This window comes from Humulus lupulus, chromosome 1, assembly GCF_963169125.1.
Source record: "Humulus lupulus chromosome 1, drHumLupu1.1, whole genome shotgun sequence".
NCBI lineage: Eukaryota > Viridiplantae > Streptophyta > Magnoliopsida > Rosales > Cannabaceae > Humulus > Humulus lupulus.
In genome coordinates, this window is record NC_084793.1 from 35,280,419 (window position 1) to 35,352,507 (window position 72,089).

Genomic DNA, 72,089 nt, shown 5'->3' on the forward strand with positions numbered 1-72,089 from the left:
GTTTTCTCTTTTGATTTAAATCAACTCCTTTGGGTTCGACCTCGTGCTTACACGAACACTATTCTATAAATACAATTCGTGCGCTTGCGAGTATAAATATTTAAAACATACCCGTTTTGGGTCAATCAATGACAGAGGTGATCTGGGGACCATGGACCTGTAATACGAAGCTCCAATAAACCGGATTATTAATTAAATTATCTAATAATCTTATTTATTAATTCCATGAATACTCCACTATAAATATGGAATTGTACTCTAAGTATTTATAGAATTATATTTACAGAGTTTTCTCTAGTAGTCCATTGATATAATCAATATATGTAGTTTTGTCCTCTATTATTGGTTCGTTAATTAGAGCTGGTCAAAATTACCGTTTTACTGTAACTCCCCACGTCACTATGGCTGCTTCCTGGAATGACGACTGGCCCTACAAACCAACATGAGTCTTTCTAGCATGCTTTTTCCTCACTCGCACGCTTCCTGGGAAAAATTCCCAGGAGGTCACCCATCTTGAGATTACTCTAGGTCAAGCACGCTTAACTTTGGAGTTCTCAAGTGATGGGCTACTGAAAAGAAGATGCATCTTGTTGATATAGGTAGTACCCATCAATCCATTTAAGCCCTCTTCAACTATGTAGTCCCATACCTACATAGTCTTAGAATCATCACACTTGACCTTCCCCAGGCGGTGTGGGATTGCACAGCTTACCCGGTCTTTCCCCTTACGGATCACGGGATTTTGACTGTCACAATCACCCCTCCTTACGGGCTCGACGTCCTCATCGGCCACACTTCCGGCTGGGTCAAGGCTCAGATACCATTTGTAATGCCCCACGTCACTATAGCTGCTTCCTGGAATGACGACTGGCCCTACAAACCAGCACGAGTCTTTCCAGCATGCTTTGTCCTCGCACGCTTCCTGGGAAAACTTCCCAAGAGGTCACCTATCTTGAGATTACTCTAGGTCAAGCACGCTTCACTTTGGAGTTCTCAAGGGATGGGCTACCGAAAAGAAGATGCATCTTGTTGATATAGGTAATACCCATCAATCCATTTAAGCCCTCTTCAACTATGTAGTCCCATACCTATACAGTCTTAGAATCATCACACTTGACCTTCCCTAGGCGATGTGGGATTGCACAGCTTACCCGGTCTTTCCCCTTACGGATCACGGGATTCTGACTGTCATATTTACCCTTCTAATTACCTATTGATCCTTAAGTACCATTAATTCACTAGCGAATAATTAATCTATAATCTAATTATAGATTTGAGCTCAATAACTATTCAGTTCCAGAATCAACCATTAAGGGAACCAATACTTCATCCTTTAGGAAAACACGGATTCCAATATTGTAATTCATGTTCCCAGCCATCCATGATATTGAATCTCCAAAACAAAATTCATTAGCCTCATTATTCTAAAAGACCTTAACGAGTGAATCAAAAGATCCAATAAACATAAACAAGAGTTCATGAATATTCATGATTTAGATTGATCTACAAATGATCATCTATTATGACAAGAATTAAATCTTTACGTCAAATGACAAGTTTATAAAGATAATTAATTATCATCGGTCCTGTCATATATAGTCTCTATTAAATAAAACACATTTACTAAAATGTCTATCCACATCAGTAATCCGAATCTAGACTACTTGCATCTCGTATGCTTAGCAAACCGTACTAGTAACTATTCATTAAAGATTCCTTACTTTAATATGTTACTAACTATTTTATTCATTATGTATGATCTTAATTCTCTCGTACTAATACAAGATCATATTCTCATGAATGAATAGGGAATTTTCTTGATATTATTATATAATTAATTCAAATAATAATTATAACATTCAAATATAATATAATATAATTGTACTTTTATTTAAAACCAATAAAATGTCTTTACATGCTTTTAGGGCATTAATTCTAACAAGTGTAGGTGGCATAAGCGGGCTTGAATTTCTCTATGGACTTGTTCTTCTTCGTGTCGTTCTGGTCACCCTCACCATTCCCCTTCCTCTTATTGTTTCCCGCTTGGTTATTCTGGGTAACAGGTTGAGCTGTAGTTGCAACATTTGTTACCGCTCCAGCGGGTTGGATGGGGGCCTGATTGGTTCCTACGACAGCAGATCGCACATTTTCCAGGTTTATCCACTTTTGAGCTCGGGCCAAGAACTCATCTACACTTTTAACTCATTTTCGTTGGAGTTCTTGCCATAGGTCGCCTCCAACCAGGATTCCTGTCCTCATCACCATGAGCTTGGAGCTATCATCAGCTAGCTCGTGCTGCAATATTGGTGAATCTGCTCAGATATGCTTTCGGTGATTCACCAGGTTGTTGTTTTACATTGGCCAATGAATCGGCCTCTACACGAGCTGCTTGTGAAGCTCAGAATACTCTCTTAAACTCGAAAGATAACTTCTTCCACGAGCTTATTGAATGCTTCTTGTATTGTTTAAACCATTGTCTGGCAGGTCTGACCAGAGTCGCGGGGAACATGATACATCTTAGATCGAACTCGACATTGTGGGCCATCATCATTTTTTTGAACATCCCAAGGTGGTTGGATGGATCTGGATTTCATTCAAATGTCGACATTTTCAACATCTTAAAGCCAATAGGATACGTAGCTGCTGCAATGTTAGGAGCGAAAGGTTTGAGCTCCTCATCTGAGTCACAATCATCAATCCTTTTTCCAGATAAGAGCCTCTTCATCTACTCATCCATCAAGGCCAGTCGCTCAAGGGTTTGGTCCATGGTCTCTAGGTTAGCTAGGAGCTATTTAACAACTCTCATTCTATTGTACGCGTTTGACGGGTTATTGTCCCTCCAAGCTCAAGCTTGGATAGGTGGGACATTCCCATTATAGCGTATGATAGACGAAGCTCCCTCATGTCGAGTATAACTCATATCCTCATTATGAGTTGGATACCTTCTGTGTGAGTTCAAATGATCGCGCAATTCGGGTTGTGGATCATACCGAGGACTTTACGCTGAGCTCATGTGATTTCTCAAGTCAATCTCAGACTTGCCTCCAAGCTAGCTCCCTGTCCTGTAACTTCCATTCGCAAAACTTATAGCCCGTGGCTGAGATCAAGGACTTGGATTCTCAGCACATGCCCATGGGGCGTAAGCATCTACTAACGGGGGAGGATTTCTCCTACTATTCTCATGAGTTGGAGCATATCGTTGTGGGCGTGGTGGTGTGGGATGTCTAACTGGTGATGGCGGATGCCTTATTGGCGAGGCTATCCTTGTTCCATCAGGATGAACTAAATTAGCCCGCCTCGGCTCTACCCCAATGTCCCGATTTCTCTATGCCTGGGGCTCTGATCATGGCACAGGAGGATTTGCTGGAGCATTTTGCATCCATGAACTTATCCCAGCCTGCCCTGGTGGGTTGTGGGCATTCCTGAGAATCTGTGAAGAAGGCACGAAGCTGGGGGTCTCAGTTCTGACCGACCAACTGACATGCTAATGATGATTTCTGTAGTGACCAATGGACTGAGCACTTCGATGGTTTCGCTCTGAAGGTACAGAGCTCGGAGTGGCAGTCTTGACAGACCGACTAGGTTTGGACCGGTTATTCCTGTGGGACTTATGAGACCCACTTTGCCTCTTTCTGACATTAATGTCGATTGTAAGAGGGGGTAACTGAGCCAGAACCTCCTCGATTTTTTTGTTAGCCCTTGTGAGAGAGCTCCTTAATTGGGCATTCTCCATCTCGATGGTAGTCAAATATTATGGATTAGGATTTGGGGGGAGTGACGATGAACTCCCATCGTCCTCCTGGCCCACCGGTTGCTTCCCATGACGTTGTTGAACATCTTGGCCCCTTTCAGTGGGAACCTGTGGTATGATGGTCCTCTTTCCCATCAGGTTGCTCCATCTCATTGTCATGCATCGATCGAGTGAGCACCATGGTGAATGTCGACTGACACTTGTGAAGCAATAATTTCCTCTCAATGATAGCACCAAACTGTTGACGCAGTTTTTTGCCAATAGTAGATTAAGAAATCTAATAGGGATATTAGAGTTAAATTGTAAACCATAATGAAATAATACGAATCCTTTCGTACACACACATCTTTTACGTGGTTCAGCAGTTAAAATCCACCTAGTCCACGAGACAATATTATTGCTTTTCTCTCACAATTTCTGCAGAGTTTTAGTAATATAAAAAGGTAATCCCCTTCCCTATCCATTATCCTTGATATTTACAGGGGAATTTTTCTGGATAGGTGGGTAACCGTGTGAATAAATATGGTATACATTTAATACAAATTATTCCCATTTACATTGGGATATGATTTGATAATAGAATAGAATATACTCATGCTATCTCGGATAATAAATGATAAATAAGCAATACAGCCTGGGCATTAATGATCGTATAAAGATCCTCCAAGTCTCTTGGGATCCTTCAGTATTTGTTCTGACCAAGTTGCCCTGAGCTGAATATCTTCATCGAGATGGTGGTCAATGACTGTCTGAACCTTAGTTCGTATTAACTTCAGAACGCCCAAAGGAGGATCTGGCCATTAAAGGTCATGAACTAGATCGTTATTCTAGGAGGCGACCTAACAATAACCCGAATGTCGTTCGGCCAAATCCTAACTCAAGCTTCTCACATGATTGTTAACCAGAGGTTCTACTTGACTGGTTTTCCACTTATTCATATGTCAGTTGTACCCCGAGCTGAATGACTAGACTCATGCTAATTTTGAGGGCACAACATATAATATTGTTTATTTATTTGAAATATTTATATGACAATGATACAAATTTAATAAATATAATTAGTAAATTATATAAATAAAACTAAGCAAGTGTGCATTGCACATTGCTTGTATCATTTATAAATTAACAATATAATTTGTAAATGATTACATATTAACAAATCATTATAAACAAATAAAAGTCAAATTTATCTAAATTCTAATTACAAATATAAAATAACTTAAAAAAATTATAGAATGCCACATCACAGCTTCAAACCTCTCATTTATATAAATACTAGGTAAAAATAATGTTCAATGCACGTTTGTTTAGTTTTAAAGTTATAAACATGTTTGTTCAAACATGTATTTATATTTATTATTTTTTAATTATCATATAAATTTTAAATAAATAAACAATATTATATAAATAAATAAAGTATGTTTAATATAATGTATGACATAAATGTATTAAAAAAATTAGGGTAAAATATTGTCTATAATTTTAATAAAGCCCGGTTCACTTTTTTTTCTTCAATATATAATAGAATGAATTCCAATTCTATAGTATATACAAATATTTAAATCACTAATCTCTACATATATGACATCTAAACACAATATTGACATAGATATATATTTACATGACTACATGACATATATATTGTTGACCTGTGAAATTGGCCAACTGTCATATGTACAGTATACGACACCTTTTGAATGAGATAAATAGAATAAATGACAGAGTACGATTATCTTAAATAAACACAGGAATTTTATAGTGGTTCAGACTTGTTCTGATGATGTAACGCCCTACTGCCTTAGAGTCGTTACCAAGTGAGTTTAAAATGTGCAATTAACTCGCTAATCGAGGTTTTAGGACAAAGGTGTAATTAAATCGTAATCAGAGGCATAAATTTGAGAATAAACCTTTCATTGAAAAATATAAAACGTTTAACATTTGGGATCCCAAAAACATTGTTTAGAAATATTTACAACTCAAAATATAACCAAACTCGATTAAATGACAAAATTCAAGTTTGGTACAATCATCTTCCAAAACTCCCCTGGCCATGGTAGCCAGGTAGACCAGACATGTACGCGCCCCTCATCACGCTCACCATACTCAAGGTTGGTCGACTTCCCCCTTGCCTTTACCTGCACCATAGAGCACCCGTGAGTCGAAGCCCAGCAAGAAAACCCTCACAAGTAGATAACATATGCATAACAACACTTAACATATAAACATGCCATCATTAAGCTATACATGTACGGCCATGCCACCCCAGGCGCTTTATCAGGCCCTGGGTTTGCGGTCTATACCATAAGGATATCCCAGGTATCCCTTGGGGTCTCGCCCTGGCAACTCACCTCCTCGTGCTAAACGCTGCTCCCGGCCCATTGCTGTTCTCGACCTTCGCCGTTCCCGGCCTTCACCGTTGCCGACCATTGTCGTTCCATCATTTATATACGCACATAATATAACTAAACAGATATTTAAATGCATATAAATTCAATCAGAGGGCCACGCCCTGCAACACAGTCATATAGGGCCGAGCCTTGCAACTCAATCATATAGGGCCGAGCCCTGCAACACAAGCTATATGGGAACAGTAGTTTTCTTACCTGTGTGCCGAGCTTTCCCGGCACCGATGTCCCAAGCACATTTCCCTAGTCCGAGCCTCGCCGAAGCCCTAATCACAACGCATTAACAATATCCACCCATCAAGCTCTAATCCATTAAATAACTTTGAGCCATAATTCTAATCTCCAGGACATTGAATTCTATCAATCCGTGTGATAAAATCCATCCCGAGCCTTAACTATTGATTTCCCGAGTCTAAAACCTATTAAAAACCCAAAAAATGCACTAAGCGTGCACGGCCCTAGGGACTCATGTCGCGGCCCCCAGCTCAACCCGAGGCCTTGCCTCAAAATAGCCCACACGCATCGCGGCCCTTCCTGAAGGGCGCCACGGCGTGCCTTCAATTCCAGGCGCCCCAAGTTCTAAGGGGTCGCCGCTCAGCAAGAACAACGTCGCAGCTCGACCCCTCGAGCCTAGAAAAACTCACCATTTTCACCTCAAAAACCAGTCCAATTATCCCCAGAATCAAGCCAACAATCCAAACTAATTATCACAGAGGTTCTAACACAGCCTTAGCATCAAAACCTAACAGAAACTAGCCTCAAAGCTCACCCAAACACTCAAGAACAATTCACCACTTACTCGCATGCAAACTCTGAAAATACCAGCAGCTATTCATTACATTTTACTAAGATTAAAGCTTACCTTGAACTGAGTTAGATCCTTGGATTAATTCTCTAAGCTCCAAGCCTCTAGCTCCCAAAACCCCAGCTCCACTTCTTAGTCTTTGGTTTGATTTCACCAAGAGTTCTCCCAAGCTTCCAATGGAGAGAAAATCTTCTAAAGAGAGGTGAGGGAAGAGATAGGGTTGGTTTAGAGAAATCTGGGGGTTTCCTATATTTTGTTTTAATTTAACTTAATTCTACAGGTTACCTCAAGGCTTGGGGTACCAAAAACGTCCCCAAGGGAAAAATGGTAAATTTCCCCAATATTCCCTCCTAGGCATTCTAACCTCAAATATATCTCCGAATATTTATTTCCATATCCCGATAACTCCATAAAATGACTGACACCCGAAATACCCCTCGACTCACCCTGAGTCAGATTTTCGACCCCGTTGTGACTTTCTAGCTCACCGCTCCCTAGAACCGTCTCGGATCGTGCAACACAGATATATTGCAGGTATATCACAATTATCACATTTATACCCTCAACGGCCTAAAATTACAATCATGCCCCTAATAACCAGACATGGCCCACATGCATATTTAATTTACCTAAACATGCATCACTAATCACATATTCACACAAATCCACATATTAAACAATAATTCACATATTGCCCTCCAGGCACGCTAATCCCTAAGCCTTATTAGCAAATTTGGGTAATTATAGATGAAAAATAATAACCTAATCCACTTAGTCTTTAGTATTGAATTACTCAACCATTACAAGTACGAACTGATGAGTTCACTCCTCAGAAATATTTTTTTCCCAAAATTCAAGAAAAGAGATCCTTTGAAATAAAGCCATGGTTTCTCTATTTATAGTACACGGGGGCTGTTACATGACCAGTAGTACTGAGATCGTGGTTTGGTATACGATTTTAGGTAGTGGAGATACGTGTCCACCTCCCCATGATTATGAGATCGTGGGTCTTCTCGTTGTTTCTCTAGATCGTGGTGGATAATGCACGATAGAAACCTCTGGGAAGATGTTAAGTCTTTATTGGTATGTGAGACTTAGGAGCTAGGCCTAACGACCCAAGCTTGGGTGCTAGGCCTGTGACCTTCTGGGTGCTGGACCTGTTGATCCTCTGGGTGCTAGGCCTGTGACCTTCTGTTTGAAAAAGAGTGAGTATTTCTCAGTGAAGTGTACTACGGGGTTTGAGTCGACCACCCTATGAAGAATAGGGTGGGCCGACCACCCTAGGGGTTGGGGTTAGACTGACCACCCCTAGGGATCCTCTGGCATACTGGGGCCGACCACCCCTTGGGTAGGGGTCAGGCTGACCACTCTCTTGGATACACTGGGGCCGACCACTCCTGGAGTAGAGGTTAGGCCGACCACCCCCTAGGGCTCTTAGGCCTGCTTAGGTCGACCACCCTTAGGGGTAAGGGTTAGGCCGAACACCCTTAGGGGGTTTAGGCTTGGTTGACTTCCCCGTTGGTCCTGGACCTATCTTTTTTGCTCGTCGGTGTTTTCTCAATACTTTGTCGTTTTTTTTCCTAATTTGTGATGTACGTGTTGCATTCTCGTTCGCCACGTCATCTTCATATTTTTTTAGGGATAACATTTGCCCCCTAAATTTATTGTAATGTTTTCAACATTACGGTAAACTTGATCCTGGCTCGAGAAACATACCGTAGCAGTACTTAAATAGTCAAGTCCCTCGGGACATTACATAGTACTTTTTTAACTATCGATAATTTCCTCAGCACTAATTTTTCAGGGATAATTAGTAATTGCTAAAAATAATTAGGTTTTTCAAGGAAAATTAATTTCCTAAAAATCTAATATATTTTTCAAGGAAATTTGAAATCCTAAAAATATAACATATTTTTCAAGGAGTTTTAAAGTCCTAAAAATATAATATATTTTTCATGGATATTAATTCCGAAAAATAAAAAATATTTTTCAAGGAATTTTAATTCCTAAAAATATAAGATAGTTTTTCAAGGAATTTGATTTCCTAAAAATATAAATATTTTTCAAGGAATTTTAAATTCCTAAAAATATAGATATTTTTCAAGGAATTTAAATTTTAACCATATCAGATATTTTTCAAGGAAATTTGAATTCCTAAAATATCTTGTCTGCCTGAGAGGTTATAAGTAGGTATTCTCCTCTCATTCTCGCTCTATGCGCCACTTCCAAACAAGATCCAAGTCTGATTTCTTCTGTTCCTCATCAAACTCAGATCTTTGGTAAGTACTTTCTTTTAATCCTCACATCATTTAATTTAAATGTGCTTGGATTTATAAGAAACACTTTGAATTTTTGAGGAATTTTTGTCTAAACTTCTTGTTTTGGTGTATCTTGATCCAAAATAATTAACTTACTTGAATCAAGATTTCTCTGAAAAATGGAGATTTCCAGGGTTATAAACCCTAGGATGGGCGATTTCCAGGGATGTAAGATCCTGGGCTGACCACCTCATTAGTTTGGTGATTTCTGGGACTCCAAACCCTAGCATCTGCGATTTCTAGGGATAGGATCAGGGTTAGGGCCGAGTACCTTCAGGGCTTCTCCTTATGCGATTTCCAGGTCTAGGAACTGGGTTTGGGCCAAGCACCTTTAGGGCTTCCCTTGTGCGATTTCCAGGTCTAGGAACAGGGTTAGGCCGACCACCCCTAGAGCTTCATGGGCCGAGTACTTCTCTTCCCTTGCCTTAGGCGATTTCCAGACCTAGAATTAGGGTTAGGCCGACCACCCTAGAGCTTCATGGGCTGAGTAATCCCTTTGAGCTATTTTCAAGGATCCAGGGTGGTCGGCCCAAGCATAAGCCGACCACCTGGGACCCTAAAAATAAATTTTCACTTTAATTGATCTCCTTGGGGGCCTTCCTTATACTGTAAAAATTATTTTTTCTGAAGACTTGAACAATCCTATGGCACTTTTCTGAGGCTTACATCCCTGGGGTGGTCAACCTAAGGTGATAGGCCAACCACTTATGCCCCATTTTTCATGCTTCGTAATTTAATGGATTCATGGTGTTCGGCCCAGGCTTAGGCTCATTGGGCCAACCCCTATATAGAATTTTACTCCTAATTTCTTCAATTTTACTCCTTAGTTCATGGATATGCCCCTAGCTATTGGCTTCATTATGCTCATTTACTAACTTTAATCTTAATTTTTTTTCTATTTCAGATGTCCAACTCCTCTTCATCAGACAAGTCAGTAAGTGAGCGTAATCCCTAGGAGTTCTTGGAAAGGGTGAAAAGGATTCTCCCTCGCTCCGCTTTATAATTGTTCAGTGAGGAAGATTTCTTGAAAATGTATTGTCCAATGGCGAGAGTAAAACAGACGACTCAGCAACCCTTTGACGATGATCCTCATATTGCCAGGCACGTCACTCAGGGCTCCTCGCTTGGCTCTTCTCAGATTTCTTCTCAACACGGTACGCCTCGCGGCTCCCAAGGCACATCTCAGCGGAGTCATTCTTCTCAGCAGGATAGGTCAGGTCAGCGAGACCCATTGCAACACCCTTTGCATCGAGATACTAGTCGGGTTTCCCATCAATCTTCTTGTCAGCAAGAACATACCGAGGATTCTCATTGCTATGCTACTCATTCTCAGGAGCATTTTATTCACAGGTTCTAGCCTAAGGTGGTTCGCCCTCCTTCCAAGAGTAAGACGGTCTCGCCAGCTGCGCAGTAAAAGAAGAGACGACAAAAGGAGTTCAATTCATCAGATTCTGGGGCCACCTTCGCCATTGAAATCATATGGAAACCGGTTGAGAAGCCTTACTCTACTGATTATGAGGTTGTTTTGTTCAAGGGGGCGGCCTCTGACATGACTGAAGAAAAGGTAAAGAACTTAAGGAAGACCTTTGACCTCTCCGGCTTGTCTATTACTATCCCTGGTCCAGATGACAGAGCTGAGAACCCCTCTCTAGGCATGTGCGCTTGGACACGTTCTGCCATTAAGTCTGGGGCCCTGCTTCCTCTTCATCCATACTCCCGTAATGTTGCAGAATATTTTGGTATTAGTCCTTCTCAACTGGCTCCTAATGTGATCTTGGCCTTATCTGCATTGTACATTATCTATCACCGCAGAAAAATGGGCTGCTCCAGTGCCTCACGAGATCCACTACCTGTTTGACCTGAAGACAAACCCTTCTCAGCGCAACTCGGGGTATTTCCACTCCCACCATTATATGAGCGAGGGTACCAGCATCTTCTTGGAAGAGATCTCTTAAAATAGCAAGGCATTTAGATACGCTGACAACTATTTCTTTACTGAGTACATAGAGGCCAACTACTCAAAGTTTAAGCACGTTGGGCCTTTTTATAGACCGATCTCAACCTAGGCTATGAAAGTTAGGGCCAAGGCACTGATTGACATGACCCCTAAGGAGAAGAATGTCAAGACTGAGTCGGTCATGGAGGTTCCTTCTGAGGTGTCCTCTCCGACTCCTTTGGTGTCTAGTCCAATTCTTTTGGCGTCTAGTCCTGTCGCAGAGGTAGATCCATCTTTGTCTACACCAGTTCCTCCCATTTTCATTGATACGGGTGCTTCCTATTCGGCGCCTGCTCCCTTATTCGAGCCACATCAATCTGCTATATGGAACTTAAGTTCCCTCATGGATCGAGCGTCTCATCTGGAGCAGATGACAACAACTTTTAATGGGATTAAGAATGAGGACTTGAACACCATTCTAACGAAGTCACTCCTAGACATTCAGAGTGTGAGTCCTTTACAGTTCTCTTCTTGCCTTGTTAGCTTGTGCTCTGAATTTTATCTAACACTTGTATGTTTTTTGTAGGCACTGATGCTAGTCTCTCATGTCCGTGATGGGTCTGTGGAGTATACCTCTACGCTCTCCAACCTTTATTCCGAGCTTGAAGCTGTCTGCCAAGAGGTGCTGGACCTCAGGCATGTTCTTGGCTCTAGGGATGCTGACATTGCCTCAAAGGATGAAGAGATTAACACCCTCCATAGTACCATGGAGCCCAAATAGAAGGAAGTGACCGAGTTGACTCTCAGGATAACCCAGATGGACGGGAAACTTGCCGATCAGCTCCAACAGTCTGAAACTGAGAAAGAGAAGCTGATTGCAGACATGGACCAATTGCGGAAGGACGCTCTTGTCGAGAAGGAGCAAGAGGTTAGAGCTACTCGGGACAAGGCTCGAGAGGAGTATTCAGAGACAGCTTTCTCTTGCTTTTACTTGATCTAGAAGTCCAACAAAAATCTAAACTTGGATTTCCTTCTTGAGAAGACGTGAGTGAAGGAGCTTAGGCAGTGTCTGGCTTGTGAGGCTGATGAGGCTCAGGGCAGTCTTTCAGATGCTACTCCTCACCCTAGTTAGTCTTCTTTTCTTTTACTCTGTCTTTCCTTCTATGCCATTAGTGGGGAACCTTGTACATGCCAATTTTTCATATTACATTTTATGCCTTTATGATTTTTTGTTATGAGTACTCGATGTATTGATTGAAAAGTTTAATTTCCAATGCTTACTAAGCATATTAACTCACAACCCTCATTAGTTCAGGTATCAGTATACTATGAACACATGTATTTTGCATGCCATACTAATCTTACTCTTTTATGCTTTTCATGCTAACAACCATGGTAATGTGAGTAGTATGATACTTCACCAAGTACCATGAACAAAACAGTTAGGTCGACCACCCCATGAGTGATAGGCTGACCACCCCATAAGGGACATGGCTAGGAATCTCCCTTCCCATGCCTTTTTTGTTTTTGTTTTTTTTGGCACTTTCGGAACATATGTTGAACAAATGTCCTAGAAAAACTTAAGCTTGCTTAGTACTTAAGGTCACGCCCTCATTGCTCGTGTATACCCCGATCGATATGTACTATATGCTCCCTAAGTGATCATGGGTTTAAAAGCCTTGGTCACTTGTTACTTGACCATGCATTGCTTCGAGCATTTGGACACATAGTATTATCCTTTTCACCCAATGATGCAAGCAGCAAATGCTTGTCCCGCAATGGTATTCAGGTGATGGTTTCATACTCAGTAGTAATGATACCTTTACACGGATGCATATTGTGTAGCAAATGTGAATCACGATCAACGTAATCTCTTGTGTACTTGTTATAATGCTTGTAGACAAAAGTGTCTAAGTTGGCTAATCGAGCCTGTAACGAGTCTTACATCAAATTATCAATCGGTCCCTCATGGACTAGATTCGATTATGATCCGAGGATGGCGACTGGTCTTCAGACCAGTCTCTTGTTTTTTGATCGTATAGGTCGATGGGTTCCTCAAGAACTAGGATCGAACGTGATCAAATAATGGCGATTGGTCCTTGGACCAGTCTCTTTTGTTGATCGTATGGGTCGATAGGTTCCTCAAGAACTAGGATCGAACATGATCAATAATTTTAGCGACAAGGTCCTAGGACCTGTCTCTCTTGTTGATCATGTGGGTCGATAGGTTCCTCAAGAACCAGGATCGGACATGATCAAATAGTTTGGCGGCAAGGTCCTCAGACCAGTCTCTCATTTGGATCTTATGGGTCGATAGGCTCCTCAAGATCCAAGATCGAACATGATCCACTATTTGGCAACAAGGTCCTCGGACCTGTCACTCATTTGGATCTTATGGGTCGATAGGCTCCTCAAGAACCAAGATTGAACATGATCCATTAATTTGGCGACAAGGTCCTAGGACCTGTCTCTTGTTTGGATCTTATGGGTCGATAGGTCCCTCAAGGACCAGAATCAAACATGATCCGATGGGGTTGACAGGTCTAAAGGACAAGTCCTTTGTTGAAAGAAAATTAAATAACTAAGAGAAACTTAGGAAATTAAATCATTCATTGAAGCACAATGGCTGTTACATAGATAATTTGAAAAATACTATATTTGCAAATTAAAACTTGTGTCGCTGCTGAAAAGCTTCACTAATAGTACAAGCGGAGGTGTTCGCCATTCCAGTAGTTTTTGATTAGTTCTCCATTTACTCGAGCTATCATGTACGTCCCTGGTGGGATCACCTCCTCCACAAGGTATGGCCCTTCCCAGTTAAGTCCTAGTACCCCTGCCGTAGTGTCCTTAGTGTTTAGGAACACCCTCCTGAGTACTAAGTCCCCAACTTGGAATTTTCGATCTTTCACTCTAGAGTTGAAGTATCTGGCCAGTTTTTGTTGATGTGCTGCTACTCTGAGACTTGCCTTTTCTCGTCTTTCTTTGATCAGATCGAGCGACTCTTCTATTAGTCGATGGTTCCTCCTCTAATCGTATGTCTCCCGTCTATTGGATGGGGGAGTGAGTTCAACTGGAAACATGGCTTCATACCCAAACGCCAAAGAGAATGGCGTATGCCCTATCATCATTCGTGCCATCATTCAATGTGACCATAGGACCTCCGAAAGTAATTCTGGCAAAGCTCATTTGGCTTGTTCAAGGCGTTTCTTCAGAGTGTATATGATGGTCTTGTTCTCTGCTTCTACTTGGCCATTAGCTTGGGGGTGTGCTACCGAGGAAAAGCTCTTTGTGATTCCATGCCTCGTACAAAATTCGGTGAACATATCACTGTCGAATTGAGTCCCATTTTCTGAGACTATCTTCCTTGGTAGGCCAAATCGACATATGATATTCTTCACCACAAAGTCTAAGACTTTCTTCGAGGTTATGATGGTGAGCGGTTCTGCCTCAGTCCATTTGGTGAAGTAGTCCATGGCTACAACAGAAAATTGGACTCCTCCCCTTCCCATAGGTAGCTTTCCAATTAGGTCGATCCCCCATGTAGCAAAGGGCCAAGGGCTTTGCATCTACGTCAATTCGTTAGGTGCCGCCCGAGGTATCTTGGAGAACATTTGGCACTTGTGGCATCTTCTGACATACTCCATCGAGTCTTCATTCATCGTCGGCCAGAAGTATCCTTGTCTTAGGATTTTCTTTGATAGGCTCTGCCCCCCAGCGTGATATCCACAAAACTCCTCGTGTACCTCGATCATTAACAACTTTGACTGGTCGGGTGTAACGCACCTTAGCAGTGGTAGGGAGTACCCTCGTTGGTGCAGCTTGTCTCGCCAACTTCCTTGCTTTGTTCTGATTGTTGTGCACTACTCCTTGGTTGAGATAGTTAATAATAGGGGCCATCCATGTATCTCCTAACTCAACAGGAAGTGCCTCCTGCTCGGTTATGCTTCTTTCCGCCAAGTATTCGACAGGAATGACATTTAGGGTGTCTACATCTTTGGCACTAGCAAGCTTGGCTAAGGCATCGACATTGGCATTTTGCTCTCTCGGGACTTTTATAATTGACATTTATGGACGCAACTTTTGAGAGGCGATTACTAAATAGTAGGCTAGCTTTTCAATAGGGGGATACCTAGACTCCGCACCTACTAGTCTTTTACTGATATAGTATACAGGGTGTTGTACCATGTTTTCTTCCTTTACCAAAGCAGCACTGATTGCATGCTTGGTGATCGCCAAATAAATGAATAGTACTTCAACATATATTGGCTTTGCCTGGATGGGAGGTTGGGCGAGGTGCTCCTTTAGGGCTTGGAAAGCTTCCTCACATTACTCGGTCCATTGGATCTTCTTGCTACCCCTTAGTAAGTTAAAGAAAGGGACACACTTGTCCGTTGACTTTGATACGAACCTACTGAGGGCTGCTACTCTCTCGGTTAAGCTTTGCACTTCCTTGTTTGTGGTAGGTGACTTCATGTCAATCAATGCTTTGATCTTCTCGAGGTTAGCCTCGATTCCATGTGAATTGACTATGTATCCGAGAAACTTACCAGAACCAACTCCAAATGAGCACTTGAGAGGGTTTAACTTCATGCTATACTTTCTAAGTATTGCAAAGCATTCCTCTAAGTCTTGAGCATACCCTCCAGCTTCTTTGGACTTGACCAGCATGTCATAGATGTATACCTCCATATTTTTGCCGATCAAGTCTCGGAACATGCCATTCACTAAACGATGGTAGGTGGCTCCTTCGTTATTCAAGCCGAATGACATCACCTTATAATTGTACAATCCCTTGTCTGTCTAGAAGCTGGTATGTTCCTCGTCGGGAGGGTGCATACTTATTTGATTATACCCAGAATATGCATCCATGAATGAGAGTATTTCATGTCTTGTCATTGCATCGACCAGTTGGTCTATTCTATGTAGTGGGAAGCAGTCTTTGGGGCAGGCCTTGTTCAGATTTGTGAAGTCCATGCATGTTCACCACTTCCTATTTTGTTTTGGGACCAGCAAGGGGTTTGATGCCCAATTAGAGTAGTAGGCCTCCCTTATAAAACTGTTTTCCTTGAGCCGTTCGACCTCCTCCTTCAGGGCTTGAGATCGGTCTTTGTCAAGCAGTCTCCTTTTTTGTTGCACTGGTGGGTAGTTCTTGTCTATTTTGAGGACATGACTTATCACGGATGGAGAAATTCCAACCATGTCCTTATGTGACCAGGCAAAGACGTCTTGGTTTTTCTTCAAAAATCCACCAACTGTGCTTTAATTTCCACCTTTAACTCCTTCCCGACATTGATTACTCTAGTCGGGTCCTCCTCATCTAGTAGGACTTCGTCAAGATCTTCGACTGGTCCCACCCCCATGACGTCATCCCCAAAGCGAGGATCGATGTCGTTTCCCGCGCTTTGGGAAACTTGCTATAACAAAAACTCTTCGTTAAAAGGAGCCTCCGGCTCCAGTAGAGTGTTTCTTTCAACGTCAACTTCCATGTTGACAACCTCATCGGTTCCTTCATTCTCTTAGCAGTAGGTTACTATCATGTTGTTTACGCATGGTCCTTTCTTTGCCTTGACCACTGATGCATTATAGTGTTCTCGTGCCTCACTTTGGTTACCCTATACGCATCATTGCCCTGCACTGGTGGGGAACTTCAACGATAGACGCCAGATAGATACTGTTGACCCTCGATTTGGCCAACGACATGGAGTCATAAATATGACAAGAAATGAGATGACAATCAATAATGGAATCCAATGGTAAAGAAATGACATAGATGATTTATAGTAGTTCGGCCCCAATGAATGGTAAAGACCTACGTCCACTTAGTGCTATTATTGATATTGAATCCCAATGCCGTGATCAAAGAACTAGGGTTATTTAGTTTCACAAGCCTTAGGAGAATTACAACTGTTTGGAGGATAATTTTACGATACGCTCTTTCTCTCAGTATTCCCCAAAAAGGTTCAAAAGTCAAAAGTCACTTCCTTGAGCTCTCTCATGCATATTTATAGGCTCAAGGGGGGTTACATGAGCCAATGGGCCTTAATTATCCTTAATATCCGCATATCAAGGAAATAAAGAAGAAATAATCAACGTAGTTATTATAAAATTACAATCTTTTAAGGAAATAGACCGAAGCATACGACCAGTCTGGTCGCATCTAATCATGAGGTTTGACGAAGCAACAGGGAGTTGGTCGATAAGCGAACAACACCTCTTCATTACGACTCTGCCACGTGTCAACCACGTGTGAGAAATTCTTGCCATGTCATCAGCAGCCATTTTTTGGGTAAACATTTTCCCCCAAGTTTATTTTACTGTGACCAGCATAAAGTAAATTTAGGAAATTGACCCTTTGCATGCCCACCAAATCTGTCAGAGCCGCCCATGCCTTCTCGAAAAAGTTAACTAATCATGTTCAATCAAATCTTTTTGGTTTCCCAAAAAAATTTCTGACGGCTATTGCATTTCCCCATACTTTGAAAAAAGTAATTCCATGATTACCTCTTTTACAGTGCCATGATCAATATAAATAATCCCCCCAAGCTCAATTTTTACTTTTTACTTTTCACTTATCTTCTTTTCTTCAAGAACTCTGAAGAATAAAGCCAAACAACCCAGAAGCTTTCATTGCTGATCTAAGGAACTTTCGCTCAGACGTTCAAAACGTTCGTGTTCGTACTCTAACTTTCATCCAAGTAAGTTTTCCAAACCTTTCAGTCGTTGGAGATGCCATGCAAAACCATTTTTTATCTGTTTCGTATCTGAGCTCTTGAATGTTCTTGAATGAAACTGTTTTGGGGTAAATGGGCATATTGATCGATGTTTGATATAGTAGGGAAGAGATACTATGACGGGGTTAAGAATTAGTTTGGTAGTCAGGGTTATAGATTTAGGGCGTAAAATCGAAGTAAAAATTCGATTTTTAAGCTAGTTGAAAACTGGGTTTTTCCCGCCCTTTCAGAGTCGAAAGGTTTTTCCTGAAAAACTTTTCACTTCTGAAATACATTGTTTTTTATTAGAATGTTGCTGGTCGTATAAAAGCTTAACTTTTATACACGAGCATCGTTATTCCAAGTGTTAAACACAAGGTTTTAGGCCTTAGATTCTCATCTCCCCCTTTTCTGTTCGCAGATTTTCATGCAAGATCCGTGGGGAGGTGAGAGGCCTATCGACGACGACTTGCTGGCCCAATTGCTTGAGGACGAGGAGCAACCATTGCTGTTGATACCAAAGATCCCTTTTTCTCGTGCCACCCGAAACATTCCATCGTCCCCACCTCAAAATATGGGCCTGCTCCGCTTCTCCTTCAAATCAGCCTACTCCTCAGGCTAAAATACCCTTGAGCAATGGTCGAGAAGAAAATACCCCCAACTTAGGAATTAAAACTCAAGCCCAACTCCGAAATTCCATTCAACCAGACATTGAATGGTACGTTGCCCCTCCTAGCCGAGTAACGGTTAGGATGATTTCCAATTACATTAAGAAATATGGGCTTCCTGGGGTGACCCTAGTCCAACCCACCAAAGACCAACGGGAACATCTACCTGGAGGTGCCTTCAGTGCCTGGTCGAGGTATCACATCGAGGCAGGAGTGATCCTGCCTTTCCATCCTTTCTTCCAAGGAGTGGCCAACTATTTTGGGGTTGCTCCTTTCCAAATAACCCCAAATGGGTATAGAATGCTCTCTGCGCTCTATATCCTTTATAGTCATAAGAAGTGGTCGGTCCCCACGCCACATGAGGTCAACTATCTGTTCGACCTAAAATCCAACCCCAATCAAGAAAACACGGGGTTCTTCCATTTTTGCCATCAGGAAACGACCCGCACTTTCCTGAGTGATACCACTTTCATATCCAATGTGGGGAAGTACCATCTAGAGTACTTTCTGACTACCGACATGGTTGCCAACAACCTGGCCTTCACCCAAGGAGGTAATTTTTTTGCTCCCCTGATCGTTTATTTTCCTTTAATTCTTCCTGCATTCCCCTTAGAGATTTAGTGCATTTCAGGTCCGTGGCTGTGACCGACTCCCACTCCAAACATGGAAGTCTGATTAGCACTCTTGGCCAGCATGACTGACGTAGAGAAGAGTGTCAAACACCTGGTCACAGAGGCTAACCCGAGGCTGGTCGAGCTTTTGACACTTCACCAGGATGTGAGGGAGTCAACAGCGGGGAGTGCCACCGGTGAGGAGATTCCCGAGCAGCACCCAGACGTGTCGCAACCTCAAAGGAGGAGGACGACTGGAGTGACAATCAGGGAGCCCTCCAGCACCCTGCGAGCTGCTGCTCCCCCTGCCCCACTGGGAAAGGGGAAAAAGAAAGCCACCGAACCCTTTGCTCCCATCAACGAGTCCTTAGATGAGAACGATGTTGTTTTCTCATTCTTAGATAGTTTGCCAATTCCTTATCACTTATTTGACAGGGACGAAAACTTTAAGTATACTCCAAACTTAAATTCAGATTTCTTCCAGGCAGTAAGTGAGGGTAGAAGTAGTTCAGTAAGTAATGTAGTGACCAGAAGTTGTAGCATGGGTACTTTACTTATAATCTCCTTGCTTTCTTTTTTAGTTCCATCTATATATTTTGTCTCACTGCTCGTATTGTTTCCTTTTGTGAAGATATGTCGTCTGAAGACGTGTTCGAGCATTACAAGGCTGCTGCTACTTCCTCATGCAGGAAGAAAGACAGCAAGAGGGATCGCAGGGAGAGCAACAAAACTACTTCAAAGAAGGCCCAGACTGACGATCCTTCATCAGTTGTTCCTTCGAAGGAAACCACGCCACCTCCTTCTCCACTCGACCAACCGTCCTCAACTCCACCGGTCGATCAGCACTCCACTCCTCCAGCACCTTCCGACCAGCCACACCGTACTCAACCCAAAGACACTCTGGCCAACACCGTGGTCAGTTCGACCAGGGAGAGAATATACAAACTCTCCAAACACAAACATAGTCAAGAGGCCATCGACGGTACCATCTCTATGGAAACCGACCAAATAATAAATCGACGGCTGAATGAGATAGTTAGTGTAAGTTTCTTTTTGTTGCTGAGTAATTTACTCTTAATTTTCCACCATCTCCTTATTACTTTCATCTGGTCGCAGGGATTGCTGACCATGACTGCTGGCTGGCACCGTGCGGGTGCCATGGTTTCCTAGACCAAAAACTTTGACACCAGGCTGGCCGAGGCAATGAAGGCGCTCGAGGGAAAGAATGCTGACATGGTTGAGAAAAATACTGAACTGGTCAAGCAGAACAGTGAACTGCTCGAGAAAAATGCAGAGCTAACAAAGCAGAACGATGAACTACTTGAGCAGAAAGCCACGCTGACCGAGGAGCTGTTGGAAAGTCGGGTCGCCCTGAACAAATCCAATGAAGATAAAGAAAAATTCAGGGAGAGTTCCAAACTCAACTACAAAGAATCCAAACAGCTTGAACTCAATCTGATTGCGAGCAGGAAGGAGACGGAGGAGCTGGAAAGGCGCATTAAGGAGCTCGAAGAGACTGGTGCCAAAAACTTGGAGAAGTACAGGGAAGCCACCCACCTTTGCTTCTACGAGTTATGGAAGCACAATCAAAAGGCCGACTTCAACTATCTGTCTGAGCACTTGAGACAAACTCTAATGTCCCAATGCACCATTCACCTGGAGGAAGAAGAAAGAGCTAAAATTCCTGCTTCCCCAGAGATTTCCCTGGCAACAGGGATTGACGGCGCGGACAGTGAAGATGGCGCTATTGTCGACCAGAATGCTCCTCAAGATCCTCCAGCCTCGTAGTCTTTTTTATTTTTCTTATTATCTTTTGAACACACGACCAATGGGTCGTGATGTAAAAACAATTACTTTTTTAATTTTAAATTTTTATTGTTGCATGGGTAGCTTTTACTTTTAACGAACAATTACATCTGAGCAGTTACTGCTCGCAGTGTAAAGGAATTTCTTTTGATATTATAATTTTTTTATGTTATTATAACATCTGTTCGCATGACCGAACTTAGCATAGTACTTTGGATTGATTTAAAAAATACAAAATTTTGAAAAATACTCTAAGTACCCTAGCATGCTTTCACTTATTTTGCTCATGTGTTTACATACGTTTCGATATGCTTTGCTTACTAGATGCCTTATATGCCCCCCAAGTGATTGAGGAGCTTTAGGTCCTTGGTCACTTGCCTTGACCAAAACATGTTCGAACATTACTGCTCGAAGCAAAGAATTTAAAACGATAATACAACAAAACAACACACGTAATGAGCAAATATTTGTAATAAATACAATAATTGGCAAGAATGACTGGCTGCGCACAATCCCTTATATTTCTCATAATAAATGGACAAAACATGTCTGTACGAGTGATTAACAAGATCTTACACTTATAAGCGATTAGTCACATAAAATGACCAACCCTTTTTCATAACTTGTAAAAAGTAAAATTAATACAAGCTAATTCTTTAAGAAGAATTGTTTATTGATAGTACTTGCGCAGGTGTTCTCCATTCCAATAGCGAGGGATGAGATCTCCATTTAAGTGAGCAAGTTTATAGGTGCCTGGATGGAGGACTTCTTCAATCTGGTATGGTCCTTCCTAATTAGGTCCGAGTACTCTAGCAGCCTGGTCGCGGGTGTTCAGGAAAACCCTTCGAAGTACTAGATCTCCGACATTGAATTTCCTTTCGCGTACTTTAGAATTAAAATACCGGGCGACTTTTTACTGGTAAGCAGCTACTCGGAGTTGAGCTTGCTCTCGCCTTTCATCGACCAAATCAAGAGATTCCATCAATATCTAGATATTAGAGCCCTGATCGTACGTTATTCTACGATGCAATGGTGGATCTAACTCAACAAGAAACATAGCCTCATATCCATAAGCTAAGGAAAATGGAGCATGACATGTCGTTGTTTGATGAGAAATTTTGTATGACCAAAGGACTTCAGGCAATAGTTCTGGCCATGCTCCCTTTGCTTCCTCCAGTCTTTTCTTCAGAGTATCCTTTAGCGTTTTATTGACTGCTTCAACTTGTCCAGTTGCTTGAGGATGAGCGACTGAAGAAAATCTCTTCATAATTCCATGTCGTTCGCAAAAATCTGTGACCAGATCACTATCAAAATGGGTGTCGTTGTTTGAGACAATCTTCCTTGGCAATCCATAGCGACATACGATGTTTTTTACCACAAAATCCAGCACTTTCTTGGTCGTTATGGTTGTGAGTGGCTCAGCTTCGGCCCATTTAGCGAAGTAATCAACAACAACCACAACGTACTTGACGCCGCCCTTGCCAGTGGGTAGAGATCCAATTAAATCTATACCCCAGACTGCGAACAACCATGGACTTTGCATCTGTTTTAGCTCATTAGGGGCTGCTCGTGGAATTTTAGAGAACCTTTGGCACTTGTCGCATCTCCGCAAAAATTCCATCGAGTCTTCATTCATTGTTGGCCAGAAGTATCCTTGCATTAGGATCTTTTTTGATAAGCTTTGCCCCCCAGCATGGTCTCCACAAAAGCCTTCATGTACCTCTTTCATCAATTCCTTGGCCTTCTCTTTCGAAATACATCTGAGGGGTGGCATTGAGTATCCCCTTCGGTACAAAATTCCATCGACCAGGATATACCTAGCAGCCTGCCGCTGAAGGGTTCTAGATTTGTTTCTGTCCGTCGGTAAGACGTCCTGCGTAAGGTACTCTATGTATGGTGCCATCCATGTATTGGCCTCTTGGATCACCAAAGAGGTCTCCTTTTCTTGGATACTTGGCATGGAAAGTCGCTCAACTGGCACTATGTTCAGAGTATCAGAAACCTTCGCACTTGCTAATTTGGCCAAAGCATCAGCGTTAGAATTCTGGTCGCGAGGAACTTGCTGAAGGGTGTACTTGTCAAACTGGGCTAATAGATCCTTCGTTTTGTTTAAGAAAGCAACCATTTTTAAACCTCGAGCCTGGTATTCTCCCATGATCTGATTTACTACCAGCTGAGAGTCACTGTCGATGTCAAGTGCCTTTATGTTCATGTCCCTGGCCAATCGTAACCCAGCGAGTAGTGCTTCATACTCAGCCTCGTTGTTAGAAGCAGTGAAGTCAAACCTGATTGCGCAATGAAATCAATGCCCTTCAGGCGTTATCAAAATCACTCCTGCTCCTGCGTGATGTTCATTAGAAGATCCATTCGTGTACAACCTCCACGAGGGAGTTTGGTTTTGAGACTCGGGCTCTTCAGACCCTTCATGCTGCTCGCTGTCTGGGAGCCCAGTGAGTTTTGCAACAAAATCTGCCAGGGCTTGCCCTTTTATCGCTACTTGCGGCAAGTAAGAGATATCGAATTGCCCAAGTTCGACCACCCATTTCAATAATCTGCTTGCGGCTTCTGGCTTCTGCAGAACTTACCATAGAGGCTGGTCGGTCAAAATCATGATTGGGTGAGCTTGAAAATAGGGCCGCAACTTTCTGGATGCTAAGATTAAGCAACATGCTAACTTTTCAATAGGTGGATACCGTAGCTCCGCTCCAATTAGCCTCTTGCTTACATAATAAACAGACTTCTGTACGCCTTCTTCTTCTCTTACTACATTCTGTGATCGCTAAGTAGATGAAAAAAGTTTCTTTATCAACCGGCTTTGATAGGATCGGTGGTTGTGACATGTGAGTCTTCAATACTTGAAAAGCCTGCTCGCACTCTGTGGATGCTCAAAACTCCATGCTTGTGAAAGATCCAAAGAACGTGCCAAGGTCCCCCAAACGCCTAGACACCTACTTCTGCCACGAACCCCATGGGGGATATTCTTCTCGCAAAGGAGGCACATGAGGCTATTCCCGGCATGCTTAACACCAGTGCACCTTGACGGAAATTCTCAGCGTGTTGAGCCCCCATGCACCCAGCGAGACCTAGCCTCACAAAGAGCCCCTTGCGTGTCACCAGGGGGCTGCGCGCGCTGGCCTCATGATGCCGCATGGTTATGCGCACGCTAGCCTCGTGACGCCACCGGATCTGCGCGCGCGTGGCCTCACGTCGCCACCTGAGATCCGCATGCATGGTGGCCTCGCCCCCAAGGGCCTCGCACGCATAAAGGCCTCTCCCCAAAGGGCCTTGCCCAAGGGCCTCGCGTGCATGGTGGCCTCGCCCCAAAGGATCTCGCCCAAGGGCCTCGCGTGCATGGTGGCCTCGCCCCAATGGGTCTCGCCCAAGGGCCTTGCACGCATAAAGGCCTCACCCCAAAGGGCCTTGCCCAAGGGCCTCGCGTGCATGGTGGCCTCGCCCCAAAGGATCTCGCCCAAGGGCCTCGCGTGCATAGTGACCTCGCCCCAATGGGTCTCGCCCAAGGGCCTCACATGCATAAAGGCCTCGCCCAGGGGCCAACGCGCATAGGTGCTCCCACAGCCTCGCACCTCGCGGTCATGTTGCTTTGAAGGTGTAGATGACACCTTACGCCTCGCGGGTGCACACGGTGCCAGGACCTTCCCACATCCTCGTGAAACCTCACTAGCCTAATATCATGCTATACCCACCTCGTAGAAAAGGCCCTATGTCACTTGGTGAGGTTGGGGCCACCAACGAAGTGCTCTCTCTTCAATTAGCCAATTGGAACCATTTACAAGAAGGTCAACCAGATATGTCATTCAAGGTGGCCCACAAGAGACAAAAAATACGAACAGGGTACCTCTAAAGGGGTACGTACATGCCTGCAAGGATCAAGGGACGGACCTGACACCTGTACTCGACAAGTAGTGGCGGTTAGGGATAGTACGAGTAATGGCAACACCACCTCCACGTCTCTAACATGCACTAGAGCCGACCACCACTCTCCCAACATCACTACACCTGATACCACTCTCTTGAGAATGTACTTGTGTACCATCTGGTCCCCTGGACCACACTGTATCAAGGGTCATTAGAGCCCACTATAAAGGGAACCCTTCTCCAACATTGGAGGGGGTTGGAAAAATCACTGTAGCATTGTACCATAATCAATACAAATTGAGTTCACCATTTTTCTTCTGCAATTATTCTTGGAGTTTCTACTTAGATTTCTAAAGCTTTCCTTTTGATAATCTCTACATTTCTATTTTGCTAATTTAACTTGGTTGACGAGTTCTCACCGTCAACACACTCCTCTGTCCATTCGAATTTCTTGTTGCCTCTGAGTAGATTAAAAATGGGACGCATTTGTCCATCGATTTGGAAATAAATCTACTGAGAGCAGCAATTCTTCCGGTCAAGCTTTGAACATGATCTTTGCTGGAGATTTCATATCGACCAGGGCTTTGATCTTCTCGGGATTGGCCTCAATTCCTTTCGAGTTTACTATGAATCCCAAGAACTTCCCTGATCCTACACTGAAGGAGCACTTGAGGGGGTTCAGCTTCATTTGATACTTGTTCAAGACGTTGAAGCATTCTTGCAAGTCCCTTATATGCCCTTCTACCTTCTTCAACTTAACCAGCATGTCGTCGACATATACCTCCATGTTTATGCTGATCAGCTCCTTAAAAATGTGGTTGACCAGTCGCTGGTAAGTCGCACCGGCATTTTTCAAACCGAAGGGCATTACTTTGTAACAGTAAAGCCTTGTGTCAGTCCGAAAACTAGTGTGATCCTCATCAGGAGGTTGCATACTAATTTGATTATACCTGGAGTATGCATCCATGAATGAGAGAATCTCATGCCATGCAGTGGCATCGACCAGTTTGTCGATTCTAGGGAGTGGGAAACAATCTTTAGGGCAGGCTTTATTAAGGTCTGTGAAATCCACGTATGTTCGCTATTTGCCATTCAGCTTGGGAACTAGTACGGGATTAGAGACCCATAATGGATAAAACGCTACCCTGATGAATCCATTATCCTTCAGCTTCTCGACTTCTTCTTTTAGGGCCTTTTATCTATCTTTGTCGAGCTGCCTCATTTTCTGTTGTAGTGGTGGAAATTTTTTGTCTATGTTCAGGACATGGCTAATGACTGTAGGGCCTATTCCGACCATGTCTTTGTGCGACCAGGAAAAGACTTCCTGGTTTTCCTTCAAAAATTCTACCAGTGCTTGTTTTGTTGTTGTCTCTAAGTTTTTACCGACTTTCACAACCCTGGTCGGATTTTCTTCATCGAGTTGAACCTCTTCAAGGTCCTTGATGGGTCCTATCTCTTCATCAAAATCCCCAAAGCGAGGATCTAAATCTCTGTCCTCACTTTGGGCAACGCCCTATTTGGTGATATTATCACCTGATTGGGCTTGTACATCAGCCGCCATTTGCAACTCTTTTCCGGCAACTTCCCTCGATATACTTTTCTTTGCCTTAGTTATCGAGGCATTGTAGCACTCCCTTGTTTCCCGCTGATTTCCCAACATGCATCCTATCCCTGCGTCGGTTGGGAATTTCATGGCCAGGTGCCATATCGAGGTGGCGGCTTGTAGGTCGACCAAAATTGGCCTCCCAATTACAGCATTATATGTCGAAGGACAATCAACAACTATGAAAGTAGTGAGTAATGTCTTGTTAGCAGGTGCAGTACTTACTGTAACTAGAAGACTAATCGACCTAGTTGGGGCGAGCCCTTCGCCAGAGAAACCATAAATGGTTTGGTTGCATGGCTCCAAATCCTTGACGGACAGTTTCATTCTTTCCAGTGAAGACTTGTAAAGGATGTTGACTGAGCTTCCTGTGTCAACCAAAACCCTCTTAACCATCATGTTGGCAATTTGTACGTCAATGACCAGCAGATCGGAATGTGGGAATTGTACGTGCTGGGCATTGTTCTTCAGAGAAGGTTATCAATTCCTCCTCTATTCGAGCCTTCTTTGGTGCTCGATCCTCCACACTCATCATCTCGATGTCCTGGTTGTGGCATAGGGTTCGAGCGTATCGTTCCCTTGCCTTCCCACTGTCCTCTGTAAGGTGTGGGCCACCACAGATGGTGAGTAACGTGCCTGCCACATGAGCGTTGGCGTGCAGGTGCGTGCTCGTTGCCACCTTGAGCCTCTCGTTGAGACCCTCCTGCGGCTCGCACATATCTCCTTAAATGTCCCTATCTGATCAGGAACTCAATTTCGTCCTTCAATTGGTTGCATTCATTGGTGTCATGTCCGTAGTTGTTGTGAAAACAACAGAATTTCGTTGTATCTCTTTTGGAGATATCCTTCCTTATAGGTGCGGGTCGTTTATAGGGTACACTAGAGCTGGTCGCCTCGTAGACCTCTGCTCGACTTTTGACAAGGGTCGTGTGGTTGGTGAATCTAGGCTCGTATCTATTGCCTTTGGGGTGTTTATTCTCAGATGTTGACGGCTCATTGCTCGCCCGTTTTCCACCATTTCTGCCATTTCCGTTCCCGTTGCCCTTGCTATTGCCATTGGGTTTCTCCGACCCGTTGGTGGCCTTGGCGGGTTCTTCCTTTGGCCCCTTATCCTTCGTGGGAGATTTCCCCTCATTGGAAATCGCGTCCTCGAGCTTGATATATCGATCAGCTCGATCCAAAAACTCCTGGGTACTTTTTACCCCATTCTTTCTTAGGCTACTCTAGAGGGGAGAATGACGTCTAACCCCAGCAGTTAGGGCCATCATCTTGCCTTCATCGCCCACTGTCTTGGCTTCAGCCGCTGCTTGCATAAAGCGCTGGACATACTCCTTCAAGGGCTCTCCCTCCTTCTGGTGTATCTCGACCAGCTGGTTGGCCTCTGTGGGGTGTACGTGACCCACATAGAATTGTCCATAGAATTCCTTCACGAACATCTCCCAAGATACTATACTAGCAGGAGGGAACTTAAAGAACCACTCCTGAGTGGTGTAAGATAGTGTTGCGGGGAAGATCTTGTAGCGGGCATCTTCTGACACTTTCTGTATATCCATTTGTATGTCAAATTTGTTTACATGAGATATTGGGTCTCCGTACCCATCAAAGTTTGGCAGTACTGGCATTTTGAATTTGCTGGGGGTTTTTGCCACAACAATCCTTTGCACAAACGGAGTGCCCCTCCTCCGATCGTACTCTATGTGGGATGTTCGACTCCCAACTAGATGTTGCACTGCTTGGTTCAGGGCATCGATCTGTGCCTGAACCGCTTCTAGGATCGCTGGGGCGACCGATGCCGGAGGAGCATACTCATCGTGCCTCTCATGACAGTCGTTGAGTACGTCCCTCAAATCATCATCCTTGCGCCTCTGCTCGCTAACTCTTAGCTGATCAAAGACGTTATGCTGCTTGGGTTGCCCCCCAACGCTATGGCTTGCTGGCCTATTTTCTCTAGGTGGGGGGCTTCTGTCTCCACCTCTTTCCTCATTCCTCGGACCAGCATTTCCTCTGCCAGAATCGACTTCATTATAGTCATGGCCATCTCTAAACTATGGCCGACTATGGTGTGACCGGCTGTTCATGCTATTTCCTCCTCGGGCTAGTATTTCCTGAGCGTCAGGAGGAGGCCTGCGCTGGTCGTTGGGTCCCCGTGCATTATTATGCCGTGGGGGGGTTTTGACCGCAGAACTTGACTCGTTGTTCCTTCTATAAGCAGACGGACGCTGCCCCCTACTCTATGGATTCGGCTCCATGTCCTTTGGGCATCTAGGGTTACAGGGCGGCTGCCCGATCCTATTCTGCCTCTGGCGTTAGGGATTGCCTCGACCAGCTTCAGATGGAGGCTGCTGCTCATGATCCCGAATTGGGACATCATCCTGAGCCACAGGTGGCTACTCCGGCCTTTGGGGGCTTGCTGGCTGGAGTGGAGGACTTGAATTGGGAGCCCATTGTGGTGGCGCGCTCGGTGGCTGATCTGGTTGAGAGGCCGGCATAGCCTGTCCTCAAGCCAATTGAATGGCTGCTTCGAGAGCGGCCATGGCATCCCTCTGCTGACAGTCCATGTCCGCCTGCCGCTCACTCAGTTCCTGGCGCTGACGTTCAATTTCTCTCTGCTGCAGTGCCATTGTCTCCGCTGTGTTCTCCTAATTGGCCCTCAGATTGGCCAACTCATCTTACAACACCCCCAGTGTTGCCCTCAGTGTTTCCGTATCCAACTCCTCCACTTCAAACTCTAAATGTGGTTCATTCTCCACCACATTTGGAGGAGGAGGTTGAGATGATGCAGCGCCAGCAGCTGGTCCAGCTTTCTTAGATGTCTTTGCCATTAGATTTTCTTACAGCTTCTTGATCAACCTCTCAACGAGAGCACCAGAATGTTGACCCTCGATTTGGCCAACGACACGGAGTCAGAAATACGACAAGAAATGAGATGATAATCAATAATGGAATCCAATGGTAAAGAAATGACACAGATGATTTATAGTGGTTTGGCCCCAATGAATGGTAATGACCTACGTCCACTTAGTGCTACTATTGATATTGAACCCCAATGCCATGATCAAAGAACTAGGGTTCTTAAGTTTCACAAGCCTTAGGAGAATTACAACTGTTTGGAGGATAATTACAATATACGCTCTTTCTCTCAGTATTCCCAAAAAAGGTTCAAAAGTCAAAAGTCCCTTCCTTGAGCTCTCTCATGCATATTTATAGGCTCAAGGGGGGTTACATGGGCCAATAGCCCTTGATTATCCTTAATATCCGCGTATCAAGCCAATAAAGAGGAAATAATCAACGTAGTTATTATAAAATTACAATCTATTAAGGAAATAAACTGAAGCATACGACCAGTCTGGTCGCATCTAATCATGAGGTTTGATGAAGCAACAGGGAGTTGGTCGATAAGCGAATAGCACCTCTTCATTTCGACTCAGCCACGTGTCAACCACGTGTGAGAAATTCTTGCCACGTCATCAGCAGCCGTTTTTTGGGTAAACAGATATTGCTGCGTGTAATACCATCAGGAGGGGTCTCCCAAGCACTACATTATAAGTTCTTGCAGTCTCGTGCCTGGAGGCATCCCTCACCATGACCGGTTATCTGATAGTTCTTCCTGGTGCTTGGCATTCTCCCGTGAACCCATATATCACTTGGGAACACGATGTCAGGTCCTTGATCGGAGCTTCATCTTCTCGAGGGATGATTTGTAGATGATATCTGCTGAGCTTCCCTTATCCACCAAGCATCTCTTCACCCGGGCATCGGCGATTTGAATGGTAAGGACCAAATGGTCATTGTGGGGGTACCTCACGTGCCTGGCGTCATCCTCTATAAAAGTGAGAGTTTCACTTTCATACTTTGGATTTTTTGGAGACCGCTCCTCGACTGCCATACAATGGGAAGACTCCCCTACCTCATGTCTGAGGGTCCTTGCATATCACTCATGGGCATTTTTACTATTGCCTGTTATGTGGGGCCCTCCACATATGGTATCCAGTGTGAAGTCTACAACCGTCGACTCCAGTGGTGGACTTTTGTGCCTTCAGAATTCTAGATTCCTGCTTGGGGTCTCGGTCTTGCCTCGGTACCTCGAGAGTTTTCCTAATCGGAGAAGAAACTCTATCTCATCCTTCAATTGTTTGCACTTGTTTGTGTCATGCCCATAATCATTATGGAAACGACAAAACTTATTCTTGTCCTTCTTTCCTTCTGGACGCAAGGGTGGTGGTTTTCGGTATGGTTCCTCCTGGTATGTTGCCAAGTAAATCTCAACCCTTGATGTGTTCAGGATGGTATAATTGGTGAACCTGGGCTGGTAGGGTTGATGCTTAGCTTGTTTACGGGTGCTGACTTAGCTTTCTTTTCTCCACCTTGCTCAGCCCCTGAGGTATTCCTCTTCTTACCGTTACCCTTACTGCCGCCCTGAGGGTTTGCGCCGTTTTTATCCACCTTGATAGTGGTCTGATGGTTTATGCCTTTTTCTTCTTTCATGATAGCATCATCTAGCTTCATGTATTTGTCGTCTCGGTCCAAGAACTCTTGCAAGGTGTTGATAGGGTTTCTGTGTATAATATCCCACAAGGGACTACGATAAATTATTCCTGCCGAGATGGCAACGAACTTCCCTTCATCTCCTACCGTGGACGCTCAGTTTGCCTCTATCATGAATCTTTGAATGTAGTCTTTTAGGGATTCATCTTTCCCTTGCTTGAGGTCAACTAACTGATTGGCATAAACTGGTTGAATCCGCCCAACACTAAAGACCTTGCAGAATTCCTTCCTGAACTGCTTCCAGGAAGTGATGGATCCAGGTTTGAATTTCCAATACCATTCCTGAGCTGAGTCAGAGAGAGTGGTAGGGAATACTCTGCACCTATAATCATGCTCCACATCGAGTAACTCCATCTGATCCTCGAACTTCCCAATGTGTCGTATTGGGTCCTCCTTCCCAGTGTATGTAGGAAGTTTTGGGGTCTTATATTTTCGATGGTGGTTGGGCAGCTTGGATCTTAGCATTGAAAGGACTCCCACTTCTATGAGCCAGCTCGATGTTTGAAGGTTTCTTTGTTAGACCCTGAACAACCATAACAAATGCATCTATTTGAGCCTGCACTACTGGTGGGATCGCTGTTCCAGGTGGGGTAGATGTCCTTGGTACTCCCTTCTAAGTGCTAGTCCTCGTGTTGATGACCTCCCTAAAATCCTGAGGTTATACATCTTTCCCCAGCCTATCGAGCACAGTACTAGTGTTATTCATCGGTTCCTTTCCCTTGCGAGACAGAGGGTGTAGGGGTGGTAGGTCTGCCTTGCCCCTGTCGGTGTGACCCTGTCCCTGAGCCTCTACTCCTACATGAATTTGAGACTTTGAGCGACTATTTCCATTCCTGTCACGCCTCTAAGATGTTTGACCCTCATCTCCTGCGTTGTTTCGTCGATCCCCCAGGTTGGTAATACTCCTACTCCGAGATGAAGTGTTATTCTTCTTAGTCATGGAGGAGGCAGTCTTGGACTGTTCCTCTTCATCCTGTCTCTGGGAAAGTGGTTCTGAGAGTGTCCTTAGGGTACTACTCCTCCCCTGGGACTATTTGTTACTGTTGTTTCGCATTCCTGCTGCTTTGGCCTGAGCCTCCCTCACCGCCTGAGCAGCAGCTTCAGCGTTAGCTCGGGCTAACTGAGTAGCCGCCTCCAAAACCACAGCAGCCTCTTGGTGTCTTTGGTCAGCTTCCTGCTCCCTCTGGATCATTCTCTGGACCTACTAATCTATCTCCCGTCGTTGTCGTTCCATAGTCACCCTTTTAAGGGCAATTTCTGCAGCAAAGGCCTCCTGCCTCGCCATAAATTGCGCCATCTTCTCCTAGTGAGCGTCCTGTGGATCCTCCACATCAGGTTGATCTTCAACCTCCACCTGAGGTTCGTTAATGGGATCTATGAGATCCTGGGTGGTGAAATCCCTGGGAGCAGTCTTCTTTGTCTGACTGGGTTTTGGAGGCATCGTAAACTGATGAAAGTGTGTTTCTTGATTTCGCATTCTCAATGAAAGCACCAAAATGTTGACCTATGAAATTGGCCAACGGTCATATGTACAGTATACGACAACTTTTGAACGAAATAAATAGAATAAATGTCAGAGTACGATTATCTTTAATAAACACATAAGAATTTTATAATGGTTCAGCCTTGTTCTGATGAACAGTAATAACCTAATCCACTTAGTCTTTAGTATTGAATTACTCGACCATTACAAGTACGAACTTATGAGTTCACTCCTCAGAAATATTTTTTTCCCAAAATTCCAGAAAAAGAGATCCTTTGAAATGAAGCCCTGGGTCCTTTATTTATAGTACCCAGGGGTTGTTACATGACCAATAGTACTGGGATCGTGGTTTGGTACACGATTATCAGATAGTGGAGAAACATGTCCACCTCCCCATGATTATGAGATCGTGGGTCTTCTAGTTGTTTCTCTAGATCGTGGTGGATAATGCACGATAGAAACCTTTGGGAAGATGTTAAGTCTCTGTTGGTATGTGAGACTTAGGTGCTAGGCTCGACGACCCGAGCTTGGGTGCTAGGCCTGTGACCTTCTGGGTGCTGGACCTGTTAATCCTCTGGGTGCTAGGCCTGTGACCTTCTGTTTGAACGAGAGTGAGTATTTCTCAGTGAAGTGTACTTGGGGGTTTGAGTCGACCACCCTATGAAGAATAGGGTGGGCCGACCACCCTAGCGGTTGGGGTCAGGCCGACCACCCATAGGGATCCTTGGGCATACTAGGGCCGACCACCCCTGGGGTAGGGGTCAGGCCGATCACTCTCTTGGACACACTAGGGCCAACCACTCCTGAGGTAGAGGTCAGGCCGACCATCCCCTAGGGCTCTTGGGCCTGCTTAGGCCGACCACCCCTAGGGGGTTTAGGCTTGGTCGACTTCCCCATAGGTCCTGGACCTATCTTTTTTGCTCGTCGGTCTTTTCTCAATACTTTGTCATTTTTTTTCCTGATTTGTGATGTCACCTGTCGCATTCTCGTTCGCCACATCATCCTCGTATTTTTTAAGGATAACATATATAAATTACAATAATATTTAAAAATAAATTAATAATAGAATAAAATAAAATAAGAATATAAAAAGTCATAGTGTAGAGTTGTATACATGCATCAATTATTTTTAGTTTCTAATGTATCTCGCAATGTCCTTTGGTGAATTTGATGAAGAAAAAGAGCTTCAATCGTTGATAAAAAATAAAGTATCTCACAAATTTATAAGATAAAAAAATGATATCTATGGCTTTATTATTTTTAAATAATATAATTTAATTATTTAAATTATCATAAAATATCTTATTTTAATTAATTAATTAATTTTTGTTCTAGTTTTTGAATTTGACAATGAGAACAAGAGATTATATATTATATGTTTAATATAATATTAATATTATACATAGATTTTAAATTTAAGTTTGTTGCTTGTTTTTTTAAAAGAAGTTTATTTTTAGTTGATAGTAAATTATATTATGTTATATGTTTAATATAATATTATTATAATACGTAAAATTTAAGTTTAATTAAATTTTATTTAAGTTGTATAACATATAATTTTATTATTTTTAAATAATTATCATCAGAAAACATCAAAAAAATATCATATTTTAATTTATTTAAGAGAAATTACCCAACATACTGGTTTTTACCATTTATTTTCCATTTTTACGTTATTTTTTAATTCCTTTCATTTTTATAAAAAATTTTATGCAATAGTACGGCTTCCACTTTAATCATATACTAATTTTTAATAAAAAAAAAATGTTGTGCAAATCACATTAAAGGAATGAAAATACCCTTCCCTAACCCTTAACACTAGGGCTGGCAATTCGTGTAAACGTGTCAGATTCGTGTCGACATGATTATGACATGACACGATTAAGGTAAACACGAACACGATAACACGATTAATCATAACTATATGAAAAAAATCATAAAACCTATACAAATTATTCGTGTTATCGTGTCTGACACGATTATGACACGACACGATTATTAAACGGGTCAACACGATTATGACACGACACGATTAAGGTAAACACGAACACGACACGATTATTAAATGTGTCAAAAACTCAAACACGAACACGACACAATTATTAAACGTGTCGTGTTCATGTTTACCTTAATCGTGTCGTGTCGTGACCCAAATTGCCACCCCTACTTAACACCCGTTTGGATGAGCGCCGCTCAGCTCTGCAACGTCGACGTCCTTTGTGCCCTAGCCACCGCCGCTCAGCTCTGCAACATCAACGTCCTCCGTGCCCTAGCCACCACCGCTCAGCTCCGCAACGTCGACGTCCTCCGCTTCGTTCTTGGTACTACTTTAGCTGGTTAAGAGCCTGGTTGATTTGTCTAATGAAAAATAATGGTTGATTTGTTTGTCAGACTAGTGTACAGGGGAACAACTTCTTGCAAAGCTATCCATCTTGTAGTTATATAGGCATATTTATTTATATGATTAACTAATGTGTAATCAATACTGTTGTGATTGCCTTTGTTCAGAAGGTTGCTTAATACAATGTTATAGCATTTATGGAAGTTTTTGATGATTTTCTTCTTCTCTTTTTTTATTCCCTTATTGATGTAGAGTATGTGTTATAGCTGGGAACATTTCTCCTATTGATGTCATCACTCATGTTCCAATTATGAGCGAAGAAGCTGAAATTCCCTATGTTTACATTCCCTCAAAAGAAGTAAGTTTATGAATAATACATTATTTTTTCCTTTTCATATTCGAGTTTGACATTTTGGGTTTTTTCTTCCTTTCCTTGAGTGCTTTTTTAGAGTATGTTATTACTTTGTTCTAATTATGATATATAGATAGTACATTAGCTTGCCCAGATGATTGTTGTCTCTGTTAGACTCCCTCTAGGATGTGAAAACTCTTTGTTCTTCTAATTTCCACAGTCCACATTATGTATCTTAGCCTCTGATCAATGGTGTTTCTTCAGGATCTAGCAAATGCAGGGGCCACAAAGAGGCCAACTTGCTGTGTTTTGGTAATGACCAAGCCTGCCAAGGGAAAACTGAGCCCAGAGGAACGGAAAAACTAAAGTCAGAATATGACCAGGTTAAAGAAGAGGTTTCTGAACTTGCAACCACACTTTTCTGAGAGAAGTAATTTTGTTGCCCTTCTTGTACTCGTAGCTATTTAGCTTAGCTTCTTTTATGCTTCTTCCTTGATGTAATACTTTCAATTGCACTATGACTCAGTTTTGTATCATAATGTTTTCTTTCCCAGTCATCTTTATTTTATTTTTTATTGGAAACTTTGGATGTCTGTTTTAAGGGGTAGCGACTAGTGAATTTGCATATCCCAATTTTAGTAGGGACATCAATTTATACTACTGGTCAAAAGAATGAAATCATTATGGTAAAATTGTATGTTTAGTCATTATATGGGGTTTGACATTTTTTTTCTCTTAATTGTCTATATGGTTTCCATTTGTGGCTCCAAGCATGTAAATGTTATGCCGAGTCATTTAGTGCATGTAATGTATGTATCAAAATCAAGACTAATTAATCTTGAGTTATGTCTCATCAAAGAGGTGATCAGGATGTGATGGTCTTCAAAAATCCATTTATGACCTTGAGTTTCTTGACACTTCTCAATCGCGTTTATGTTCAAGTCTCCAGGACTGATAAAGGAGTGGGAAACTCACCTGATAAGGATCCGATCTATTTTCCAAGTGTCTTCATTGCCAAGTGGGTATATAATTTCTTGTAAGTTGCAACCTTGGCTTCCTTGGTGTAATATGGAGAACAATATTGATAAGGATCTTGATTCATTTCTTTAAAACAACAATTCCATGGGCACAAGGAAGTTGATCCATTTGAAACCTGTTGAAACATATCCAATCTTATAAAAACAATTAAAGTAATTTCATTATTTAACCATAAAAAAAATCAAACCATTCAAGCAACTTGTAAAACAACCTATAATGATATTAAACCCCAATATTTAAGTATCATGTTAAACCTTAATCAACTTATTCAGTAGCTCACAATCATTATTATAACCAAATTTAAACCAACTCACAAGCATCCTAAGCAACAAATAAATCAAATCTTACGTAACCTATTTGGAAACTTCCAATATTTATAACCAACATATACAAAATTGTTACAAGCAATTTGTTCAGCAACTACCAATCATTATATGCAACATATACATCAACTGTTACAACTTTTAAGCAATTCTTAAGCAACTGACTGAGCAACTACCAGTCATTATAAGCAACATATACAACAACCTTTACATCTACTTAAGCAACCTATTTAGCAAGTACCAATCATTATAAGCAACATATACAACAACTGTTCCACCAACTTAAGCAACTTTTAAGCAATCGAAACTAGCAACTACCAGTCATTACAAGAAACATATACAACGAAACATATACAACAAGCATTGCAACTACTTTAATCAATTCTTAAGCAACCTATTCAGCAACTTGCAACTTATCATTCCCAAAAACAACATATAAAACAACATTTTTAAGCAACTATTGTACTCTTAAGCAACTAAATAAAGCCCATAAACAACACATGAAGAAACATATTATCAATCTACAAACCATGCTCCTTTCAATCTACCCCTAATTAAGCTACCAATTGTTCTAAGCAAAGTATAAAATCATATTTACCTTTTTTCAATCACTCCTCTTTAAATCTCAAGATATTGACAATTGCTTGTTCTTACACCTTCTTCTAATTGCTTGTTTTATGAATATGTTTGCAGCAACCTAAGCATTTATAGCAACCCATTCGGATTCAACCAAATCAATTAAAAAAATATACAAAAAATAGAGAAACTCTTAACCAGGCTCGTCAGCAACCTTTATTACCTCTTAATGAACTAGTCAGCAACCTAATTAGCAACCCAGAAATTCAGATTTACATCATTTCGAGAAATTGACAATCCATTGCTATTCAACAGACTGTCAATTGCTTGTTTGTAGCAACCTAAGCATTTGTAGCAACCTAAGCATTTACAGCAACCCATTCCGATTCAACCAAATGAATCAAAAAAATATACAAAAAATAGAGAAACTCTTAACCAGGCTCGTCAGCAACCTTTATTACCTCTTTAGGAACTAGTCAGCAACCCAGAACTTCAGATTTACATCATTTCATGAAATATACAAAACCCAAGAATCAACCTATTCAGCAACCCAAATCATTATAAGTAACATAAGCAACCCATAAGCAACATATACAACAACCTATTCAGAGCAACCTTTGAAACACCCAACACAAAAATAAAGCAACAAAAGTAATAATAGAGAAAATTAAGCTACCAATTGATCTAAACAAAGTATAAAATTATATTTAACTCTTTTGAAGAACTCCCCCTTAAATCCCAATAACTTGCCAATTGTTTGTTCTCACACTTTCTTCCAATTTCTTGTTTTATGAATATTATTGCAGCAACCTAAGGATTTAAAGCAACCCATTCAGATTCAGTTAACTCAATAAATTCGTTTTTTTTTTTTTAGAAACAAAATTTCAGCTTAGGGTAGCAGAATTCTATTCCACTTTACAACAGTTTTGGAATACATTATATGAAATTCATTTAATTTAGTCGATTAAATCATATTTATAAGTGAATTGAATTTTAAAATTAAAACTTACCTGAAAGTTGCAGAGATTTTAATTGTTGGGTATGATTTTGAAGTCAAAATTCAAAGAGCTTTCAACCATAGCATCTAACAATATTGCCTGGTTTTTTACTTTTAATTTTAAACTTGGTTGATATGGTGTTTTGGATTTGATGGGAGCATTCGTTTATGGAGATTGAAGCTCATATTTTCCCTAACAATGGCTGCCATAGGAGTTCCATGAGCCAAAGTTGCTAATTTCTATTATTTTTTTCTTTGAAATCATTGAAGTAATTATTTGTTGGAGATTGAATATCACATTTTCCCTAACAATGGCTACTGCAGGAGTTCATGAGCCAACGTTGCCAATTTTCCTTATTCTTTTTTCTAAAATGGCTAGAGTCATTAATGGAGGCTGATGACTTTTTTGTTGTTGAGGAAACCGTATAATTTGAAAGAAAATTTAGCTTTATCTATTTTTGCATTAATTTTGTAATTACCGTATATATGAATTAAAACTTGTATATTTTGGTATTATTAAAAAATTATATTTGTTTATTTAAGTTTAAATCATATTTACAATCTATTGTTAAATATAAAAATATTATGTTATATCTCTTCTATATAATAAGTGTATAGATAACGAAAATTCTTGGTTTTAACTGTTTTTTATTTTTTATCGTTAACTTTAATGGAATATTCTTATATTTAACAAAATATTCTTATATTTAATGGTAAATTGTAAACATGACTTAAACATAAATAAAATTAAATAAATAAATAATTAAACAAATTAAAATAGTATATTTTTAAGATATTTTACAATAATAATTATGTAAAAATAACACAACCATATATTTTATAACTTAAATAAAATTTAATTAAACTTAAACTTAATATTATATTATATTAAACATATAATATATAATTTTTTGTTGTTACTGCCAAATTCAAAAACTAGAACAAATATAAACTTAATCAAAAATTAATTAATTAATTAATTGAAAAAATATATTTTTAAGATATTTTATGATAATTTAAATAATTAAATCATATTTACTTAAAAATAATAAAGACATACAACATTTTTTTATTTTATGAAATTGTGTGATAGTTTGTTTTTTATCAAGTGATTGAAGTTTTTTTTCTTCATCAAATTCACTAAAGGACATTGTGAGATACATTGGAAACTAAAAATAGTTGATGCATGTATATTACTGTCTACGTACACTATGACTTTTTCTATTCTTATTTTATTTCTATTATTAATTTTTTTTAAATATTATTGTATTTTATATATTTTTCTGTTTACCGAGTTTTTCGGAAACTAGAATAATAAAAGATAAGAGATATTAGGGAGAAAGGGTTTAGAAGTTGTAAGCCAGATTTTTACGTGGTTGGGGCGTTAATGAGCCTTAGTCCACGAGTCAGTTGTATTAGAGCTTAGAGAACTTCTTACAATGGAGTTTTCTACAAGTTTCAGCAGAGTAACTATATACATGCCAAACGGGGATCCATTCTCTAGTGCTCTGTTGCACATATTTATAGGTTCACAGGTGCACTGGGCTTGGGTTGGGCTGACCTGGGCCCAATAAAGGTATAAATACTGCTGGCTCCTCTATCGGAAGCCCAATACAAAGGATTAAAACATAAAAGAAAAATATTAATCTGAACCCACTAGGCCAGCCCAAACCATATCTATCATGCGAAAAATTGGAGCTTTGGTCTGGGCATTTCGAGTTACGAGGCAGATTCAGGGGACAAGATCAGTCAGACCAGTGGCTGCGCAGGTCCGAACCAACGGCGTACAATCCCGAGGTGTCCTTTTCTGCAGAGGAAACGAGGGGACAACTCCCACGCTTCCTATGACGAAGTCAGGGTCACGGATGCTTTATCTTGCCAACCTTGGAGAACCGACTCGGGTTTGTTTACCCCTGTCCCTCTCCATTTTTTGAGGTCCTGTACCGTTTACCATGGGCCTGGACCATTTACCAGGAGCCCGGACCGTTTACTAGGCTTCGGGATCACCCACGTTGATCCCGACTGTTATCCAGAAGCCAAACATACCACTTCCCGGATGACCGTCCCGGACAATACTCCCCGGATGCCCTTCGGGCCTTGCCCAGAATCGGGCCGTCGATATCGATTATACTTCTTTCCAAATGGGCTTGGGCTGGGCCCAAACTCATTTGGCTAGCCCGTGGGCCTGAAACGCAGATCCGAGCGCCTGACAGGAAACAGGGATAACATTTACCCACCAAGCCTTCATCCGGGCTTGCGCGGTGGAGGCTTGTATCTGTCCCGGATCCTCTCGGCATTCTTCCTGGTTCCTTCTCAGAGCGATTGGTCCATGGCAAGGGGCATCACGTGTCGGACGATTGTGGATCCCGGACCATTTACCAGGGTCCGGGTTCATTTACCACTGCCCCGGTTCATGACGAAGGGTACACATGTCTCCTAGCAACTGTAGCATCGATGACACTTGGTCCTGAAAGGTCAACAACCTCCTCAAGGGTCACTAGGCTAGGGCTACTATGTTATCTCGAATCATGAGGTGTCCCATTTGCATGGGCGTTTTCCATTATTACTTATGCGACAAGGAAGACCGTAGGATGGGGTGACCTTTAAGAGCCTCTCTCTCTGGGACGTCGGATTGGAGTGGCGCGGATCGCGCCTTGGGGGTACCTTGATCCAACTCTTGAGTGTATCCATTAATGCCCCTACATGATCCTGGGATGTCCGATGGGGGGACCGATCCCAAGCACTAGATCAAAATTCATCGCCTGGGCTCTTATAAATACCCCCAGGCTTTCATTTGAAACCTTTACACTCTTGAGTCAGTCAAAGAACTCAAAGGATTTGTTTATGACCGAGCTTGCCGACGATATCTTCCACCATATGCTCTGCCTGCGCTGTCGCCTTTTTCCAACGGTTCTGATATCTACACCCTTGCCCGAGCAGACGCCGCCAGCCTGCCCTTTTGACGAGCTGCTGAATCGTCTCCACCATTTCAAGACTGAGATTCTGCCATCCTTTCCACCGGACAACCACCATTTTTCACGACCAGCAACTTACAGTAAGTTTCTCTGCCTTTCGTCTTTGCACCTTTATACGTAGGCAAACGTAGATTTCCTGTCATTTTGCTTATCTGCTTAGGCTGCTAGACCTTGCATGTGTTTAGAATTAGTGTAAGGGAAAGACAGCCTGGTCCGGGCCGCTCTGGGCCCTTTTCGGGTCCGGGTGATTCCCAGATAAACGGCGATGGGCCAGCTTAGGAGTGTAGCCTACTGTTCATTCCTGATTAGGCTCTTGTAGATCCCTGGTGATCCCGGACCTGATCGAGAGGGGACTCTTCCAAGCAGTTCATAGGAGAGCCCCCGTACCTTAACCAACCTTCTTGGGTTTTGATACTGACTGCTTGGTTTGTTTCTCTATTTTTCCCCCAGAATACCAACCATGACATCGAGCGTCACCCTTCATTCGAAGGAGGAAGTTAATAAGGCCCTCGTCACTCTCCTCGAGCCCAAGACCACCAAAGGAAACAGGTGGGAGATGGATGTGGTGCTGAACTTATTCCGGAACTATTGGATGTTGTACGCCCTGGAGAAGCGCTTGGGCGTGGATTTGACTCCCGGGCTGTTCCATAACCACCTGGCCAGGAAAGAGGAGAGGACCCACACCTCCGTGAATGGGTTCAGGACCTAGAGCGTAGGCCACATCAGTGCGGGGGCTACGCTCCCGCTCCATGATTACTTCGTGCAGTTCCTGACATTCATGGGGATCGCCCCCTTCTAGCTTATGCCCCAAGCATACCGATTGCTTGCGGGATGGCGCGTCTTCTACTTCACGATGGAGATCCCAGAGCCGACCCCCGCAGAGATCTTGTACTTCTACAAGATGGAGCCGCAGGTCAACGTCAAGGACAAGACCTTGGACGGCTTCTACAGGCTCAAACCATGGGGCAACTACCCCGCTCCTACCAACGCCTGGAAGCATCCCCTGGACGTCTGACACTACTGGTTCATGACGTCTGGGTTCCTCGTAAAGAAGAACCCCACACTGATGCTGGACTTCGAGTGAGTGGGTAAGTGGTTTCCCGTCCCTTTTTCTTGTCTTTGTCCTCTTTTCTTCCTCTTTCTTTTATTCTCACCACACCATCTTGGGTGGCAGGACCATTTTCCCAGACTCCTCTCACCCAATTCATCCTGGATCAGCAGAAGCTTTACTCTGAGCTAAGCGCAGAAGACCTGGACGTGTGGGGCTATGTCAACACCGACAACCTCCGAGTGATCGGAATGCTCGCGGTTCACCAAACGATCCATGCCCCGAGCCTCCGAGGGATACAATGCGAGAAAGACCCCACGCTGAGGGAGGAGCTGGCCCTGGAACACATCAGGGCCGTAGAGGAAGCGGCGCTGGCGGACGCAGCCAAGTGAAAGAGGGACCAAGCTCAGCTGAGGGAGGCGGACACCTCCGAGGAGATGGAAGCCCTCTTTGACGAGGGGCAGCCGAATATGGGGACCCCCAGGGCTAGCGCATCAGGGCAAGGTAACTCACCTATGATTTTGACTTATGCTCCCCAAGTTGGAGACTTAGCTAGGGATAGGCTAGCACACCGAGGCCCCGTGTTTGGGGCTGACATGGAAATGAGACCTTCGTCTCCCATTCCCGTAGGCTCAAAAGTCCTCATGTACTTGTCTGGGTCTCTCAAATACGGGAACTTTCTACACCCGGATGACATGGGTGACCGAGTCTATTCTTTCATGTTAGATGAATTGAGTTAGGTCCGAGGCCTAAATAAGGGTTCGTCCCGGGTCACTCTTAGTCTTGACTTCCTTGTTTGCTTGTTTATTGTACTAACTCTTTTATTTGTGTTTATTTCAGAAGACTCTGATATGTCCGACCCCGTGGACCAGATGAAGCAGCTCCTCGAGATCCGATCTGCCAAGGCGAGGGCCGCGGCCAGGAAGGCTGCCAAGAAAACGTCCAAGAAGGCGCCAGGGCCAGAGCTTCAACCTAGCAAGGAGACGCTAGGGCCGGAGCCTCAACCTAGCAACGTGGCCCTGGCATCGATTCTGATCGCGGTCGCTGACCCGGCCACTGTCCCCGAGCTTCCCGCTCACCCCCCGGTGATTGACATGGAGCCTGCACCAGCGGCAAGCCAGAGCTTCGGGAAAAGAGCCGTGGACTTGAGCGCAGAGGAGGCAGAACCAAGAAACAAGAGGGCCCGGACGAGGCGGGCTGGGGAGTCATTCGGGGAGAGTCACATCGCCGCTAAAGACCTTCCGGCAGCACTGACTCTTCCCATCCATCCGGCCTTGCCTGAGGAGGGGGAGGCCGTCTTGCGAGACGAACAATCCAAACTCATTACCCGGACCTGGGAGAGTGGCTGGGAAAGGAGGGAGGAGGTTTACAAGGCCCTGATGATTCATCGTCAGGTTGAATTCACTGATCGCCCAGCAGCCTTCAGTGCCCCTCAGCCAATCGTGGATCGGCTGGTTGCCGAGATAGGTTTCCGCCCCAAGCTGGGGCAGGACACGGCCCCATTTGCGGTGGATCTGCTGGATCAAGTGGGGAATACCATGTCCAATCTTCAACTGAAGCGATATGCAACCATTGCCAACCAGGACATGATATTCATTTCCCAAGCTCTCCGCCACCAAGCCACCGCTGTAAATTTGCTTTGCATCTTCTCTTTCTCCTTTTCTTTGCTCATTAAGGACTCTTCTAACATTGCTTTGTTCCAGGATGCTCTATTGTAATGCCCCAAATTTCCTAATAAGGTTTAGGACCTTGATTAGGAGGCCGGGAGGGACATAATTGATTTATTATGTTATTAAATGATTATATGCATGTTTAGGAGTATTAAATATGCATGTGAACCCATTTCTGATTAATTGGGTGATTTTCATATTTTGGCCTTTTCGGGCATATTTGGCATATATGTGATATGTGTGTAGTGCTTTATTATTATTTGGTTATGCCAGGGTTACTTAGCACAAGACGATCCTAGGAGGTAAGCTAGTGGGAAAGTCACAACGGGATTTATTCTTGACTCGGAGTGAGTCAAGGGGTATTTAGAGCATTACCGAGGTATTGGGTAATGGGAACAAGAATTTGATGATAAATTGGGAGTTAGTAAGATCAAGGGGAAATTCTGGAGGTTTTGACTATTTTGTCCCCGGGGGTGTTTTCGGGACCTCAAGCGTTAGGATTTGTTTGAGGCTACTTAAGCTTGAAGTAACCTTTAAAGGAATAAAAAGAATGTTTTGTACGTTCTCTCTCCCTCAAAGTTCCAGTTTTGTCTTCCGATCGCATTTTCAAAGGAAACTTGAGTTCTAGGACTTAGATTCAAGTGAGGATCGAGGTATAGCGATTCTAGGGAAGATTAGAAGCTTATTATACGGAGGATTTAGTTGGAAAACAATTCAATCAGAGGTAATCCAAGTTTTAAGTTCTAAATTTTTAAAGTTTTTAAGCTTGAATTGGATTTTTGTGTTTTAATGAGTTTTTCAGTTATTTGAAACTTGGGTTTTAATGGTTTTGGATGATTAGGATGTTTGGGAACTTTGATTTTATGATTTGGGGATGTTTGGATAGGTTGTTGGAAGGTTTTAAAATGGAGAAAACGAGGAAAAATGGCTTGTTCGTGGTTGGGCCGCAACCCTGTTCTTGGGCGCCGCGGCCCTGGCTTGTTGAAGCAGGTGGAGGTTACTGGTAAGCCTAAGGGCCGCGGCGCTTGCCGGGAGGGTCGTGGCGCTTGATTCCATTTTTGGACAAATTGATGTTTTGAGCATGGGAACTTAACTCTAAGGGACTGGGATCGATCCTACTACCTAGTTGAGTGGGATTCGATGTCTTGGAGGCTTGGGTTGGGTTTGGAAGTATTTATTTACTCATTTTGATGAGGTTTTATATTATGGTTGTGACTAGGTTATCACTAGGGGCTTGGAATCAGGATCGTGCTTGTGGCTCATTTATTGGTAACCTGTGCTTGGACCAAAGGTAAGAAAACTACACCCTGTGTATATATGACATGCATGGTTATTCTTGATGCATGTTGGATGGTTAAATGTGACATGCATGGTTATTGTTGAGGCATGCCAAGTGATTAAATGTGATGCATATGATGCTCAAGAAACATGTGATTAGGGCACACTATGAATATTGATTATGAGATTGATCAGAGCTTGAGTCTCTATAATTGTGCATGATTATAATTATGCTTTTGATTACTGAGTAAGCATGCCAAATGCCTTATATCTGAATATTCGACATATGATATATGTCTATTTGTATTACCTAAATGAGGAAGCACTGACTTATTAGTCAGGGATTGGCAATGGTGTCAATATCAGTTGTGAAGTTGTGACTCATTAGTCAGGTTCAGCAGTTGTATTGAGCACTGGTCACATAGGATTGACTTATAAGTCAAGTACGGCCTTAGCGTGTTTAACGCAAGCCGATAAAAGATTAGATCTAATCGATATCTACATTGAATGACTCAAATGAGCATTAATACCAGACCGACCTCAAGGTCGATGAAAATTAAAAGCGCTTGTCTAGTCTAAGGGCTAGTTAGTTAGAGCCAGAGCCAGAAAGGCTAAGGTGACCACATGTCACATAGCTAGGAGGGTATGGGACCTCCAGAGCGTCACTCATTAGTCACCTATACAGGGTATGACTCATTAGTCATCCACACCGAGATTGATTAATTAGTCATCTATACCAAGTGTGACTTATTAGTCACCAATACAGAGTGTGACTCATTAGTCACCTATACAGGGTATGACTCATTGGTCATCCACATAGAGATAGACTTATTAGTCATCTATACAGAGTGTGGCTTATAAGTCACCTATACAGAGTGTGACTCATTAGTCACCTAGACAGAGATGGACTCATTACTCATCTACACAGGGTATGACTTATTAGTCATCTGTACAGAGTGTGACTCATTAGTCACCTATGCGGGGTATGACTCATTAGTCACCCACTCCGAGATTGACTTACTAGTCATCTATTCAGGAAGCAGGTCCTCAGAGAATGACTCATTAGTCTTATATTCAGATGCAGAACCCCATAATCATTTATTTGAACTTATTTGTATGCATGACGGAAGCTATTATTGCTAGGCATGCACATTATGATTCAATGACATGTTATTACTGTTCATGAGCATGTTGAGTTTTCTTGCTGGGCTTCGGCCCACGGATGCTATGTGGTGCAGGTAAAGGCAAAAGAAAACTAGACCATCCTTGATTTGGAGAGCTTAGGTGACGACGTGTACATATGCAACTGCTTGACCACCACGGCCGAGGGTTGAAAAAGGAACTAGGGTTAAACCCTGTTTTGCCGCTTAGTTCGACTGGTTGTAAATATTTTCTTGTAATAGACCTTTAAATTATATTTTTGGGATCCCAATATATACAGTAAACGTTCTAATGAAACGTTATATCTTAACCAAAAAATTTAATCCCTAAAACGCTAATCATACTTAGTTACACATTTTTGGCCAAATGACTCAATTAACGAGTTTAGCACTGTTTACAAGGCACACCGTAACGGTCCCTGGAGTTTAGGGTGTTACATCTATTATCCCATCGAAATGCCGACCTGGTGGCCGAGGCTGCCATGAAGATGGAGACGCTCCAGCTGGAGATGGAGGCGGCAGTGAATCAAAGAGAAGCCGCCAAGGAGGCCTTGGTCAGGGAGACAGCCCAGGTCAAAGCGTCCCTGGCCAACGCGGTTACTCAGGCCAAAGCGGACCGCGCGGAGTTCGACCGTGTCAAGTTTCAGCTTGAAGAGGCTTTGTCCCGGAAAGAAGCTGAGGCTAGTGAGCGGACGACCAGTCTGGAGGCGGAGCTTCTCTGAGTAAAGGCTTCGAAGGAGGCAGCGGTGACTCAGAGGGTCAAAGTTCTGGAGGCCCGGATCCATGAGTTGGATGGCTTGCTTCACAAGGAGGTGAAGGCGCACGAGGAGACCTGCCGCGAAAAAGAGAAGGCAGATGACATGCTGCGCGTCACTTTCGATGAGGCCATCCATATGGCCTGGGTCTGGGACAAGAGCATGAACCTCCTGGTGTATCCTAACCCTGCCGCGAAGAGAGCCAAATTTGAGGCCAAGGAGAAAGCGGACGCGGAGCCCCTAGATGATGAAAAGGCGGATGGAGCTATCCTGGAGGCATCAGGACCTGGTGAAGTCTAGACCCGACTCTTCTTTTTGTTTATAATTTTGTAATACTTTTACGGACGCGCATGCGTCTAAGACGATTTTTGGTGTTTTATCCACTTTATTTTTTGCTTATTGCTTTCCCTTTTCCTCCCGCTAAGCTTTCACTAAGTGTTTCACCACCATGCATGAATGAGCCGAGCGTTTGGTCCCGGCTCCAATGGCTTGGACTAGATTATTCCTGACTTTAATTTATCAACTCACTCTGACCCTGCTACTCAGGTTCCAATAGCCTGGGCCATTAGGGAGTTGATAATTATCACTGAATCTAGTCGTCCAGTCCTCGGTGTTGAAAATCTGATGGTCCGGACCATCGAGGTTTAGTCGATTAGCTTATTTTGAAACCTAGACTAGGCTCCCATGGCCTAGGCCGTTTATAATAATAATTTTACACAACTTACACCTGGGACCCACGCCCTAATAGTCGTTAGCTATTGTGGAAGTGACGCGAACGGGTACTCGATTGTTTGGGGCCGTGCATGGTCGATCGACAGTTAGGATACGGGCTAGCCCATACGTCCTACTGGATACTTTTACCCCCCGGATAGTGTTCATCCAGGGCGGGACCATGCCCGAGCCGTGGTCCTTTTTATGGCACCCTTGGACAGCATTGTCCGGGGCGGGACCAGACTTGAGCCTTGGTCCTTTTTGTCATACCCCCGGACAGCGTTTGTCTAGGGTGGGGCCAGGCCTGAGCCTTGGTCCAGTGGGGTTTGTACCCCTTAGACCTTGTTGGTCTTGGCCGGGACTAGGCCTGGGCCTTGCGTCCCACATGGTATTTGTTCATACCGGAGATACCCCCCAAGTGATCAAAGACTGGTCTTGGGTCACTTGATTAGGGAAGCAGATTGGAATTTTCATTTTCTGATAATATTTCATTTATGATGTTTTGTACACGTCATTTTTATTATTCAAGAATCGCCCTGAGGCGTACATTATTTACAACGAAAATATAAAATTGGAACATGCTCTCTTGACTACTGATAGTACTTACGGAGATGCTCTGTGTTCCAGGCTCTTGGGACTTCCGTCCCATCAAGCCGTTTTAAACGGTATGTTCCAGGGCACACTTCGTGTTGGATTTCATACGGTCCTTCCCAATTCAGGCCCAGACCCCCTACTCCCGGATCTTGGGTTGCAGGGAAGACTCTTTGCGGGACCAGATCGCCGGTTTCGAACCTCCGGCTTTTTACTTTCAAGTTAAAATGCCGAGCGATCTTGCCTTGGTACATCTTCAGTTGAACCTGTGACTCTTCCCGGATCTCCTCGATGAGATCCAAGGATTCTTGGAGTAAGGCGTGGTTCTGGGCAGGATCGTATGTGTCTCTTCTATGGGACGGGATGGTCGTTTCAACTGGAATGATGGCTTCGCACCCGTATACCATGGAGTAAGGAGTGCACCCGGTAGATGTCCTTTCGATGGTCCGGTAAGCCCATAACACGCGGGGCAACTCTTTGGGCCACTTGCTCTTGCAGGCTTGGAGCTTTTTCTTTAATGTTCCTTTCAAGATTTTGTTGACAGCCTCTGCTTGCCCGTTCGCTTGAGGCCTGGCGACTGCGGAAAAGCTTTTGACAATACCATGTCTTTCACAGAAATCCGTGAAGTGGACGCTGTCGAGCTACTTTTCGTTGTCGGATACAATCTTGTAGGGGAGCCCGTATCGACACACAATGTTGTTGATGACAAAATCCAGGACCTTCTTCGAGGTGATTGTACTCATGGGTTCCGCTTCAGTCCACTTGGTATAGTAGTCGACGGCCACGATGGCGTACTTCACCCCTCCCTTCCCAGTCGGGAGTGATCCTACCAGATCGATTCCCCACACCGCGAAGGCCAGGGACTTGTCATCAGAGTTATTTCTGTTGGAGGGGCTCGCAGGACCTTAGCGTACCTTTGGCACTGCTCGCACTTGCGGATGTAATCGATATAGTCTTTCTTCATGGTTGGCCAGAAATATCCTTGGCGCAGGATCTTTTTAGACAGACTGAGTCCGGCCGTATGGTCTCCGAAGAAGCCTCCGTGCACTTCATGCATGATTGTGCTCAGTTCGGTCTAGGATACGCATCTGAGGTATGGCACAGATAACCCTCTGCAGTAGAGCTTTCTGTCCATTATGACGTATCTGTGGACCTGATACTGAAGCTTCCTGGCTGCGGCCCTATCCGCTGGCAACCTGCCGGTTGTCAGATAGTGGATAAGAGGTCCCATCCAGGATGTGGAGTGGTCAATGGCATTGATCGCGGAGACTTGAATGCTTAGGATGGGGAGATGGTTAACGGGGACCAGCTCAGACAGCTCTGCCACGGCATCGGTGGCAAATTTTGCCAGTGTGTCTGTGAACACATTTTGTTCCCTAGGGATCTGGCGGATGGAGTGCCTCTTGAACCTTTGCAGCATTTCTCTTGCCTGAGTCACGTAAGCTGCGATCTTTTCCCCTTTGGTTTGGTATTCTCCCGAGACTTGCCTAACAACCAGCTAGGAATCGCTATAGATCTCCAAGTTCGCGGCCCCTACTTCCCGAGCCAGACACAACCTGGCCAGCATGGCCTCGTGCTCAGCCTCGTTGTTCAACGCCTTGAAGTGGAAGCATAGGGCGTTTTGCAACTGGTGCCTTTGCGGCGACACTAGGATGATTCCGGCCCCCACTACATTTTCGATTAAGGCTCCGTCCATGAACACCTTCCACACGGGCGTCGCGGGCTCCACGGGATCGTCCCCTTCGGTGATTCCGAAGCATTCCATGATGAATTCGGCTAGGGCTTGCCCCTTGACTGAGACTCTAGGAACGTAAGCTATATCAAATTGACTCAGTTCCATAGCCCACTTCAAGAGTCTTTCTGATGACTCGGGTTTTTGCAACACCTGCCGCAAAGGGTGGTTGGTCAGAACTTTTATGGCGTGGGCCTGGAAGTAAGGCCAGAGTTTCTGGGACGCCACCAGCAGACAAAATGTCAACTTTTCAATTAACGGATATCACGACTCCGCCCCCACTAATCTCTTGCTCACGTAGTACACCGGGAGTTGGGTTTTCTCGTCCTCCCGCACTAGTGCAGCGCTGATCGCGTGTTCGGTCACAGCCAGATAGAGGTATAGAGGCTCCCCGTCCACCAGTTTCTCCAATATCATTGCTTGGGCCAGGTGCTCTTTCAACTTTTGAAAAGCTTCCTCGCACTCGACTGACCATTCGAAACGTTGGCTTCCCCGAAGAACATTGAAGAACAGGATGCACTTATTCGTTGCCTTTGAGACGAAATGGTTTAAGGCGGCTACCTGCCCAGTCAGACTCTGGAGGTCTTTATGCTTTCAAGGAGAGGGCATTTCAACCAGTGCCTTGATCTTGTCCAGATTGGCTTCTATTCCCCGAAAACTCACTATGAAACTCAGGAACTTCCCGGAAGCAACATCGAAGGTGCATTTCTTGGGATTCAACTTCATCCCATAGTTTTGGATGACCGCGAAGGCTTCGGCCAAGTCGTTAGAATGTTTCCCGGAGGTTCTGGATTTGACCAGCATGTCGTCAATGTAGACTTCCATGTTCCACCCCAGCTGGGCCTGAAACATTCAGTTGACGGGCCTCTGATAGGTGGCTCCGGCATTTTTGAGCCTGAAAGGCATGACGATGTAGCAGTATATCCCTTTGTCGGTTTGGAAACTGGTATGCTCCTAGTCTGCTACATGCATAGAGATCTGATTGTAGCCGGAGTAAGCATCCATGAAACTCAAGATCTCGTACCCAGACGTCACATCCACCATCTGATCGATCTGGGGAAGCAGGAAACAATCTTTAAGGCAAGCCTTGTTGAGATCTGTGAAATCGATGCATGTTCTCTAGGTCCCGTTCGGCTTTGGTACCAGAACTGGGTTGGCTAGCCATACAGGGCATTTAGCTTCGCAGATGAAGTTGATCGACGACAGCTTTTCGACCTCCAGCTTGAGGGCCTCAACCCTCTCCGTTCCTAAGGGCCGGACCGGGATCACATCTTTGTCGATGTTCAAGGCATGACAGATGATGTTACGGTCGATCCCCGTCATATCTGAATGAGACCAGACTAGGATATCCTAGTTCTCCTTTACGGGCGACGATGGCGGCCTGGACCTCTGCTGGCAAATTTTTCCCGACTTGGATTACCCTTGTCGGGTCTGTGTCACTAATGCACACCTCCTCGATCTCGTCCATGGGCTCCAGGACGTGGTCGTCTCCTATCCTCGGGTCTAGCTCGTCCTCCTCCCGAACAATTCTTCTAGCTAGAGGAGGTGGAATCGGGACGACGATTCCTTCAAAGGGTTCCTCCCGGACCATGTAGATTGGTCAGGCGGACACAAGGTAACATTTTTCGGGCGCTCTTCTGATCTCCTCGGACTGTTCCCACCCTTCCGTTATCGTAAGGGAACTTCATGCAAAGATGACGGATGGAGGTGATAGCCCCGAACTCGACCAATGCGGGCCGACCGAAAATGACATTGTAAGCAGTAGGGCAGTCCACTACTATGAACGTGTAGAACTTGAATGAGTGCTGCAACTCGCTCCCCAACGTTACGGGTAACTGGATTTTTCCCACGGGGAGTATCGCGTCCCCGTTGAAGCCATACATCTAGGTTGGGCATGATGCCAAATCTTCTTCGGTCAAGCCAATCGCGGCACAGGCGGGCTTGAACAGAATGTTGACGGAGCTTCCGTCGTCCACCAGAACCCGGGACACCAGTTTATTGGCGATCTGGGCATCTATGACCAGAGGGTCATGATGCGGGAAGTGGACATTACGGGCATCACCTTCCATGAAGGTGATAGGGAGGTTCATCAATCTCGAGTGCTGAGCTGGGGCCTGGACCAAAGCGCAAACCTCCTGATCGTGGTCGAGCTCTGTAACGGCCCTAAATTCGCTAATATGGCTTAAGGGCCTTGATTAGTGTGCCGGGAGGGAATAACTGAGTTAAATGTGATTTGAATGATTTTATTGATTTAAATGGATAATTATATGATTAAAATGCTTGTACTATTATATTGATGTTAATGAGATATATATATATATATGGTATTTGTGAGAACCATATTATTATGTGGGTAGGTTTGCAGAGCACGACTCGAGGCGATCCTAGGGCTAGATAGCGGGAAAAGTCACAACGGGGCTTAACATTTGACTTTGGATAAGTCAGGGGAATTTTAGGTATCGGGTAGTTGTTTAGACTATCGGGTTATGAAAATAAATATATGGAGATATATTTGAGGTTAGGAAGTCTAGGCGGGAATACTGAGGAATTTTACCGTTTTGCCCTCGGGGACGTTTTCGGCACCCCGAGCCTCGGGATTGACTTAACGGGATAAGGGTAAACTGAATTAAAGGAAAATAGTAGAACAAAAATAAGACCGACTCTTCTTCTCAGCCCTTTTATCTCTCTTCTCTCTCAAGAAAAACACTTAAAATTTTAGAGGAATTCAGTGGATTGAAGGAGTTATTTAGAGGCTTAGCTCAAGAATCATCCAAGGAATTTAATCAGTACTAAGGTAAGCATTGAATTCCTTTATTTTTGGTTAGAAATTCTGAGTTATGGCTGAGTAGTGAGATAGTTGTGATTTTGATGTTAAGGGCAGAATTAAGGTAGAAAAGCTTGGGAATTGACTTGGATTTTCCTTAGAGAAGTGGTTCAGCAGAAGAGGTAAGCTCCAATTCATGATTTAGAGGTTTTGGGTGTTGAAAATGGTGAAATTTCTGGGCACGAAGGGAAGGGTTGCGGCTCTGTTCTAGAGCGTTGCGGCCCTAGGATGCAAAGGGGCTAGGGAGGCTCGGCCAGGGGTAAGCGCCGCGGCGCCCAAAGCAAGGGCCGCGGCGCGTGTCTTCTTCCAGGGACACCTTAGGTTCTGTTTTGGGGCAGGGCCGTGGCTAGGCTTCAAGGGCTGCAGCCCTTAGGTGTGTACTTGAACATTTAGGGTTTTAAAGCACGGGAATCTAGCCTAGAGTGCTCGGGATCGATTTCACCACTGTACTTGGTGGAATTCGATTTCTCGGAAGTTAGTTTTGTACCCGAAAACCTATATTTAAATATTAATGGAACCCAATACCTTGGTTGTGATTAGGTGCTAAAGCTAGGGCTCGGGAAAGGAACGTGCTCGAGGGACGTCGCTTGTAATTAATAATGACGAAGTTAAAGGTAAGAAAACTACACCCGGTTGTATATTTGTAACGGGACTAAGGGCTCCCTAATAAGTATGCTTGAAAGAATGGTATTATGCCATGTAAATAGCAAACCAATGGTGTAAGTGTGCCAAGGTTAAACTAGCGCACAGGGCGTGGCTTGGCCACTGGTAGCCGAGGAAAGCTTATTATGCACTGAGCCCGGTTTAAGCGGGCCGGAGTCAGTGGGTTAAACAGAGGGTGTGGCCTAAGTTGTCGGCCCTGATTATTGTGATTATTGTGTAATTTGACTATTAATGATGTTTACTGGTATCTTGGATTCTGATTACATGCTATAGAATTAACATGAGTATTGAGTGATTAAACATGTTTAAAAGGGTTAATTGTTTGCTAATACTGTATGTGATGTGTATTATGTTTTCTTGCTGGGCCTTGGCTCACGGGTGCTGCGTGGTGCAGGTAAAGGCAAGGGAAAACTTGATCAGCCCTGATTTGGAGAGCTCTGCGAGTTGAATGTACATGACCGGCTGCTCAGCCGCCACGATTGAGAGGGAAGCAGGGACGAGAGGATCGGAAATGTTTATTTTGCCTTAGTATGGCTGATGATTGTCTATAACTTTTGAGATTTTGTAAATCAACTTTTAAACACTGTTCTTTTTGGGATCCCATATGTAAAATTGTTTAATTTTATAAAATGTATCTTTTGAGACCAAAACTTCTTTGTAACCCTTGCACACGTTGAATAGTGACACGTTTTAACTAAATGACTTGATTAGCAAGTCCTACACCTTTATAAACACACAGTGTAGCGGTCTTGGCTATCCAGGACGTTACCACTTGGTATTAGAGCGTCCTAGGTTTAAAGGTTCCTGAAGACTGGCTGGACATGTACATTCGCTGCTAGAGACAAGCTCGATTCAGGGTTTGGTAATGTATATATGTGCTTATGTATTTATATGCCTAAAATGAGTTATGAATATTATTATTTATTGGATTAATAGGAAGCATGAGATACTGATAGGGCCTGGCCCTTGACTACTGTATGAGAATATTAAGGCATGCTTATCAGCATCGCATTACATGTAATGGATATCTGAATGATTAATTGTATATTTCCTATTAGTGAATGCTTTTATCTTAGTTTTGGTATGATAATGTTGGAGCATGCTTATTAGCAGCAGGTGCATGTAGATGAATGCCTATATTGTGAATGTTTGTGATTGGCTTTGTTACTTTGGTGGGTTTTGGGAGAAGCTTTTGCCCTATCATCATGGTCTAATTGCCGAGTCATTGATTGCAGATTGACTTGGATAGATATGCGTCCAAGAAAATCTATGCGACTAGCCGACACTAGGTCTGGGGCCAGGGGTGATGACTAGAGCCAGAATCCTCTACCAGTCTCTGAGAACTGGCAACAACTGATGGTAGATATGCAGGCTCGATTACAGAGCCAGGATGAACAGATTCGTCTATTGCGACAGTAGGCTCCATCGGGGAGTGCTGCCCCTATTGTACCTCATGCAGTGGTACCAGTTGTGCAGTCAGGAGAGGTTGGGAACAGATGGGAACTGTTGTATGAGCGGTTCAGGAAATAGCAGCCCCCGATCTATGAGGGTGGACCTGATCCATTAAAATCTGAGCAATGGCTAACTATGGTTACTACAATTCTTGATTTCATGAGAATAGAGGGGCATGATAGAGTGGCCTGTGCCACTTATATGTTGAGAGAGGATGCCCGTATCTGGTGGGAAGTGGCATCGCAGACCAAGGATGTTACTGCTTTGAGTTGGGAAGGTTTCAGAGACTTGTTCAGTCAGAAATACTACAAAGTTGCCATCAGGGCAGCGAAAGTTAATGAGTTCGTGGGTTTGGTGCAAGGCAATATGACCGTTACTGAGTATGCCCTAAAATTTGACAGACTTGCGAAATTTGCACCAGATCTTGTGCCTACTGATGCTGCTAGGCAAGATAGATTTATCAGGGGGCTTAATGCTATGATAGCTCGGGATGTCAAGATTACAACGGTACCTGGAGGAACAACTTATGCCCAGGCTGTTGAGAAGGCTCTTACCGCTAAGGAAGCGGAGAACAAGATTTGGAGGGAAAGTGCGGTGAGGCGTGAAGGTCGCAGAGTGGTGCCTCCTTATTCAGGGACAGGTAGGGGCGGAGGCCCCAATGGCTTCAAGAGAAAGACTCCTGACACTTCGACCGTTGCTGGTCCTAATAGGAGGGGTCGGAGTGGACAGGGTGGCCGTCAGGGGGGCGGCGAGGCATGACGGACATATCTGGAGTGCCCGAGGTGTAGAAGACGCCATCTGGGCGAGTGTCAGGCCAAGGCTTGCTTTGTGTGCGGAGCAGTGGGGCATCTAAGAAAAGACTGCCAAACAGTGAAGAAAGGTGAAGTAGGGAAAGTGGATAGCTTGACTCCAGCTCGAGTATTCACTTTGACGCAGGCTGAGGCCGAGGCTAGTCCCTCAGTAGTGGCAGGTCAGCTTTCTAGCGCTGGCACTCCTTTTTCTGTATTGATTGATTCTGGTGCTACACATTCCTTTGTTTCTAGTAAAGTGATTGATAGATTGTGTAGACCAAGTGAGTATCGGTCTACAGGGTTTGGGACTTTATTGCCTACAGGGGAACTGGTAGTTTCTAGGAGATGGATTAGGGCACTGCCAGTGATGGTTGATAGTAGAGAACTTTCGGAAGATCTGATTGAGCTTGATATGGAGGATTTCGATATGATCTTAGGGATGGATTGGTTGGTCAGGTATGGGGAAACTATTGTGTAACGCTCTACTTCCTTAGATTCGTTGCTAAGTGAGTTTAAAAACGTGCTTTCAACACGCTAATCGAGGTTTTAGGTCAAACAGTGTAATTAAGCCATAAACAAGCAAAAATAATAACTTCCATAGAAAATCGTAAAAGTTTGACACCTGGGATCCCAAAATACAGTTTAGAAACATTTACAGCATAAAAATTGAACCAAGTCGACTAAACAACAAAATCTAGGTTTATTCACAAGCATCTCCCAAAATTCCACTGGTTGTGACAGCCAGGCTGGCCCAACATGTACACACCGCCTCACGCCTACTACACTCATGGTTGGTTGGCCTTCTCTTTACCCTTACCTGCACCACAGAGCATCTGTGAGCCGAAGCCCAGCAAGAAAACCCACAAACAGATAACATATGCAACACATATATCAAGCACAAAAATAGGCCACCAATTGGCTAAACACATACGGCCTAGCCGTCCCAGGCGTTTACCAAGCCCTGGGTTCGCGGACCACGCCGTGAGGATATCCCAGGTATCCTTTTAGGGACTCGCCCTGGCAATTCCCACACCACGTGCTCAATGATGCTCCCGGCTCCTCGCCGTTCTCGGCTTTGCACTCAACGTGCCCAACGCCGTTCCCGGCCCTTCGCCGTTCTCGGCCTACACTGTTCCCAGCTCTTGCCAATCATTCACATCATAGCATACATAGCATAACAAGCAAGTACAAAATTCTAGCATATTCAGTTAAAGGGCTACGCCCCATAGCTCAAACACATTGGGCTCAGCCCTGCATACCAGTTCTATTCAAACACATTAGGCTCAGCCCTGCATACAAGCTATATGGAAACAAGGGTTTTCTTACCTGAGTCCCGAGCTCTCCGAGCACCGATGTCCCGAGCACAGTCCTCTAACTTGAGCCTCGCCGAAACCCTAGTCACAACATATTAACAATATCCATCCATCAAGTTCTAATCCAATAAATAACTTTAAGCCATAATCCTAACCTCCGGAACTTTGAATTCTATCAATCAGGGTGATAAAATCCATCCCAAGCCTTAACCACTGAGTTCCCAAGCCTAAACTCCCTTAAAAACACAAATTGGCACTAAGAGCCGTGGCCCTACCCACAAGCGCCGTGGCTAGCCTCAAAACAGAGGCTAGCTTCCCACTGACACCCACACGGGCCGCGGCGCACATGAACCTCTCGGCCACACATGGCCGCGTGCGCACACTGGTCGCGGCCCTCACCTCCGAACCCAGCTTTTCTCACTATCTTTCTACACTTTTCCTCATGCCAATTCACCCAAAGCTTAGCTAACAATCCTAGATAATCAACTCAATCCTTTCAGCTCAATAACAGCACAAAAACCCTTTAAAAATCTACTCCAAAACTCAGCAAGAGTACCCAAAAATAGATCAAGCTTAACTAACATGCAATCCCCAATAACCAGCAAAAATTCTAGACAAAACCTTAGTAAATAGAGCTTACCTTGTAGAGCTTAGTCCCTGAGTTTGATCCTCAATCCCCAAGCTTCAAGCTCCTAAGTTTTCTCAGCCCAATTCCTTGCTTAAGCTAGCTTACACCAGAATTTCCTTGAGTTGTTTCTTAGAAAATGAAGGAGAGAAAGATAGATATGGTGAGAAGCTATCCTTAGTTCAGAAGAAAGGTGTAAGTCGGTTCCCAAAGCTTCTAATTAATTCTTCCTTTTTGTTTTATTCAGCTTAAGTCTATGTGGTTACCTCAAGGCTCGGGGTACCAAAACGTCCCCGAGGGCAAAATGGTAAATTTCCCCAATATTCCCGCCTAGACACTCTATCCTCAAATATATCTCCAAATATTTATTTTCATGTCCCGATAATCCCATAACACCTAGTACCCAAATTACCCATCGACTTGCCCCGAGTCAGAATCTCAACCCCGTTGTGACTCTCTGGCTAACCGCTCCCCAGGACTGTCTCGGATCGTGCTGCACAGACATATCACATATATATAACAGTTGTCACATTTATGCCCCTAATATCCAGACGGGGCCCACATGCACATTTAACTCAACTAAACATGCATCATTATCATATATACACACAAATCCACATATTAGCATATTAATCTATTTATTGCCCTCCAGGCACTCTAATCAAGGCCCTAAGCCCGATTAGCAAATTCGGGTCGTGACAACTATCCCCTCCTTACAGAAATTTCGTCCTTGAAATTACCTGAACAACTTGGGGTACCGCTCCCTCATCTCTGACTCAAGTTCCCATGTCGCCTCCTCAAACTTGTTGTTTCTCCACAGCACTTTCACCAAGGCGATGGTCTTGTTCCACAAGACTTTATCTTTTCGGTCAAGAATCTGAACCGGCTTCTCCTCATAGGACAAATCCTGATCAAGCTCCAGATTCTCAAAACTTAGAACATGCGTCGAATCTGACATATACTTTCGGAGCATGGAAAACATCATGGACCCCTGATAAAGCTGGAGGCATTGCTAATCTATAAGCTACCTCTCCAACCCATTCCAGAATCTCGAAGGGGCCAACAAACCTAGGGCTCAACTTGCCCCGAACACCAAACCGTTTCACACCCCTCATGGGTGAAACCCTAAGGAACACATGATCACCAACCTGAAATTCCACGCTCCTACGCTTCAGGTCTGAATAACTCTTCTGTCGACTCTGGGAGGCGAACATACGCGCTCTAATCTTCTCAATCGCCTCATTGGTCCTCTGAACCATCTCTGGACCCAGATACTTTCTCTCACCTGTCTCATCCCAATGAATAGGTGATCTACACTTCCTTCCATAAAGCATCTCATACGGAGCCACACCAATGGTCACCTGATAACTGTTGTTGTACGAGAACTCGATCAAAGGGAGATACTTACTCCACGATCCCCCGAAATCAAGCACACAGGCTCGCAATAGATCCTCCAATATCTGAATCGTCCTCTCAGATTGCCCATCCGTCTAAGGATGATAAGCGGTACTAAACCGTAAATGCGTGCCCATAGCCTTCTACAGACTCTCCCAAAACGTGGAGGTGAAGGTGGGATCTCTTTCGGATACTATCGACCTCGGAGCCCCATGAATTCGAACAATCTCCTTCACATACAACTCAGCGTATTGCTCCACGGTATAAGTTGTCCTAACAGGCAAAAGGTGGGCGGACTTGGTATACCTATCCATAATCACCCACACCGAGTCATGCTGTCCTACAGTTCTCGGTAACCCAACCACAAAGTCCATAGTAATATCTTCCCACTTCCACTCTGGGATCCCCAGAGGCTGCAACAACCCTGCTAGCCTCTGGTGCTCAGCCTTAACCTGCTGGCAAGTTAAGCACTTGGCTACATAATCCACCACATCCCTCTTCATGCCCGACCACCAATATAGAGCTCTCAAGTCCTGGTATATCTTCGTCGTACCCGGGTGCAAAGAATAAGGAGTGGTATGCGATTCATTAAAGATCTCTCGCCTGATATCTGAATCCATCGGAACACAAATCCGACCCTTGTACTTCAGTAACCCCATCTCCAAAATGGAAAAGTCCTTAGTCGCTCCGACTAAGGCACCTTCCCTATGAGCTCACAGCTGGGAATCTTTCCCCTACGCTTCCTTGATCCTCTCAAGGAGTTTAGACTAAAGAGTGATGTTGGCCAATTGACCAACCACCAACTCTATACCTGCTCTGGTCATCTCCTCAGCTAACTTATTAGATATCTGCCTCGAACTGAACAACTGTCCTGGGCCCTTCCGACTCAATGCATCAACCACTACATTAGCCTTCCCAGGATGGTATAGGATATCACAATCATAATCCTTAACCAACTCCAGCCACCGCCTCTGGCACATATTCAGATCCTTCTGAGTAAAGAAATACTTTAGGCTCTTATGGTCGGTGTAAATCTCGCATCTCTCACCATAAAGATAATGTCTTCAAATCTTAAGTGCAAACACCACCGCTGCTAACTCCAGGTCATGCATAGGATATCTCTGCTCATATTCCTTTAACTGTCTCGATGCATAGGCTATCACCTTACCAGCTTGCATCAGCACACACCCCAAACCCTGTCTGGATGCATCACAGTAAACCACAAACTTTTCATTCTCTGTCGGCAAGCTTAACACTGGCGCAGTAATCAGTCGCTGCTTCAGTTCCTTAAAACTGTTCTGACACCTGTCTGTCCAGACATACTTTGTCTTCTTCTTTGACAGTTCTGTCAATGGCGTAGCTATTCTGGAGAACCCCTCAACAAACCGCCGATAATACCCTGCTAAACCCAGAAAGCTTCTCACTTCAGGAACACTGCTCGGTCTAGGCCAATCTCTGACCGCCTCGATCTTACTTGGGTCAACCAAAATCCCCTCCTTACTGACAATATGACCCAGAAATGTAACTTGTGGAAACCAGAACTCACACTTATTGAACTTAGCATATAACTTATGTTCCCTCAACCGCTGTAAAACCAACCGCAGATGTTGCTCGTGCTCTGCCTCTGACTGGGAGTACACTAGAATGTCGTCGATGAATACTATCACAAACTTGTCCAGATAATCCTTGAAAACCCTATTCATCATGTCCATGAAGGCTGCTGGGGCATTGGTTAATCCAAAGGACATAACCAGGAATTCATAGTGTCCATACCTCATTCGAAAAGCGATCTTTGGTATGTCCTCCTCTTTAATTCTTAGCTGATGGTAACCTGATCGGAGATCTATCTTGGAAAACACTGTTCTTCCCTGTAGCTGATCAAACAAATCGTCGATCCTAGGCAGTGGATACTTATTCTTAATGGTTAACTTGTTCAGCTCCCTATAATCAATACACATCCTAAGGGACCCATCCTTCTTCTTAACAAACAACACTAGAGCACCCCATGCCGAGAAACTTGATCTGATAAACCCCAAATCAAGTAACTCCTGCAACTGAATCTTCAATTCCTTTAACTCCGCCGGAGCCATTCTATAAGGTGTCTTAGATACTGGCTCTGCTCCTGATACCAATTCTATAACAAAGTCAATCTCCTGCTGCAGTGGCAACCCTGGCAGATCTGCTGGAAACAAATCTGGAAACTCACACACCAACCTAGTCTCACCCGGTCCAACCGACGCCACCCTAGAAGTATTCACAACACTTCGCAAGAACCCTATGCAACCTTCCTGCATCAGGTCCCTAGCCCTTAAGGCTGAAATCATTGGTACATGCGGTCCACTAACTGACCCCACAAACACAAAGGGTACCTCTCATTCTGGTTCAAAAGTCACCATTCTGCACTTGCATTCAATTGTTGCCCCATACTTGGATAGCCAATCCATCCCCAGAATCATATCAAAGTCATCCATCTCTAACTCAAACAAATCAACAGACAGCTCCCTACCATCTACCTCTACTGGCAATGCTCTAATCCACTTCCTAGAGACTACCAATTCTCCTGTTGGCAACAAAGTCTGAAATCCCCTAGCATACACACCACTAGGTCTACAAAGCTGATCTATCACCCTAGCAGATACAAATGAATGGGTAGCCCCTGAATCAAACAATGCAGTATACAGCGAACCAGCACTAGAGATCTGACCTGTCACCACTGAGGGGCTAGCCTCCGCCTCAGTCTGTGTCAAAGTGAATACCCTGGCAGGAGCAAGACTGTCACTCTGCTTCTGCTCCTCCTTCTTAACTTGAGGGCAATCCCTCTTCATATGACTAGCACTCCCACAAACAAAGCAGGCCCTGATCCTGCATTCACCCTGGTGTCGACACCTGCACCACGGACACATTGGAAAACTCCTCCAATTATCACTGCCACCCTGACGGCCAGTAGAAGCACCCCGTGCCCTCTTATCTGAACTGGGAGGAACAAAGGAATCTGGGGCCTTCCTCTTCTGCTCGCTAGAACCACCACCATGATTGAACCCAACAGAAGGAGGCACTGTCCTCCTAGCATCGCGCCTAACAGCGCTATCCTTCCAAATCTGATCCTCAGCCCTCTCAGCAGTAAGGGCCTTATCCACAGCTTGGCCATATGTAGTAGTCTCTGAATCCAAGGTAATGTTCACATCGCGGGCGATCATAACATTCAATCCCCGCACAAACCTATCCCTCCTTGCCGCATTATTCGGCACTAGATCTGGCACAAACTTCGCCAATCTATCAAACTTTATTGCATACTCTGTTACTGTCGATCGATTCTGGGTCAAGTTGATAAACTCATCAACCTTCGCAGCTCTCACTGCCACACTGTAGTACTTCTCATTAAACAAGTTTCTGAATTCTTCCCAGGTCATAACTGACACATCCCTTCTCTGAACCACCACGTCCCACCAAATGCGGGCATCCTCTCTGAACATGTAGCTAGCACAAGCTACCCTTTCATTCCCTTGAACTCTCATAAAATCCAGAATTGAGGCAATCATATTCATCCACTGCTCTGCCCGCAATGGGTCTGATCCACCCTCGAAGGTGGGAGGATGCTGCTTCTTGAACCTCTCATACAAAGGTTCCCACTTATTCTCCATAGCAGACTGCACTAACACTGGCGCTGCAACCTACTGCACTGGCAGCCCAGTAACCTGAGGCGGAGCCTACAGCCTCAACTGTCGCAACTCTTCCTTTGTTCGCCGCAGTCTTGCTTCCATCTCAGCAAACATCTCCTGCCAATTTTGTGGGGCAGGTGGAGGGTCCTGACCCTGGTTGTCATCCTCGGCCCTACTGTCGCGGAGTCTAACTGATTGTCGAGGCATCTCAACAAATATGCCTGCAACCAACGACGCCGCTCATCAGGCATGATAACAACATCCAAAACCACCTCCCAAACACATCAGTCATCCACAAATAATAACTCATATAACATATAACACACAACGGGCCATGCCCCAGCACCATGCATATGTTAACTCATTCATCATTCTCTATACAAAATAAGCAGGCAAACAGGGCATTAAAATGCATTTTCAGACATATTAGCCAATCTTACCAACCAACCCTGAGTTGAGCCTATCACTGACAACGTGTGTATATGTTCAATCAATCTCCAGAACCAATAACCTTGGCTCGCTCTGATACCAAGTTGTAACGCCCTACTTCCTTAGAGTCATTGCTAAGTGAGTTTAAAAACGTGCTTTCAACTCGCTAATCGAGGTTTTAGGTCAAACAGTGTAATTAAGCCATAAACAAGCAAACACTTTAGAAATAATAACTTCCATAGAAAATCGTAAAAATTTGACACCTGGGATCCCAAAATACAGTTTAGAAACATTTACAGCATAAAAATTGAACCAAGTCGACTAAACGACAAAATCTAGGTTTATTTACAAGCATCTCCCAAAATTCCACTGGCTGTGACAGCCAGGCTAGCCCAACATGTACACGCCGCCTCACGCCTGCTACACTCATGGTTGGTTGGCCTTTTCTTTACCCTTACCTGCACCACAGAGCATCTGTGAGCCGAAGCCCAGCAAGAAAACCCACAAACAGATAACATATGCAACACATAAATCAAGCATAAAAACAGGCCACCAATTGGCTAAACACATACGGCCTAGCCGTCCCAGGCATTTACCAAGCCCTGGGTTCACAGACCACGCCGTGAGGATATCCCAGGTATCCTTTTAGGGACTCGCCCTGGCAACTCGCACACCATGTGCTCAACGCTGCTCCCGGCCCCTCGCCGTTCTCGGCTTTCCACTCAACGTGCCCAACGCCGTTCCCGGCCCTTCACCGTTCTCGGCCTACACCATTCCCAGCTCTTTCCAATCATTCACATAATAGCATACATAGCATAACAAGCAAGTACAAAATTCTAGCATATTCAGTTAAAGGGCTACGCCCCGCAGCTCAAACACATTGGGCTCAACCCTGCATACCAGTTCTATTCAAACACATTGGGCTCAGCCCTGCATACAAGCTATATGAGAACAAGGGTTTTCTTACCTGAGTCCCGAGCTCTCCGAGCACCGATGTCCCGAGTACAGTCCTCTAACTTGAGCCTCGCTGAAACCCTAGTCACAACATATTAACAATATCCATCCATCAAGTTCTAATCCAATAAATAACTTTAAACCATAATCCTAACCTTCGTGACCTTGAATTCTGATACGGGTGATAAAATCCATCCTGAGCCTTAACCACTGAGTTCCCAAGCCTAAACTCCCTTAAAAACACAAATTGGCACTAAGAGCTGCGACCCTACCCACAAGCGCCACGGCTAGCCTCAAAACAGAGGCTAGCTTCCCACTAACACCCACACGGGCCGCGGCGTGCATGAACCTCTCGGCCACACATGGCCGCGCACACACACGGGTTGCGGTCCTCACCTCCGAACCCAGCTTTTCTCACTATCTTTCTACATTTTTCCTCAAGCCAATTCACCCAAAGCTTAGCTGGCAATCCTAGATAACCAACTCAATCCTTTTAGCTCAATAACAGCACAAAAACCCTTTAAAAATCTACTCCAAAACTCAGCTAGAGTACCCAAAAATAGATCAAGCTTAACTAACATGCAATCCCCAATAACCAGTAGAAATTCTAGACAAAACCTTAGTAAATAGAGCTTACCTTGCAGAGCTTAGTCCCTGAGTTTGATCCTCAATCCCCAAGCTTCAAGCTCCTAAGTTTTCTCAGCCCAATTCCTTGCTTAAGCTAGCTTACACCAGAATTTCCTTGAGTTGTTTCTTAGAAAATGAAGGAGAGAAAGATAGATATGGTGAGAAGCTATCCTTAGTTTAGAAGAAAGGTGTAAGTCGGTTCCCAAAGCTTCTAATTAATTCTTCCTTTTTGTTTTATTCAGCTTAAGTTTATGTGGTTACCTCAAGGCTCGGGGTACCAAAACGTCCCCGAGGGCAAAATGGTAAATTTCCCCAATATTCCCGCCTAAACACTCTATCCTCAAATATATCTCCAAATATTTATTTTCATGTCCCGATAATCCCATAACACACCTAGTACCCAAATTACCCCTCGACTTGCCCCGAGTCGGAATCTCAACCCCGTTGTGACTCTCTGGCTAACCGCTCCCCAGGACTGTCTCGGATCGTGCTGCACAGACATATCACATATATATAACAGTTGTCACATTTATGCCCCTAATATCCAGACGGGGACCACATGCACATTTAACTCAACTAAACATGCATAATTATCATATATACACATAAATCCACATATTAGCATATTAATCTATTTATTGCCCTCCAGGCACACTAATCAAGGCCCTAAGCTCGATTAGCAAATTTGGATCGTGACATATTGACTTCAGGAAGAAGATGGTGACTTTTGAGCCTGAGGGCGAGGATCCTTTTGTCTTTGTGGGTGCGGTGTCTGGACCCCGCGTACCCATGATTTCAGCATTGAGAGCCAGAGACTTGTTACAGGGTGGATGTATAGGTTTTCTAGCTAGTGTGGTGGATACTACCAGGGTTATGCCAGTAGGGCCAGGAGAGACCATATTGGTGTGTGAGTTCTTAGATGTATTTCCTGAGGATCTGCCAGGGTTGCCGCCGCGCAGGGAGATTCAGTTTGAGATTGAGTTAGCACCGGGGACAGAACCAGTATCACGGGCACCATATAGGATGGCCCCAACAGAGTTGAAGGAATTGAAGATACAGTTGCAAGAACTTCTGGATTTGGGATTCATCAGGCCTAGTTATTCTCCATGGGGCACTCCAGTGTTGTTTGTTAAGAAGAAGGACGGGACTCTGAGGATGTGTATAGACTACAAAGAATTGAACAAGTTGACCGTAAAGAATAAGTACCCTCTACCAAGGATTGATGACTTGTTCGATCAGCTGCAGGGGAAGACGGTGTTCTCAAAGATTGATCTACGATCTGGTTATCACCAGTTGAGGATCAAGGATGAGGATATCCCAAAGACAGCCTTCCGGACGCAATATGGGCACTATGAGTTCTTAGTCATGTCCTTTGGTTTGACCAATGCCCCGGCAGCTTTTATGGATTTGATGAACAGGGTGTTCAAGTACTTCTTAGATCAGTTCTTCATTGTCTTCATTGATGACATCTTGGTTTACTCCAGTTTAGAGACAGAGCATGAGCAGCATCTTCGACAGGTTTTACAGAGGTTAAGGGAGCATTAGTTATACACCAAGTTTAAGAAGTGTGAGTTTTGGTCGCCAAAGGTGACTTTTCTTGGGCATATCGTTGGAGCAGAAGGGATTAAAGTGGATCCATCCAAGGTAGAAGCGGTAAGAGATTGGCCGAGGCCAAGGAACACCTCGGAAGTGCGGAGTTTCCTTGGGTTGGCAGGCTATTACAGGCGGTTTGTAGAAGGATTTTCAAAGATTTCTTCACCAATGACAGAGATGACGAGGAAGAATCATAAGTTTGTTTGGTCAGAGAAGTGTGAGAACAGTTTCCAAGAGTTGAAGCGACGACTTATTTTTGCTCCTGTGCTGAGTCTTCCTTCGGGGGAAGGAAAGTTTGTAGTCTACTGTGACGCATCGAGGATGGGTTTAGGCTGCGTGCTGATGCAGAATGGGAAAGTTATAGTTTATGCATCGCGACAGTTGAAGGAGTATGAACAGTGGTATCCTACCCATGATTTGGAACTGGCAGCAGTGGTATTCACATTGAAGGTTTGGCGGCATTACTTGTATGGGGAGAAGTGTGAGATATACACTGACCATAAAAGTTTGAAATACTTCTTTACTCAGAAAGATTTGAACATGAGACAGAGGCGCTGGTTGGAACTGGTTAAGGATTATGACTATGATATCCTTTACCACCCAGGGAAAGCCAATGTGGTGGCAGATGCATTAAGTAGAAGGAGTCCAGGACAATTGTATAGTTCTATCCAGATCTCGAGAAGATTAGCTAACGAGATGGTTAGAGCAGGAATAGAATTGGCGGTAGGCCGGTTGGCTAATATTACTCTACGGTCGACCCTGCTAGAACGGATTAGAGAAGGACAGTTGGTAGACGCTCAGTTACAGGAGGTTAGAGAGAATGTCTTAGCGGGAGTAGCTAAGGGCTTTTCTATTTCTGGGGTTGGGTTGCTTCGATATCAGGGGCGGATTTGTGTGCCAGATAATGTAGGGATCAGACGTGAAATACTAGATGAATCTAACACTACGCCATACTCGCTCCATCTGGGTACCACGAAGATGTATCAGGATCTACGGACATTATATTGGTGGCCCGGGATGAAGAAGGATGTGGTAGAGTATGTGGCTAGATGTTTGACATGTCAGCAGGTGAAGGCTGAGCATCAGCGACCAGCAGGATTGCTTCAGCCTTTGGGTATCCCAGAGTGGAAGTGGGAGGACATTACGATGGATTTTGTGGGAGGACTACCCAAGACAGTGGGACTTTGTGACTCGGTGTGGGTTATAGTGGACAAATACACTAAGTCAGCTCATTTTCTGCCAGTGAAGTCGACATACTCAGTGGAACAGTATGCAGAGTTGTATGTGAGGGAGATAGTTCGTCTCCATGGGGTTCCAAAGTCTATTATATCTGATCGAGACCCTATCTTTACCTCCAAGTTTTGGGGAGCTCTACAAAGAGCTATGGGGACTCAGATGAAGTTTAGCACAGATTTTCATCCTCAGACTGATGGACAATCTGAGAGGACGATTCAGGTATTGGAGGACATGCTTAGGGCGTGTGTGATTGGTTTCAAGGGGTCTTGGAGTAAGTATCTTCTGTTGATCAAATTTTCATATAACAACACTTATCAGTCCACGATTGGAGTGGCTCCTTACGAGATGTTATATGGAAGGAAGTGCAGATCACCCATTCATTGGGATGAGATGGGTGAGAGAAGGTATTTGGGGCCAGACATGGTTTAGAAGACCAATGAGGCTATTGAGAAGATTCGAGCCAAAATGCTTGCTTCGCAGAGTAGACAAAAAAGCTACGCTGATCCTAAGCGTAGGAACGTGGAGTTCCAGGTTGGGGACCACGTGTTTCTGCGAGTTTCACAATTGAGAGGGGTGAGGAGGTTTGGAGTAAAGGGCAAGCTGAGCCCTCGGTTTGTTGGGCCTTTCAAGATCCTAGAGAGGATTGGACAGGTGGCTTACAGGTTGGCCTTGCCACCATCGCTGTCAGGAGTTCATGATGTATTCCATGTCTCCATGTTGCGGAAGTATGTTTCTGATACAACACATGTACTAAAGTATGAGGACTTAGAACTTCAGACATATTTGTCCTATGAAGAGCAACCAGTTCAGATTTTGGATCGGAAGGACAAAGTTTTACGAAATAAGATAATCCCGTTAGTTAAGGTGTTGTGGAGAAATAGCAGAATCGAGGAAGCGACCTCGGAGTTAGAGTCAGCAATGCGGGATCAATATCCCGAGCTATTCAGGTAAATTTCGAGGACGAAATTCTCATTAGGATGGGATAATTGTAACGGCCCTAAGTTCGCTAATAAGGCTTAAGGGCCTTGATTAGTGTGTCGGGAGGGCATAACTGAGTTAAATGTGATTTGAATGATTTTATTGATTTAAATGCATAATTATATGATTAAAATGCTTGTATGATTATATTGATGTTAATGTGATATATATGTGGTATTTGTGAGAACCACATTATTATGTGGGTAGGTTTGCAGAGCACGACTCGAGGCGATCCTAGGGCTAGATAGCGGGAAAAGTCACAACGGGGCTTAACATTTGACTTTGGATAAGTCAGGGGTATTTTAGGTATCGGTAGTTTTTTAGACTATCGGGTTATGAAAATAAATATATGGAGATATATTTGAGGTTAGGAAGTCTAAGCGGGAATACTGGGGAATTTTACCGTTTTTCCCTCGGGGACGTTTCCGGCACCCCGAGCCTCGGGATTGACTTAACGGGATAAGGGTAAACTGAATTAAAGGAAAACAGTATAACAAAAATAAGACCGACTCTTCTTTCAGCCCTTTTCTCTCTCTTCTCTCTCAAGGAAAACACAAGAGAAACACTGAAAATTTTTAGAGGAATTCAGTTGGAATTCAGTGGATTTAAGGAGTGATTTAGAGGCTTAGCTCAAGAATCATCCAAGGAATTTAATCAGTACTAAGGTAAGCATTGAATTCCTTTATTTTTGGTTAGAAATTCTGAGTTATGGCTGAGTAGTGAGATAGTTGTGATTTTGATGTTAAGGGCAGAATTAAGGTGGAAAAGCTTGGGAATTGACTTGGATTTTCCTTAGAGAAGTGGTTCAGCAGAAAAGGTAAGCTCCAATTCATGATTTAGAGGTTTCAATCTGAGTTTGCATGGCTAGTTTTAGTGTTTGAAGTTCTTGAGTTTCAGAAATTGAAGATGGGGTTTCCATGAGTTTTAGGTTGAATTTTCAGTTGAATTATGTTGTCTAAATCATTCTAAAAGTGTTGGGATTAATTGGTTTTGAATTAGGAGGCTTTGGGATGATTTTGGGTAAGGTTTGGGTGTTGAAAATGGTGAAATTTCTGGGCACGAAGGGAAGAGCCGCGGCTCTGTTCTAGAGCGCTGCGGCCTTAGGATGCAAAAGAGCCAGGGAGGCTCGGCCAGGGGTAAGCGCCGCAGCGCCCAAAGCAAGGACCGTGACGCGTGTTTCTTCCAGGGATGCCTTAGGTTCTGTTTTGGGGCAGGGCCGTGGCTAGGCTTCAAGGGCCACAGCCCTTAGGTGTGTACTTGAACATTTAGGGTTTTAAAGCATGGGAATCTAGCCTAGAGTGCTCGGGATCGATTTCACCACTGTGCTTGGTGGAATTCGATTTCCCGGAAGTTAGTTTTGTACCCGAAAACCTATATTTAAATATTAATGGAACCCAATACCTTGGTTGTGATTAGGTGCTAAAGCTAGGGCTCAAGAAAGGATCGTGCTCGAGGGACGTCGCTTGTAATTAATAACGACGAAGTTAAAGGTAAGAAAACTACACCCGGTTGTATATTTGTAACGGGACTAAGGGCTCCCTAATAAGTATGCTTGAAAGAATGGTATTATGCCATGTAAATAGTAAACCAACGGCCTAAGTGTGCCAAGGTTAAACTAGCGCACAGGGCGTGGCTCAGCCACTAGTAGCCGAGGATAACTTATTATGCACTGAGCTCGGTTTAAGCGGGCCGGAGTCAGTGGGTTAAACAGAGGGTGCAGCCTAAGTTGTCGGCCCTGATTATTGTGATTATTGTGTAATTTGACTATTAATGATGTTTACTGGTATCTTGGATTCTGATTACATGTTATAGAATTAACATGAGTATTGAGAGATTAAACATGTTTAAAAGGGTTAATTTTTTGCTAATACTGTATGTGATGTGTATTATGTTTTCTTGTTGGGCCTTGGCTCATGGGTGCTGCGTGGTGCAGGTAAAGGCAAGGGCAAACTTGGTCAGCCCTGATTTGGAGAGCTCTGCGAGTTGAATGTACATGACCGGCTGTTCAACCACCACGGTTTAGAGGAAAGTAGGGACGAAAGGACCGGAATGTTTATTTTGCCTTAGTATGGCCGATGATTGTCTATAACTTTTGAGATTTTGTAAATCAACTTTTAAACACTGTTCTTTTGGGGATCCCATATGTAAAACTGTTTAATTTTATAAAATGTATCTTTTGAGACCAAAACTTCTTTTTAACCCTAGCACACTTTGATTAGTGACACGTTTTAACTAAATGACTTGATTAGCAAGTCCTACACCTTTATAAACATACAGTGTAGTGGTCTTGGCTATCCAGGACGTTACAAGCTCGCTAATGTAGCGTTTCTGATCATTCCGGGACGGCCCTCCCAGATGAGGCCCGCCCGAGATGGTGGCCACATGGCCATCCACTCGGGGGGTGTCGTCCCGGATGGATAAGGCACTCCAGGTCCGGGTGCTTGCACAGCGGGGACCCCCTGAGGGGCCTGTGCTGCCAGACCCTTTGCATATCCTCCCTGAGGGGGATAGGCTCCGGGTGCACCCGGGACCGTGGATTGTCCGGGGACTGCTGACAGGCCCGGGACTCCCACGGGCATCCTGACCCACTAGTGGAGATGCCCTAACTGTTAGATTAGCTTATACAGGATCTTTATTTTTTACCATGTATATCTAATATTAAACAAATTAATACGAGATAGCCTAAAACATGTTTCTAAAATTGAATTAAAAAAGAAACAAAGAATAGAATACTTACAGTATACGCAACGGAATTAAAGAGTCCTTCCTTCAGTTTCTCTAACTCTTGTATCCTCTCTGTCGCAGAGTATTATCAAGAAACTGAACCGATCTTCTATTTTCTTCACAATCTTCCAATGTATCCTTAAAACAACCTAGACTAGTGTGGGCAATTCTCAACACATGAGATAGATATAGAGAGAAGAAGATAAAATAACAAAGAGGCTTAGAAAAGGACTTGTGTTTAGAGAGAATCTAAAACTATCAGAAAATCTGACTTGTGACTTCTGTTTTAACTTCTCTCTAAGCACTCCTTTTATAGACTCAATTAGGCCATTTAATTTAATTAAAAAATCAATAAAATAATAGTCATTTTGAAGCCCTAGGTCAAAATTGTCATGGGCTATAGGCCCGTGAAATTTCCCATTTGATTATAAGCCCATTGGACTTAAAATCAAGGCCTATATTATTTTCTATTGATTTAATTAATTAAATAATTATTTAAATACTTTATCAAATCAATTATTTATAATTTTAACCTTGATTTAAACTTATTTATTAATTTAGATACCAATTTATCTTAATTAATAAATCTGCCATAATTTCTCTTTTCTTCTCAAAATTACACAACTCTGTGAAACTATCCAAACTTGACCTGGTCAACTTTGATAATTCTAATTGATGATTAAATCAATTAATTGAGACTATCTAGATGATTTTATCCAAGGTACAATGGGGACCATGGGCCTATGAAATCAAGCTCCAACA

General features: G+C 43.8%; 1 pseudogene; it reads left to right on the forward strand.

Annotated features, from left to right (window-relative positions):
- Positions 1 to 20,407: 20,407 nt before the first annotated feature.
- LOC133812793 (H/ACA ribonucleoprotein complex subunit 2-like protein) lies at positions 20,408 to 35,635 on the forward strand (annotated as a pseudogene).
- The last annotated feature ends 36,454 nt before the right edge of the window (positions 35,636 to 72,089 follow it).